Source organism: Pseudophryne corroboree, unplaced genomic scaffold, assembly GCF_028390025.1.
Source record: "Pseudophryne corroboree isolate aPseCor3 unplaced genomic scaffold, aPseCor3.hap2 scaffold_923, whole genome shotgun sequence".
Lineage (NCBI taxonomy): Eukaryota > Metazoa > Chordata > Amphibia > Anura > Myobatrachidae > Pseudophryne > Pseudophryne corroboree.
The window spans coordinates 142,130-212,829 of record NW_026970503.1 but is presented as its reverse complement, the minus strand read 5'-3'; the positions used below and the strand labels follow the sequence as shown (position 1 = coordinate 212,829).

Here is a 70,700-nt window from a genome sequence, read left to right as displayed (position 1 = left end):
AAATATGTGTTCTCCCTGCAGTTGTTGTCCCCAGATGAGAGTTCCCTTGTGCTGCCTCAGTTGAATCTCCTTTACTTGACAGAGATGTGCCTGAGCAGCGGCCCTCCCCAGCCCTATCCCAAATCATACTTATTTTGCATAGGAGATACCATGGTCATGAAGACTGTTCTCCCAGGGTGCGGTTCATTCATTGCATTCTGGGTATGCTGACCCCTGTGATTTCCCCAAATGTGGGAAACTCGACTGCATTATTTAATGCGAACTAGGGGTCATCCAAGCACCGCAAAAGGCCGCCATGCCCTGCATACCCCTTTTCTCTTTTCATAAGCAGACGAGGTTTGAAGCCAACTTTGACCCACTGCTTGGATGACATCACTTGCTGCCTTTCCAATGAAGCAAGTTTAATTTAATAATAGGTGAAAAACCATCCCTACAAAGGTGTTAATCAGATACTTGGCTTTGTGGACACTTTTCAGAGCACAAATTTGTTAGCATAAAAATAAAGCCAGAAAATGAAGAGCTGTTTAATCACTCAATTGGATTTTTCTGCCAGCATATTTCTTTTTCTCTGCAACCCACTGCTAAATTGTGCTTCGTGGCTGTTTTTTTTATAAAATCACTTAATCAAATCTAACTCTGATTACATCAGAGAAGGCCAGGTACCCTACACCATAAGAGGTGGTTTGAAATTTTTACTTGTCTACTTAAAGATCACCAAAATCTGATAACGAGGTCAATTACGTCCCTAGGTGGGATTGAACCACCAACCTTTTGGTTAACAACTGAACACGCTAACTGTTTGCGCCTCAGAGACACTTTGCAAAAGTACATACTGACAAAGGTTAATAAGCATTCATCTAGAACGTTTCCTAGAAAAACTTTAAAAAGTCAATAATCTGGAGAGTTTTTGTAAGATGTTCCTTCCATCAACCAATGAAGAAACACATTGGTACTTTCCCATGATGAGTGAGTGCTTCAGGATCTCTTGCACTTACATGTGCAGCAAAGGACTACAATGGAAGCATGCTGGGCCTATAACCCAGAGGTAGGCAGATTGCAACTGTCCTCTGCTATATGCATTTTTTTTGTTAATTAAAGTAATCCAAAACTGGGATTGATATTTTGGCTCTTTTATTTTTACTTAAAGTACAATAACTTTTACTGTTTTAATTTGTTTTAATAGTATATTGACAGTATTGTTTTCTTTCAAAAATCCACTTAATTTTCTTTACCCTATTATTAAAATGGTAATTGACAAAAACAAACTACATTGTCACCAGAAGAGCAATACAAAATGTACAAGTGATATATTAAAATCATCTTTTCAGCTTGAATTTCAATGATGCATTGTGGTAACGATTTTGTGAGAAACATCTTCACCCTTAAATAAAGATTTTCTTAATTCCCTACCTGTGTGCTAATTAGATATCACCTTGTTTTCACATTAAACAGACTTTCACATGAGAAAGCAGCAAGGATGCAGTGGCGTTAATGTTTCCTGGTGTCAACCTGTATTATTTCAGTAGACATTGAAATGAGGATGCATCTTGCTGCCTTTCCAATGAAGCAAGTTTAATTTAGTAATAGGTTAAAAACCATCCCTACAAAGGTGTTAATCAGAGACTTGGCTTTGTGGACACTTTTCAGAGAACAAATTTGTTAGCATAAAAATAAAGCCAGAAAATGAAGAGCTGTTTAATCACTCAATTGGATTTTTCTGCCAGCATTTTTCTTTTTCTCTGCAACCCACTGCTAAATTGTGCTTCCTAGCTGTTTTTTTTATAAAATCACTTAATCAAATCTAACTCTGATTACATCAGAGAAGGCCAGGTACCCTACACCATAAGAGGGGGTTTGAAATTTTGACTTGTCTACTTAAAGATCACCGAAATCTGATAACAAGGTCAATTACGTCCCTGGGTGGGATTGAACCACCAACCTTTTGGTTAATAGCCTTATACACTAACTGATTGCGCCACAGCGACACTTTTCAAAAGTACATACTGACAAAGGCTAATAAGCATTCATCTAGAACGTTTCCTAGAAACATTTTAAAAAGTCAATAATGTGGAGAGTTTTTGTAAGATGTTTCTTCCATCAACCAATGAAGAAACACATTGGTACTTTCCTATGATGAGTGAGTGCTTCAGGATCTCTTGCACTTACATGTGCAGCAGAGTACTGTAATGGAAGCATGCTGGGTCCATAACCCAGAGGTAGGCAGATTGAAACTATCCTCTGCTATATGCATTGTTTTTATTAATTAAAGTAATCCAAAACTGGGATTGATATTTTTGCTCTTTTATTTTTACTTAAAGTACAATAACTTTTACCATTTTAATTTGTTTTAATAGTATATTGACAGTATTGTTTTCTTTCAAAAATCCAATTAATTTTCTTTACCCGATTATTAAAATGGTAATTGACAAAAACAATCTACATTGTCACCAGAAGAGCAGTACAAAATGTACAAGTGATATATTAAAATCATCTTTCCAGCTTGAATTTCAATGATGCCTTGGTGCAACAATTTTGTGAGAAACATCTTCACCCATAAAGAAAGATTTTCTTAATTCCTTACCTGTGTGCTGATTAGATATCACCTTGTTTTCACATTAAACAGACTTCCCCATGAGGAAGCAGCAAGGATGCAGTGACGTTTATGTTTCCTGGTGTCAACCTGTATTATTTCAGTAGACATTGAAATGAGGATGCATCTTGCTGCCTTTCCAATGAAGCAAGTTTAATTCAGTAATAGGTGAAAAACCATTCCTACAAAGGTGTTAATCAGAGACTTGGCTTTGTGGACACTTTTCAGAGAGCAAATTTGTTAGCATAAACATAAAATCAGAAAATGAAGAGCTGTTTAATCACTCAATTGGACTTTTCTGCCAGCATAATTTTTTTTCTCTGCAACCCACTGCTAAATTGTGCTTCCTAGCTGTTTTTTATAAAATCACTTAATCAAATCTAATTCTGATTACATCAGAGAAGGCCGGGTACCCTACACCATAAGAGGGGGTTTGAAATTTTGACTTGTCTACTTAAAGATCACCAAAATCTGATAACAAGGTCTATTACGTCCCTGGGTGGGATTGAATCACCAACCTTTAGGTTAATAGCCATACACACTAACTGATTGCGCCACAGCGACACTTTGCAAAAGTACATACTGACAAAGGCTAATAAGCATTCATCTAGAACGTTTCCTAGAAAAACTTTAAAAAGTCAATAATCTGGAGAATTTTTGTAAGAAACACATTGGTACATTCCCATGATGAGTGAGTGCTTCAGGATCTCTTGCACTTACATGGGCTATTAACCAAAAGGTTCCCACCCAGTGATGTAATTGACCTTGTGATCAGATTTTGGTGATCTTTAAGTAGACAAGTCAAAATTTCAAACCCCCTCTTATGGTGTAGGGTACCTGGCCTTCTCTGACGTAATCAGAGTTAGATTTAATTAAGGTGCACAAGGGAATAGAAGGGAGCGGTTTAAGAAAAGAGAAGTGGAAACAGACAGCAAACTAGGCTGGAGAGAGACCTGAGACAAAGAGATCTGATATACGAGAGCCGACCAGGGGAAACACAAATTATGCAGTCAAGTTTCCCACATTTGGGGAAATCGCAGGAGCAGCACACCCAGAGTGCAATGGGTGAGCCTTTCCCTGGGAGAAGCACCTTCCTGATCATAGTATCTCACCTGGCAGGTAAGTAGGAGTTGGGCTAGTGCTGGGGAGGGTCGCTGCTCGGGTACCCCCCTGTCAAGTGAAGGAGATCCAACTGAGGCAGCACAAGGGAACTCTCGAAAGAAGAACAAGGCTAGAGGAAGATCTGAGACAAAGAAATCTGACTTTTACCAGAGCTGACCAGAGGAAAGCACAAACACAGTACCCCACTACCACCAGGAAACATTAACGCCACTGCATCCTTGCTGCTTTCTCATGTGGAAGTCTATTTAATGTGAAAACAAGGTGATATCTAATTAGCACACAGAAAATAAAATTAAGTGAATTTTTGAAAGAAAACAATACTGTCAATATACTATTAAAACAAATTAAAATGGTAAAAGTTATTGTACTTTAAGTAAAAATAAAAGAGCAAAAATATCAATCCCAGTTTTGGATTACTTTAATTAACAAAAAAAATGCATATAGCAGAGGATAGTTTCAATCTTTCTACCTCTGGGTTATGGGCCCAGCATGCTTCCATTGCAGTACTCTGCTGCACATGTAAGTGCAAGAGATCCTGAAGCACTCACTCATCATGGGAAAGTACCAATGTGTTTCTTCATTGGTTGATGGCAGAAACATCTTACAAAAACACTCCAGATTATTGACTTTTTAAAGTTTTTCTAGGAAACGTTCTAGATGATTGTTTATTAGCCTTTGTCAGTATGTAATTTTGCAAAGTGTCGCTGTGGCGCAATCAGTTAGTGTGTATGGCTATTAACCAAAAGGTTGGTGGTTCAATCCCACCCAGGGATGTAATTGACTTTGTTATCAGATTTTGGTGATCTTTAAGTAGACAAGTCAAAATTTCAAACCCCCTGTTATGGTGTTAGGTATTTAGACTTCTCTGATGTAATCAGAGTTAGATTTGATTCAGTGATTTTATAAAAACAGCTAGGAAGCACAATTTAGCAGTGGGTTGCAGAGAAAAAGAAATATGCTGGCAAAAAAATCCAATTGAGTGATTAAACAGCTCTTGGATGGTTTTTCACCTATTACTAAATTAAACTTGCTTCATTGGAAAGGCAGCAAGATGCATCCTCATTTCAATATCTACTGAAATAATACAGGTTGACACCAGGAAACATTAACGCCACTGCATCCTTGCTGCTTTCTCATGTGGAAGTCTGTTTAATGTGAAAACAAGGTGATATCTAATTAGCACACAGGTAAGGAATTAAGAAAATCTTTATTAAAGGGTGAAGATGTTTCTCACAAAATCGTTGCCCCAATGCATCATTGAAATTCAAGCTGGAAAGATGATTTTAATATATCACTTGTACATTTTGTATTGCTCTTCTGGTGACAATGTAGTTTGTTTTTGTCAATTACCATTTTAATAATCGGGTAAAGAAAATTAATTGGATTTTTGAAAGAAAACAATACTGTCAATATACTATTAAAACAAATTAAAATGGTAAAAGTTATTGTACTTTAAGTAAAAATAAAAGAGCAAAAATATCAATCCCAGTTTTGGATTACTTTAATTAACAAAAAAAAATGCATATAGCAGAGGATAGTTTCAATCTGCCTACCTCTGGGTTATGGACCCAGCATGCTTCCATTACAGTACTCTGCTGCACATGTAAGTGCAAGAGGTCCTGAAGCACTCACTTATCATGGGAAAGTTCCAATGTGTTTCTTCATTGGTTGATGGAAGAAACATCTTACAAAAACTCTCCACTTTATTGACTTTTTAAAATGTTTCTAGGAAACGTTCTAGATGAATGCTTATTAGCATTTGTCAGTATGTACTTTTGCAAAGTGTCGCTGTGGCGCAATCAGTCTGTGTGTATGGTTATTAACCAAAAGGTTGGTGGTTCAATCCCACCCAGGGACGTAATTGACCTTGTTATCAGATTTTGGTGATCTTTAAGTAGACAAGTCAAAATTTCAAACCCCCTGTTATGGTGTAGGGTACCTGGCCTTCTCTGATGTAATCAGAGTTAGATTTGATTCAGTGATTTTATAAAAACAGCTAGGAAGCACAATTTAGCAGTGAGTTGCAGAGAAAAAGAAATATGCTGGCAAAAAAATCCAATTGAGTGATTAAACAGCTCTTCATTTTCTGGCTTTATTTTTATGCTAACAAATTTGTTCTCTGAAAAGTGTCCACAAAGCCAAGTCTCTGATTAACACCTTTGTAGGGATGGTTTTTCACCTATTACTAAATTAAACTTGCTTCATTGGAAAGGCAGCAAGATGCATCCTCATTTCAATGTCTACTGAAATAATACAGGTTGACACCAGGAAACATTAACGCCACTGCATCCTTGCTGCTTTCGCATGTGGAAGTCTGTTTAATGTGAAAACAAGGTGATATCTAATTAGCACACAGGTAAGGAATTAAGAAAATCTTTATTTAAGGGTGAAGATGTTTCTCACAAAATCGTTGCCCCAATGCATCATTGAAATTCAAGCTGGAAAGATGATTTTAATATATCACTTGTACATTTTGTATTGCTCTTCTGGTGACAATGTAGTTTGTTTTTGTCAATTACCATTATAAAAATAGGGTAAAGAAAATTAAGTGGATTTTTGAAAGAAAACAATACTGTCAATATACTATTAAAACAAATTAAAATGGTAAAAGTTATTGTACTTTAAAGTAAAAATAAAAGAGCAAAAATATCAATCCCAGTTTTGGATTACTTTAATTAACAATAAAAAATGCATATAGCAGAGGATAGTTTCAATCTGCCTACCTCTGGGTTATGGGCCCAGCATGTTTCCAATGCAGTACTCTGCTGCACATGTAAGTGCAAGAGATCCTGAAGCACTCACTCATCATGGGAAAGTACCAATGTGTTTCTTCGTTGGTTGATGGAAGAAACATCTTACAAAAACTCTCCAGATTATTGACTTTTTAAAGTTTTTCTAGGAAACGTTCTAGATGAATGCTTATTAGCCTTTGTCAGTATGTAAGTTTGCAAAGTGTCTCTGTGGCGCAATCGGTTAGTGTGTTTGGTTATTAATCAAAGGGTTGGTGGTTCAATCCCACCCAGGGATGTAATTGACCTTGTTATCAGATTTTGGTGATCTTTAAGTAGACTAGTCAAAATTTCAAACCCCCTCTTATGGTGTAGGGTACCTGGCCTTCTCTGATGTAATCAGAGTTAGATTTGATTAAGTGATTTTATAAAAAAACAGCTAGGAAGCACAATTTAGCAGTGGGTTGCAGAGAAAAAGAAATATGCTGGCAGAAAAATCCAATTGAGTGATTAAACTGCTCTTCATTTTCTGGCTTTATTTTTATGCTAACTAATTTGTTCTCTGAAAAGTGTCCACAAAGCCAAGTGTCTGATTAACATCTTTGTAGGGATGGTTTTTCACCTATTACTAAATTAAACTTGCTTCATTGGAAAGGCAGCAAGATGCATCCTCATTTCAATATCTACGGAAATAATACAGGTTGACACCAGGAAACATTAACGCCACTGCATCTTTGCTGTTTTCTCATGTGGAAGTCTGTTTAATGTGAAAACAAGGTGATATCTAATTAGCACACAGGTAAGGAATTAAGAAAATCTTTATTTAAGGGTGAAGATGTTTCTCACAAAATCGTTGCCCCAATGCATCATTGAAATTCAAGCTGGAAAGATGATTTTAATATATCACTTGTACATTTTGTATTGCTCTTCTGGTGACAATGTAGTTTGTTTTTGTCAATTACCATTTTAATAATCGGGTAAAGAAAATTAATTGGATTTTTGAAAGAAAACAATACTGTCAATATACTATTAAAACAAATTAAAATGGTAAAAGTTATTGTACTTTAAGTAAAAATAAAAGAGCACAAATATCAATCCCAGTTTTGGATTACTTTAATTAACAAAAAAAATGCATATAGCAGAGGATAGTTTCAATCTGCCTACCTCTGGGTTATGGACCCAGCATGCTTCCATTACAGTACTCTGCTGCACATGTAAGTGCAAGAGATCCTGAAGCACTCACTCATCATGGGAAAGTACCAATGTGTTTCTTCATTGGTTGATGGAAGAAACATCTTACAAAAACTCTCCAGATTATTGACTATTTAAAGTTTTTATAGGAAACGTTCTAGATGAATGCTTATTAGCCTTTGTCAGTAAGTACTTTTGCAAAGTGTCGCTGTGGCTCAATCAGTTAGTGTGTATGGCTATTAACCAAAAGGTTGGTGGTTCAACCCCACCCAGGGACATAATTGACCTTGTTATCAGATTTTGTTGATCTTTAAGTAGACAAGTCAAAATTTCGAAAACCCCTGTTATGGTGTAGGGTACCTGGCCTTCTCTGATGTAATCAGAGTTAGATTTGATTCAGTGATTTTATAAAAACAGCTAGGAAGCACAATTTAGCAGTGGGTTGCAGAGAAAAAGAAATATGCTGGCAAAAAAATCCAATTGAGTGATTAAACAGCTCTTCATTTTCTGGCTTTATTTTTATGCTAACAAATTTGTTCTCTGAAAAGTGTCCACAAAGCCAAGTATCTGATTAACATCTTTGTAGGGATGGTTTTTCACCTATTACTAAATTAAACTTGCTTCATTGGAAAGGCAGCAAGATGCATCCTCATTTCAATATCTACTGAAATAATACAGGTTGACACCAGGAAACATTAACGCCACTGCATCCTTGCTGCTTTCTCATGTGGAAGTCTGTTTAATGTGAAAACAAGGTGATATCTAATTAGCACACAGGTAAGGAATTAAGAAAATCTTTATTTAAGGGTGAAGATTTTTCTCACAAAATCGTTGCCCCAATGCATCATTGAAATTCAAGCTGGAAAGATGATTTTAATATATCACTTGTACATTTTGTATTGCTCTTCTGGTGACAATGTAGTTTGCTTTTGTCAATTACCATTTTAATAATCGGGTAAAGAAAATTAATTGGATTTTTGAAAGAAAACAATACTGTCAATATACTATTAAAACAAATTAAAATGGTAAAAGTTATTGTACTTTAAGTAAAAATAAAAGAGCAAAAATATCAATCCCAGTTTTGGATTACTTTAATTAACAAAAAAAATGCATATAGCAGAGGATAGTTTCAATCTGCCTACCTCTGGGTTATGGACCCAGCATGCTTCCATTACAGTACTCTGCTGCACATGTAAGTGCAAGAGATCCTGAAGCACTCACTCATCATGGGAAAGTACCAATGTGTTTCTTCATTGGTTGATGGAAGAAACATCTTACAAAAACTCTCCACATTATTGACTTTTTAAAATGTTTCTAGAAATCGTTCTAGATGAATGCGTATTAGTCTTTGTCAGTAAGTACTTTTGCAAAGTGTCGCTGTGGCGCAATCAGTTAGTGTGTGAGGCTATTAACCAAAAGGTTGGTGGTTCAATCCCACCCAGGGACTTAATTGACCTTGTTATCAGATTTTGGTGATCTTTAAGTAGACAAGTCAAAATTTCAAACCCCCTGTTATGGTGTAGGGTACCTGGCCTTCTCTGATGTAATCAGAGTTAGATTTGATTTAGTGATTTTATAAAAACAGCTAGGAAGCACAATTTAGCAGTGAGTTGCAGAGAAAAAGAAATATGCTGGCAAAAAAATCCAATTGAGTGATTAAACAGCTCTTCATTTTCTGGCTTTATTTTTATGCTAACAAATTTGTTCTCTGAAAAGTGTCCACAAAGCCAAGTCTCTGATTAACATCTTTGTAGGGATGGTTTTTCACCTATTACTAAATTAAACTTGCTTCATTGGAAAGGCAGCAAGATGCATCCTCATTTCAATGTCTACTGAAATAATACAGGTTGACACCAGGAAACATTAACGCCACTGCATCCTTGCTGCTTTCGCATGTGGAAGTCTGTTTAATGTGAAAACAAGGTGATATCTAATTAGCACACAGGTAAGGAATTAAGAAAATCTTTATTTAAGGGTGAAGGTGTTTCTCACAAAATCGTTGCCCCAATGCATCATTGAAATTCAAGCTGGAAAGATGATTTTAATATATCACTTGTACATTTTGTATTGCTCTTCTGGTGACAATGTAGTTTGTTTTTGTCAATTACCATTATAATAATAGGGTAAAGAAAATTAAGTGGATTTTTGAAAGAAAACAATACTGTCAATATACTATTAAAACAAATTAAAATGGTAAAAGTTATTGTACTTTAAGTAAAAATAAAAGAGCAAAAATATCAATCCCAGTTTTGGATTACTTTAATTAACAATAAAAAATGCATATAGCAGAGGATAGTTTCAATCTGCCTACCTCTGGGTTATGGGCCCAGCATGTTTCCAACGCAGTACTCTGCTGAACATGTAAGTGCAAGAGATCCTGAAGCACTCACTCATCATGGGAAAGTACCAATGTGTTTCTTCGTTGGTTGATGGAAGAAACATCTTACAAAAACTCTCCAGATTATTGACTTTTTAAAGTTTTTCTAGGAAACGTTCTAGATGAATGCTTATTAGCCTTTGTCAGTATGTAAGTTTGCAAAGTGTCTCTGTGGCGCAATCGGTTAGTGTGTTTGGTTATTAATCAAAGGGTTGGTGGTTCAATACCACCCAGGGATGTAATTGACCTTGTTATCAGATTTTGGTGATCTTTAAGTAGACAAGTCAAAATTTCAAACCCCCTCTTATGGTGTAGGGTACCTGGCCTTCTCTGATGTAATCAGAGTTAGATTTGATTAAGTGATTTTATAAAAAAACAGCTAGGAAGCACAATTTAGCAGTGGGTTGCAGAGAAAAAGAAATATGCTGGCAGAAAAATCCAATTGAGTGATTAAACAGCTCTTCATTTTCTGGCTTTATTTTTATGCTAACTAATTTGTTCTCTGAAAAGTGTCCACAAAGCCAAGTGTCTGATTAACATCTTTGTAGGGATGGTTTTTAACCTATTACTAAATTAAACTTGCTTCATTGGAAAGGCAGCAAGATGCATCCTCATTTCAATATCTACGGAAATAATACAGGTTGACACCAGGAAACATTAACGCCACTGCATCTTTGCTGTTTTCTCATGTGGAAGTCTGTTTAATGTGAAAACAAGGTGATATCTAATTAGCACACAGGTAAGGAATTAAGAAAATCTTTATTTAAGGGTGAAGATGTTTCTCACAAAATCGTTGCCCCAATGCATAATTGAAATTCAAGCTGGAAAGATGATTTTAATATATCACTTGTACATTTTGTATTGCTCTTCTGGTGACAATGTAGTTTGTTTTTGTCAATTACCATTATAATAATAGGGTAAAGAAAATTAAGTGGATTTTTGAAAGAAAACAATACTGTCAATATACTATTAAAACAAATTAAAATGGTAAAAGTTATTGTACTTTAAGTAAAAATAAAAGAGCAAAAATATCAATCCCAGTTTTGGATTACTTTAATTAACAATAAAAAATGCATATAGCAGAGGATAGTTTCATTCTGCCTACCTCTGGGTTATGGGCCCAGCATGTTTCCAATGCAGTACTCTGCTGCACATGTAAGTGCAAGAGATCCTGAAGCACTCACTCATCATGGGAAAGTACCAATGTGTTTCTTCGTTGGTTGATGGAAGAAACATCTTACAAAAACTCTCCAGATTATTGACTTTTTAAAGTTTTTCTAGGAAACATTCTAGATGAATGCTTATTAGCCTTTGTCAGTAAGTACTTTTGCAAAGTGTCGCTGTGGCGCAATCAGTTAGTGTGTACGGCTATTAACCAAAAGGTTGGTGGTTCAATCCCACCCAGGGACGTAATTGACCTTGTTATCAGATTTTGTTGATCTTTAAGTAGACAAGTCAAAATTTCGAAAACCCCTGTTATGGTGTAGGGTACCTGGCCTTCTCTGATGTAATCAGAGTTAGATTTGATTCAGTGATTTTATAAAAACAGCTAGGAAGCACAATTTAGCAGTGGGTTGCAGAGAAAAAGAAATATGCTGGCAAAAAAATCCAATTGAGTGATTAAACAGCTCTTCATTTTCTGGCTTTATTTTTATGCTAACAAATTTGTTCTCTGAAAAGTGTCCACAAAGCCAAGTATCTAATTAACATCTTTGTAGGGATGGTTTTTCACCTATTACTAAATTAAACTTGCTTCATTGGAAAGGCAGCAAGATGCATCCTCATTTCAATATCTACTGAAATAATACAGGTTGACACCAGGAAACATTAACGCCACTGCATCCTTGCTGCTTTCTCATGTGGAAGTCTGTTTAATGTGAAAACAAGGTGATATCTAATTAGCACACAGGTAAGGAATTAAGAAAATCTTTATTTAAGGGTGAAGATGTTTCTCACAAAATCGTTGCCCCAATGCATCATTGAAATTCAAGCTGGAAAGATGATTTTAATATATCACTTGTACATTTTGTATTGCTCTTCTGGTGACAATGTAGTTTGCTTTTGTCAATTACCATTTTAATAATCGGGTAAAGAAAATTAATTGGATTTTTGAAAGAAAACAATACTGTCAATATACTATTAAAACAAATTAAAATGGTAAAAGTTAATGTACTTTAAGTAAAAATAAAAGAGCAAAAATATCAATCCCAGTTTTGGATTACTTTAATTAACAAAAAAAAATGCATATAGCAGAGGATAGTTTCAATCTGCCTACCTCTGGGTTATGGACCCAGCATGCTTCCATTACAGTACTCTGCTGCACATGTAAGTGCAAGAGATCCTGAAGCACTCACTCATCATAGGAAAGTACCAATGTGTTTCTTCATTGGTTGATGGAAGAAACATCTTACAAAAACTCTCCACATTATTGACTTTTTAAAATGTTTCTAGGAATCGTTCTAGATGAATGCTTATTAGCCTTTGTCAGTAAGTACTTTTGCAAAGTGTCACTGTGGCGCAATCAGTTAGTGTGTAAGGCTATTAACCAAAAGGTTGGTGGTTCAATCCCACCCAGGGACTTAATTGACCTTGTTATCAGATTTTGGTGATCTTTAAGTAGACAAGTCAAAATTTCAAACCCCCTGTTATGGTGTAGGGTACCTGGCCTTCTCTGATGTAGTTAGATTTGATTCAGTGATTTTATAAAAACAGCTAGGAAGCACAATTTAGCAGTGGGTTGCAGAGAAAAAGAAATATGCTGGCAGAAAAATCCAATTGAGTGATTAAACAGCTCTTCATTTTCTGGCTTTATTTTTATGCTAACTAATTTGTTCTCTGAAAAGTGTCCACAAAGCCAAGTATCTGATTAACATATTTGTAGGGATGGTTTTTCATCTATTACTAAATTAAACTTGCTTCATTGGAAAGGCAGCAAGATGCATCCTCATTTCAATATCTACTGAAATAGTACAGGTTGACACCAGGAAACATTAACGCCACTGCATCCTTGCTGCTTTCTCATGTGGAAGTCTGTTTAATGTGAAAACAAGGTGATATCTAATTAGCACACAGGTAAGGAATTAAGAAAATCTTTATTTAAGGGTGAAGATGTTTCTCACATAATCGTTGCCCCAATGCATCATTGAAATTCAAGCTGGAAAGATGATTTTAATGTATCACTTGTACATTTTGTATTGCTCTTCTGGTGACAATGTAGTTTGTTTTTGTCAATTACCATTTTAATAATCGGGTAAAGAAAATTAATTGGATTTTTTAAAGAAAACAATACTGTCAATATACTATTAAAACAAATTAAAATGGTAAAAGTTATTGTACTTTAAGTAAAAATAAAAGCTAAAATATCAATCCCAGTTTTGGATTACTTTTATGAACAAAAAAAATGCATATAGCAAAGGATAGTTTCAATCTGCCTACCTCTGGGTTATGGGCCCAGCATGCTTCCATTGCAGTACTCTGCTGCACATGTAAGTGCAAGAGATCCTGAAGCACTCACTCATCATGCGAAAGTACCAATGTGTTTCTTCGTTGGTTGCTGGAAGAAACATCTTACAAAAACTCTCCAGATTATTGACTTTTTAAAGTTTTTTTAGGAAACGTTCTAGATGAATGCTTATTAGTCTTTGTCAGTATGTACTTTTTGCAAAGTGTCTCTGTGGTGCAATTGGTTAGTGTGTTCAGCTATTAATCAAAAAGTTGGTGGTTCAATCCCACCCAGGGACATAATTGACCTTGTGATCAGATTTTGGTGATATTTAAGTAGACAAGTCAAAATTGCAAACCCCCTCTTATGGTGTAGGGTACCTGGCCTTCTCTGATGTAATCAGAGTTAGATTTGATTAAGTGATTTTATAAAAAAAACAGCTAGGAAGCACAATTTAGCAGTGGGTTGCAGAGAAAAAGAAAAATGCTGGCAGAAAAATCCAATTGAGTGATTAAACAGCTCTTCATTTTCTGGCTTTATTTTTATGATAACAAATTTGTTCTCTGAAAAGTGTCCACAAAGCCAAGTATCTGATTAACATTTTTGTAGGGATGGTTTTTCACCTATTACTAAATTAAACTTGCTTCATTGGAAAGGCAGCAAGATGCATCCTCATTTCAATATCTACGGAAATAATACAGGTTGACACCAGGAAACATTAACGCCACTGCATCTTTGCTGTTTTCTCATGTGGAAGTCTGTTTAATGTGAAAACAAGGTGATATCTAATTAGCACACAGGTAAGGAATTAAGAAAATCTTTATTTAAGGGTGAAGATGTTTCTCACAAAATCGTTGCCCCAATGCATCATTGAAATTCAAGCTGGAAAGATGATTTTAATATATCACTTGTACATTTTGTATTGCTCTTCTGGTGACAATGTAGTTTGTTTTTGTCAATTACCATTTTAAAAATCGGGTAAAGAAAATTAATTGGATTTTTGAAAGAAAACAATACTGTCAATATACTATTAAAACAAATTAAAATGGTAAAAGTTATTGTACTTTAAGTAAAAATAAAAGCTAAAATATCAATCCCAGTTTTGGATTACTTTAATGAACAAAAAAAAAATGCATATAGCAAAGGATAGTTTCAATCTGCCTACCTCTGGGTTATGGGCCCAGCATGCTTCCAGTGCAGTACTCTGCTGCACATGTAAGTGCAAGAGATCCTGAAGCACTCACTCATCATGCGAAAGTACCAATGTGTTTCTTCATTGGTTGCTGGAAGAAACATCTTACAAAAACTCTCCAGATTATTGACTTTTTAAAGTTTTTCTAGGAAACGTTCTAGATGAATGCTTATTAGTCTTTGTCAGTATGTACTTTTTGCAAAGTGTCTCTGTGGCGCAATCGGTTAGTGTGTTCAGCTATTAATCAGAAGGTTGGTGGTTCAATCCCACCCAGGGACGTAATTGACCTTGTGATCAGATTTTGGTAATATTTAAGTAGACAAGTCAAAATTGCAAAACCCCTCTTATGGTGTAGGGTACCTGGCCTTCTCTGATGTAATCAGAGTTAGATTTGATTAAGTGATTTTATAAAAAAAACAGCTAGGAAGCACAATTTAGCAGTGGGTTGCAGAGAAAAAGAAAAATGCTGGCAGAAAAATCCAATTGAGTGATTAAACAGCTCTTCATTTTCTGGCTTTATTTTTATGATAACAAATTTGTTCTCTGAAAAGTGTCCACAAAGCCAAGTATCTGATTAACATCTTTGTAGGGATGGTTTTTCACCTATTACTAAATTAAACTTGCTTCATTGGAAAGGCAGCAAGATGCATCCTCATTTCAATATCTACGGAAATAATACAGGTTGACACCAGGAAACATTAACGCCACTGCATCTTTGCTGTTTTCTCATGTGGAAGTCTGTTTAATGTGAAAACAAAGTGATATCTAATTAGCACACAGGTAAGGAATTAAGAAAATCTTTATTTAAGGGTGAAGATGTTTCTCACAAAATCGTTGCCCCAATGCATCATTGAAATTCAAGCTGGAAAGATGATTTTAATATATCACTTGTACATTTTGTATTGCTCTTCTGGTGACAATGTAGTTTGTTTTTGTCAATTACCATTTTAATAATCGGGTAAAGAAAAGTAATTGGATTTTTGAAAGAAAACAATACTGTCAATATACTATTAAAACAAATTAAAATGGTAAAAGTTATTGTACTTTAAGTAAAAATAAAAGAGCAAAAATATCAATCCCAGTTTTGGATTACTTTAATTAACAAAAAAAAATGCATATAGCAGAGGATAGTTTCAATCTGCCTACCTCTGGGTTATGGACCCAGCATGCTTTCATAACAGTACTCTGCTGCACATGTAAGTGCAAGAGATCCTGAAGCACTCACTCATCATGGGAAAGTACCAATGTGTTTCTTCATTGGTTGATGGAAGAAACATCTTACAAAAACTCTCCAGATTATTGACTATTTAAAGTTTTTATAGGAAACGTTCTAGATGAATGCTTATTAGCCTTTGTCAGTATGCACTTTTGCAAAGTGTCGCTGTGGCGCAATCAGTTAGTGTGTACAGCTATTAACCAAAAGGTTGGTGGTTCAATCCCACCCAGGGACATAATTGACCTTGTTATCAGATTTTGTTGATCTTTAAGTAGACAAGTCAAAATTTCGAAAACCCCTGTTATGGTGTAGGGTACCTGGCCTTCTCTGATGTAATCAGAGTTAGATTTGATTCAGTGATTTTATAAAAACAGCTAGGAAGCACAATTTAGCAGTGGGTTGCAGAGAAAAAGAAATATGCTATCAAAAAAATCCAATTGAGTGATTAAACAGCTCTTCATTTTCTGGCTTTATTTTTATGCTAACAAATTTGTTCTCTGAAAAGTGTCCACAAAGCCAAGTCTCTGATTAACACCTTTGTAGGGATGGTTTTTCACCTATTACTAAATTAAACTTGCTTCATTGGAAAGGCAGCAAGATGCATCCTCATTTCAATATCTACTGAAATAATAAAGGTTGACACCAGGAAACATTAACGCCACTGCATCCTTGCTGCTTTCTCATGTGGAAGTCTGTTTAATGTGAAAACAAGGTGATATCTAATTAGCACACAGGTAAGGAATTAAGAAAATATTTATTTAAGGGTGAAGATGTTTCTCACAAAATCGTTGCCCCAATGCATCATTGAAATTCAAGCTGGAAAGATGATTTTAATATATCACTTGTACATTTTGTATTGCTCTTCTGGTGACAATGTAGTTTGTTTTTGTCAGTTACCATTTTAATAATCGGGTAAAGAAAATTAATTGGATTTTTGAAAGAAAACAATACTGTCAATATACTATTAAAACAAATTAAAATGGTAAAAGTTATTGTACTTTAAGTAAAAATAAAAGCTAAAATATCAATCCCAGTTTTGGATTACTTTAATGAACAAAAAAAAATGCATATAGCAGAGGATAGTTTCAATCTGCCTACCTCTGGGTTATGGACCCAGCATGCTTCCATTACAGTACTCTGCTGCACATGTAAGTGCAAGAGATCCTGAAGCACTCACTCATCATGGGAAAGTACCAATGTGTTTCTTCATTGGTTGATGGAAGAAACATCTTACAAAAACTCTCCACATTATTGACTTTTTAAAATGTTTCTAGGAATCGTTCTAGATGAATGCTTATTAGCCTTTGTCAGTAAGTACTTTTGCAAAGTGTCGCTGTGGCGCAATCAGTTAGTGTGTAAGGCTATTAACCAAAAGGTTGGTGGTTCAATCCCACCCAGGGACTTAATTGACCTTGTTATCAGATTTTGGTGATCTTTAAGCAGACAAGTCAAAATTTCAAACCCCCTGTTATGGTGTAGGGTACCTGGCCTTCTCTGATGTAATCAGAGTTAGATTTGATTCAGTGATTTTATAAAAACAGCTAGGAAGCACAATTTAGCAGTGGGTTGCAGAGAAAAAGAAATATGCTGGCAGAAAAATCCAATTGAGTGATTAAACAGCTCTTCATTTTCTGGCTTTATTTTTATGCTAACTAATTTGTTCTCTGAAAAGTGTCCACAAAGCCAAGTATCTGATTAACATATTTGTAGGGATGGTTTTTCACCTATTACTAAATTAAACTTGCTTCATTGGAAAGGCAGCAAGATGCATCCTCATTTCAATATCTACTGAAATAATACAGGTTGACACCAGGAAACATTAACGCCACTGCATCCTTGCTGCTTTCTCATGTGGAAGTCTGTTTAATGTGAAAACAAGGTGATATCTAATTAGCACACAGGTAAGGAATTAAGAAAATCTTTATTTAAGGGTGAAGATGTTTCTCACAAAATCATTGCCCCAATGCATCATTGAAATTCAAGCTGGAAAGATGATTTTAATATATCACTTGTACATTTTGTATTGCTCTTCTGGTGACAATGTAGTTTGTTTTTGTCAATTACCATTTTAATAATAGGGTAAAGAAAATTAAGTGGATTTTTGAAAGAAAACAATACTGTCAATATACTATTAAAACAAATTAAAATGGTAAAAGTTATTGTACTTTAAGTAAAAATAAAAGCTAAAATATCAATCCCAGTTTTGGATTACTTTAATGAACAAAAAAAAAATGCATATAGCAAAGGATAGTTTCAATCTGCCTACCTCTGGGTTATGGGCCCAGCATGCTTCCATTGCAGTACTCTGCTGCACATGTAAGTGCAAGAGATCCTGAAGCCCTCACTCATCATGCGAAAGTACCAATGTGTTTCTTCATTGGTTGCTAGAAAAAACATCTTACAAAAACTCTCCAGATTATTGACTTTTTAAAGTTTTTCTAGGAAACGTTCTAGATGAATGCTTATTAGTCTTTGTCAGTATATTCTTTTTGCAAAGTGTCTCTGTGGCGCAATCGGTTAGTGTGTTCAGCTATTAATCAAAAGGTTGGTGGTTCAATCCCACCCAGGGACGTAATTGACCTTGTGATCAGATTTTGGTGATATTTAAGTAGACAAGTCAAAATTGCAAACCCCCTCTTATGGTGTAGGGTACCTGGCCTTCTCTGATGTAATCAGAGTTAGATTTGATTAAGTGATTTTATAAAAAAACAGCTAGGAAGCACAATTTAGCAGTGGGTTGCAGAGAAAAAGAAAAATGCTGGCAGAAAAATACAATTGAGTGATTAAACAGCTCTTCATTTTCTGGCTTTATTTTTATGATAACAAATTTGTTCTCTGAAAAGTGTCCACAAAGCCAAGTCTCTGATTAACACCTTTGTAGGGATGGTTTTTCACCTATTACTAAATTAAACTTGCTTCATTGGAAAGGCAGCAAGATGCATCCTCATTTCAATATCTACTGAAATAATACAGGTTGACACCAGGAAACATTAACGCCACTGCATCCTTGCTGCTTTCTCATGTGGAAGTCTGTTTAATGTGAAAACAAGGTGATATCTAATTAGCACACAGGTAAGGAATTAAGAAAATCTTTATTTAAGGGTAAAGATGTTTCTCACAAAATCATTGCCCCAATGCATCATTGAAATTCAAGCTGGAAAGATGATTTTAATATATCACTTGTACATTTTGTATTGCTCTTCTGGTGACAATGTAGTTTGTTTTTGTCAATTACCATTTTAATAATAGGGTAAAGAAAATTAAGTGGATTTTTGAAAGAAAACAATACTGTCAATATACTATTAAAACAAATTAAAATGGTAAAAGTTATTGTACTTTAAGTAAAAATAAAAGCTAAAATATCAATCCCAGTTTTGGATTACTTTAATGAACAAAAAAAAATGCATATAGCAAAGGATAGTTTCAATCTGCCTACCTCTGGGTTATGGGCCCAGCATGCTTCCATTGCAGTACTCTGCTGCACATGTAAGTGCAAGAGATCCTGAAGCACTCACTCATCATGCGAAAGTACCAATGTGTTTCTTCATTGGTTGCTGGAAGAAACATCTTACAAAAACTCTCCAGATTATTGACTTTTTAAAGTTTTTCTAGGAAACGTTCTAGATGAATGCTTATTAGTCTTTGTCAGTATATTCTTTTTGCAAAGTGTCTCTGTGGCGCAATCGGTTAGTGTGTTCAGCTATTAATCAAAAGGTTGGTGGTTCAATCCCACCCAGGGACGTAATTGACCTTGTGATCAGATTTTGGTGATATTTAAGTAGACAAGTCAAAATTTCAAAAACCCCTGTTATGGTGTAGGGTACCTGGCCTTCTCTGATGTAATCAGAGTTAGATTTGATTCAGTGATTTTATAAAAACAGCTAGGAAGCACAATTTAGCAGTGGTTTGCAAAGAAAAAGAAATATGCTGGCAAAAAAATCCAATTGAGTGATTAAACAGCTCTTCATTTTCTGGCTTTATTTTTATGCTAACAAATTTGTTCTCTGAAAAGTGTCCACAAAGCCAAGTATCTGATTAACATCTTTGTAGGGATGGTTTTTCACCTATTACTAAATTAAACTTGCTTCATTGGAAAGGCAGCAAGATGCATCCTCATTTCAATATCTACTGAAATAATACAGGTTGACACCAGGAAACATTAACGCCACTGCATCCTTGCTGCTTTCTCATGTGGAAGTCTGTTTAATGTGAAAACAAGGTGATATCTAATTAGCACACAGGTAAGGAATTAAGAAAATCTTTATTTAAGGGTGAAGATGTTTCTCACAAAATCGTTGCCCCAATGCATCATTGAAATTCAAGCTGGAAAGATGATTTTAATATATCACTTGTACATTTTGTATTGCTCTTCTGGTGACAATGTAGTTTGTTTTTGTCAATTACCATTTTAATAATAGGGTAAAGAAAATTAAGTGGATTTTTGAAAGAAAACAATACTGTCAATATACTATTAAAACAAATTAAAATGGTAAAAGTTATTGTACTTTAAGTAAAAATAAAAGAGCAAAAATATCAATCCCAGTTTTGGATTACTTTAATTAACAAAAAAAAATGCATATAGCAGAGGATAGTTTCAATCTGCCTACCTCTGGGTTATGGGCCCAGCATGCTTCCATTGCAGTACTCTGCTGCACATGTAAGTGCAAGAGATCCTGAAGCACTCACTCATCATGGGAAAGTACCAATGCGTTTCTTCATTGGTTGATGGAAGAAACATCTTACAAAATCTCTCCAGATTATTGACTTTTTAAAGTTTTCTAGGAATTGTTCTAGATGAATGCTTATTAGCCTTTGTCAGTATGTACGTTTGCAAAGTGTCTCTGTGGTGCAATCGGTTAGTGTGTTTGGTTATTAACCAAAGGGTTGGTGGTTCAATCCCACCCAGGGATGTTATTGACCTTGTCATCAGATTTTGGTGATCTTTAAGTAGACAAGTCAAAATTTCAAACCCCGTCTTATGGTGTAGGGTACCTGGCCTACTCTGATGTAATCAGAGTTAGATTTGATTAAGTGATTTTATCAAAAAAACAGCTAGGAAGCACAATTTAGCAGTGGGTTGCAGAGAAAATGAAATATGCTGGCAGAAAAATCCAATTGAGTGATTAAACAGCTCTTCATTTTCTGGCTTTATTTTTATGCTAACAAATTTGTTCTCTGAAAAGTGTCCACAAAGCCAAGTATCGGATTAACATCTTTGTAGGGATGGTTTTTCACCTATTACTAAATTAAACTTGCTTCATTGGAAAGGCAGCAAGATGCATCCTCATTTCAATATCTACTGAAATAATACAGGTTGACACCAGGAAACATTAACGCCACTGCATCCTTGCTGCTTTCTCATGTGGAAGTCTGTTTAATGTGAAAACAAGGTGATATCTAATTAGCACACAGGTAAGGAATTAAGAAAATCTTTATTTAAGGGTGAAGATGTTTCTCACAAAATCGTTGCCCCAATGCATCATTGAAATTCAAGCTGGAAAGATGATTTTAATATATCACTTGTACATTTTGTATTGCTCTTCTGGTGACAATGTAGTTTGTTTTTGTCAATTACCATTTTAATAATCGGGTAAAGAAAATTAAGTGGATTTTTGAAAGAAAACAATACTGTCAATATACTATTAAAACATATTAAAATGGTAAAAGTTATTGTACTTTAAGTAAAAATAAAAGAGAAAAAATATCAATCCCAGTTTTGGATTACTTTAATTAACAAAAAAAAATGCATATAGCAGAGGATAGTTTCAATCTGCCTACCTCTGGGTTATGAACCCAGCATGCTTTCATTACAGTACTCTGCTGCACATGTAAGTGCAAGAGATCTTGAAGCACTCACTCATCATGGGAAAGTAACAATGTGTTTCTTCGTTGGTTGATGGAAGAAACATCTTACAAAAACTCTCCAGATTATTGACTTTTAAAAGTTTTTCTAGGAAACGTTCTAGATGAATGCTTATTAGCCTTTGTCAGTATGGACTTTTGCAAAGTGTCTCTGTGGCGCAATTGGTTAGTGTGATTGGTTATTAACCAAAGGGTTGGTGGTTCAATCCCACCCAGGGATGTAATTGACCTTGTTATCAGATTTTGGTGATCTTTAAGTAGACAAGTCAAAATTTCAAAAACCCCTGTTATGGTGTAGGGTACCTGGCCTTCTCTGATGTAATCAGAGTTAGATTTGATTCAGTGATTTTATAAAAACAGCTAGGAAGCACAATTTAGCAGTGGTTTGCAGAGAAAAAGAAATATGCTGGCAAAAAAATCCAATTGAGTGATTAAACAGCTCTTCATTTTCTGGCTTTATTTTTATGCTAACAAATTTGTTCTCTGAAAAGTGTCCACAAAGCCAAGTATCTGATTAACATCTTTGTAGGGATGGTTTTTCACCTATTACTAAATTAAACTTGCTTCATTGGAAAGGCAGCAAGATGCATCCTCATTTCAATATCTACTGAAATAATACAGGTTGACACCAGGAAACATTAACGCCACTGCATCCTTGCCGATGATAACCTCAAGTTGGGTCATTCGGTGCTGCAGAGTCGTACGCACTCTTCCACCCGTTCAAGAGCTTTGGTATAACCCCATGGTTCTTAATGTGACCCCAGCATCCTCTAGGTCGTATGAGAAAATAGGATTTTAATACCTACCGGTAAATCCTTTTCTCTTAGTCTGTAGAGGATGCTGGGCACCCGTCCCAGTCCATACTGTGTCTGCAGTTATTACTTGTGGTTATACACATGTTGTGTTATGGTTCTGGTCAGCTTTTTGCTGCAATTGTTCATGCCGTTGGCTTGTGTTCTGTTGAATGCCACGTTCTGCGGCATGCTTAAGGTGTGAGCTGGTAAGATGCTCACCTTAGTTTAACAATAAATCCTTTCCTCGAAATGTCCGTCTCCCTGGGCACAGTTCCTATAACTGGAGTCTGGAGGAGGGGCATAGAGGGAGGAGCCAGTTCACACCCTTTGATAGTCTTAAAGTGCCCATGTCTCTTGCGGATCCCGTCTATACCCCATGGTTCTTAATGTGACCCCAGCATCCTCTACGGACTAAGAGAAAAGGATGCCCTTGCGCACTATCCTGACTTCTCCTCCCGTCTGCTTACTTTGTGCCTTCCAACGCACAATGCGAACTACAGGTGGTGCTGCAGGGCCCACACCCTTTTACTTGCCTTACAGAACAGCTCTGGAGCTGTTACAGTGCCCAGCTGCTGCAAGAAATCAGCTTGAATGCTTCAGGGGATGGGGCATGGCCAACATGAGCCCCACACCAAAGGAGGGTGTGGGTGTTTAATGAGAACTAGGGGTCATCCAAGCACTGCAAAAGGCCGCCATGCCCTGCACGCCCCTTTTCTCTTTTCATATGCAGATGAGGGTTCCAGCCAACTTTGGCCCACTGCTTGGATAACATCACTGTATGCAAATCCGTCTGCTGCAGACCTTCCCCCAGGAATGCTTGTACTTGATGTTGCATATGGTTTGATATTTGATGGTGCTTCAGTATTAGGCAGCCTTCCGCCCTCCCATGTTCATCTGAAAAGATGTGGTCTCCCTGCAGTTGTTGTCCCCAGACGAGAGTTCCCTTGTGCTTCCTCAGTTGAATCTCCTTAACTTGACGGGGGAGGGGCTGCCCGAGCAGCCACCCTCCCCAGCCCTATCCCAACTCATACTTATTTTGCATATGAGATCTCTTGATCATGAAGATTGTTCTCACAGGGTGAGGTTCATCCATTATATTTTAAAATAGGAAGGTACAAATTACATATTTGAATTGCATTTATGTGCTTGATTCAAATGTCCCCCCCCCCCTTCCATTCTCAATTGTGCCCGTCAGCAGCTATTCTAAGGTTGCTGCCAATGGGTGTGACACATTAATTTCTTCTGTGGGGTACACTGGACTCCACAAGGATTCACATTGGGGTGTAGAGTAGGATCTTGATCTGAGGCACCAACCGGCTCAAAGCTTTTGACTGTTCCCAAGATGCTCAGTGCATTCTCCTCTATAACCCCGCTTCCATGAACAGGGAGCTCAGTTTGTAGTTGGTGCCTTCAGTAGCAGGCCACTTAACAGGGGCCTGCCTCAGGCAGCCTATTCTTAGCTATAAATTTTGACAAGAAAAGAAGAACTTGTTTTATGAGAATCTACAAGGGCTGCAGCAGGCTAGGTCTAATAGACATCTTTACTGCAGCTTCATCACTCCCAGCGGCGCTGTATACTCCCATGCCCTGGTTGCTGGGTCACTGCAGCGGAGGCTCCGGTTTCATCCTAAGGTCAGTCACACACACACCACCCTTCCGGATCACGAGGCCGCTGATGAAGGGGAGCGTGGCCGTAGGGGGTGGACCGTGTGCGCACTGGCGTGGACACTGATTACTGGGCAGCCGCTCCACTAGCCACCAGGTACAGTTAAGGAGCACAGGTCTGGGGGTTTTTCTCCTATATTAACCCAATTTTGTACTGCCCGCAGCGCATTGTGATAGGTAATAGGGCCTGATTCAGGTTGGATTGCAATCACAATAAGCGATCCAACTGCAAAAATTGCTAAGAGCATACGCATGTGCCTGCATTTTCTGTGGCACCCCGCAGAGAATGCGATCGCCTCTGCCTGTCAATCGGGGCGGGGGGGGGGATAGGTGGGTCAGCAACACTCCATTTCCAAGTCAGGGATGGAGCGGTGCGGGGGCAAGGCTTCAAAATGGGGTCTGCAACGGAGGAGACACAGGGGGCGTGGTCACAGCGGCTGTATGACATCACATTCAGCCGCTGTGATCACAAAAATGGTGGCGGCTTCCTGCGCGCACATACAGTCTGCACCAGCAGGAGGCTACATCATTTTTTATGATCACGCTGAACTGCAGTGCGACTGCAATTACAGCATGGACAAGAAGGGAGGCGTCATGCTGGGTGGCCATGCCCTTTCACTGTGCAGGAGCCAGCACCGCTCACACACTAGTCCCCGGGTGCAGCCCCCAACCCCCGGGACACCCGGAGCAACAAAATGTAGATTCAGGCCACCAGGCCACGCCCCTACCTATGAAACCATGCCTCCTTTTTACCATTGCGCTGCTTATCTGCGCGCACTGCATTACAATCTCCCTCGCCACCTCTCTGGGTGTCACCAGTGATAGTGACACCTCTGCCATGCTTGTAGCAGCTGGTCCTAAGATCTACGCCTCAAGCCCTGAGTGTTTGCCCTTGTGACTTGTTGATCATCATAGCGAAGCAGATGCTTACAGAAAACTGCAGGGGCTTAGATTGAAAATAAAAAAATTGATAGGTATAAGGTAGAGAGGAGCGGGTTCGGTTCTCCGAGAACCGAATTCCCCACGAACTCCACGTTGTTTACACTGGTCCGAGGCAGGCTCGGTTGTTCCCGCCTGACTCGGAAAACCTGAAAAAGGGAAAATGTCATCATCCCGCTGTCGGATTCTCGCGAGATTCGGATTCCATATAAAGAGCTGCGCGTTGCCGCCATTTTTACTCGTGCATTGAAGATAGAGCGGAATGGACGTGGCTATGTTCTCTCAGTGGAAATCTCAATATCAGTGCTCAGTATCAGTGGTTACTTATTGCTGCTCAGTAATACTAGTAGTGTGTCTCTCCTGCTCAGTGTCAGTTCTCAGTAGTATCCTCATCAGTGCTCAGTATCACTGCTCATTGTCTTGTGCTGCATTGTGGTGCTCAGCATACTACAGTACATTACTAATAGTCCAGTGCTGCATCTTGCTGCTCAGTGTCAGTTCTAGTATCCTCATCAGTGCTCACTATCACTGTTCATTGCATTTTGGTTTTCTGTATACTACAGTAACATAGTAATATAGTAACATATAGTAACATAGTTTTTGAGGTTGAATAGAGGCAAATTGCCCATCGTGTTCAACCTGTTTTAAGTTGTGATGATTCTACATACTTGCTGAATAATGTTTTATGACTAGTTAGCTACTATAACTCATGTTACCCCCGGATTAACCATGTTGATATTTTAAGTATTATAACCTTGGATAGCTTTTTCATTCAGAAATGTATCCATTCCTTTTTTAAATCCAATTACAGAGTCCACCATTACCACCTTCCCTGGCAGGGAATTCCACATCCTGATTGCCCTAACAGTGAAGATCATAGTATCTCACCTGGCAGGTAAGTAGGAGTTGGGCTAGAGCTGTGGAGGATTGCTGCTCGGGCACCCCCTGTCAAGTGAAGGAGATCCAACTGAGGCAGCACAAGGGAACTCTCGAAAGAAGAACAAAGCTAGAGGAAGATCTGAGACAAAGAAATCTGACTTTTACCAGAGCTGACCAGAGGAAAGCACAAACACAGTCCCCCACTACCACAAATAATGCAGTCGAGTTTCCCACATTTGGGGAAATCACAGGGGTCAGCATACCCAGAATGCAATGAATGAACCTCACCCTGGGAGAACAATCTTCATGACCATGGTATCTCCTATGCAAAATAAGTATGATTTGGGATAGGGCTGGGGAGGGCCGCTGCTCAGGCACATCTCTGTCAAGTAAAGGAGATTCAACTGAGGCAGCACAAGGGAACTCTCATCTGGGGACAACAACTGCAGGGAGAACACATATTTTCAGATGAAAATCTTGGTCATGCTCTGGTTTCTCTTCAGAACGAACAAATCTTTCGCCTTTTACTAAAGATTTCCGTGGAGAGGAGCAAAACTGAGTTTTACCTCAATTTTTGCATGCCCCATCTTTTTGGGGTTTCTTTTATCGGTTTAAAGATAGAATGAGTGTGCTTTAATGAAAGCTCATTTGCATAGAAATGACAGTAAATGTTTGTTTCTTTTCAAACAGAACTTTCTTGACCATGCTACTTGCTTGAAAGATCTGGGAGCACATGGAATACAGTACAAACCATGCTTATAGCAAGGAGAAGCCAGGTGAGAAATCTGCTTTCTTTCAAATTGGGCGCTCACTTTGATCTGAATGAGGACTGCTGGCATGGCACTCAGGCGACAGGTGGAATCTTGGTCATGCTCTGGTTTCTCTTCAGAACTAACAAATATTTCGCCTTTTATTAAAGATTTCCGTGGAGAGGAGCAAAACTGAGTTTTATCTCAATTTTTGCATGCCCCATATTATCGGGGTTTCTTTTATCAGTTTAAAGACAGAACGAGTGTGCTTTCTTGTTAGCTTTAATGTAAGTTTATTTGTATAACAATGACAGTAAATGTCTGTTTCTTTTCAAGCAGAACTTTCTTGACCATACTAATTGCTTGAAAGATCTGGGAGCACATGGAAAAGAGTACAAACCATGCTTATAGCAAGGGGAAGCCTGGTGAGAAATCTGCTTTCTTTCTTTCAAATTGGGTGCTCACTTTGAGCTGAATGAGGACTGCTGGCATCAGGGCCGGCTCTAGGCATGTTCGAATAGAGCGGCCGCGCAGGGCGCCACCCTTAATGGGCGCCACGCGCTGGCGCCGCCATATTCGATGCTGGAGCCGGCCCTGTGTGTGTGCTGCTGCAGCATTTGGCGGTCGCGCTGTGTATGCGCGCTGCGCGGCGCCGGTATCTAACGTCAGACGCCGGCGCCGCGCATAGCCCGCCTGCACAAGTGGCCGCCCACCCGCCCGCCAGCCCGGACCCAGGCTCAGGCTCACTCGCCCGGCCTCCCGCCCGCCCGCCAGCGCTCCCACACAGGCGGACAGCAGTACTCCTCCCCAGCGCCGCAGGTATTTTTTTTTTTTTGGGGGGGGGAGATCCGCACTGTGGGGGCATTTCTGGCACACAGGGGGCATTTTTGGTTATGTGGGGGCATTTCTGGCACTGTGGGGGCATTTCTGGCTCTGTGGGGGGCATTTCTGGCACTGTGGGGGCATTTCTGGCACTGTGGGGGCATTGCATATCTGGCTCTGTGGGGGCATATTTGGCACTGTGGGGACATATCAGGCACTGTGGGGACATTTCTGGCACTGTGGGGGCATTTCTGGCACTGTGTGGGCATTTCTGGCACTGTGGGGGCATTTCTGGCACTGTGGGGGCATTTATCTGGCTCTGTGGGGGCATTTATCTGGCTCTGTGGGGGCATTTATCTGGCTCTGTGGGGGCATTTATCTGGCACTGTGGGGGAATTTCTGGCACTGTGGGGGCATTTCTGGCACTGTGGGGACATATCAGGCACTGTGGGGGCATATCTGGCACTGTGGGGGCATATCTGGCACTGTGGGGGCATATCTGGCACTGTGGGGGCATTTCTGGCACTGTGGGGGCATTTCTGGCACTGTGGGGGCATTTATCTGGCTCTGTGGGGGCATTTATCTGGCACTGTGGGGGCATTTATCTGGCACTGGGGGCATTTATCTGGCACTGTGGGGGCATTTCTGGCACCGTGGGGGCATATCTGGCACTGTGGGGGCATATCTGGCACTGTGGGGGCATATCTGGCACTGTGGGGACATATCTGGCACTGTGGGGGCATTTATCTGGCTCTGTGGGGGCATTTATGTATCAGGCACCGTGGGGGCATTTATGTATCAGGCACCGTGGGGGCATTTATGTATCATGCACCGTGGGGGCATTTATGTATCATGCACCGTGGGGGCATTTATGTATCAGGCACCGTGGGGACATTTATGTATCTGGCACCGTGGGGGCATTTATGTATCTGGCACCGTGGGGGCATTTATGTATCTGGCACCGTGGGGGCATTTATGTATCAGGCACCGTGGGGGCATTTATGTATCTGGCACCGTGGGGGCATTTATGTATCTGGCACCGTGGGGGCATTTATGTATCTGGCACCGTGGGGGCATTTCTTGCACTGTGGGGGCATTTCTTGCACTGTGGGGACATTTCTTGCACTGTGGGGGCATATCTTGCACTGTGAGGGCATTAATGTATGTGGCACTGTGGGGGCATATCTGCGCTGTGGGGGCATTTATCCATCTGGAACTGTGTGGCCATTTATGTAGCTGGCACTGCTGGGGGGCATGTCACGTGTAGCTGGCACTGCTGGGGGGCATGTCATGTGTAGCTGGCACTGCTGGGGGGCATATCATGTAGTGTTCCCGCTAGGCGTCTGTGGCTGGGCAGTGTGTCTCAGTGCTCTACCTGGCGCAATGTGTCTAACGTGCTCTTATAGGAGGTTCTACCTGGTGCAATGTGTATTAGCTGCACTACTGTGTGGTGTAATGTGAATTGCCACTATAATGTGGCTACGCACCTTCCCCACGAAGTAACTCCCCTAAATTTTTGCTGCGCGCCTTCGGCGCGCACTGTCCATGCTTTAGCGTGTGGAAATGGGAACAACAAGCATTACAGTATGTACATCATTTTGCCCACCTAACTTAAAAATGTGCCCTCCCTGTGATCAGCAACCTGCCCTAAAAAGTGAACACTAGCACGTGTAGCTGGCACTGCTGGAGGGCATGTCATGTGTAGCTGGCACTGCTGGGGGACGAGACCACGCCCACTTTTTCAAGAGGCCACACCCACTTTTCCAAGGGCGCGCGCGCCTTCGGCGCGCGCATGGGGGGGGGGCACTTTTACATTTTCTCGCTCAGGGTGCTAGTAGGCCTGGAGCCGGCCCTGGCTGGCATGGCACTCAGGCGACAGGTGGAATCTTGGTCATGCTCTGGTTTCTCTTCAGAACGAACAAATCTTTCGCCTTTTACTAAAGATTTCCATGGAGAGGAGCAAAACTGAGTTTTATCTCAAATTTTGCATGCCCCATCTTATTGGGGTTTTATTTTATCGGTTTAAAGATAGAACGAGTGTGCTTTAATGTAAGCTCATTTGCATAGAAATGACAGTAAATGTTTGTTTCTTTTCAAACAGAACTTTCTTGACTATACTAATTGCTTGAAAGATCTGGGAACACATGGAAAAAAATACAAACCATGTTTATAGCTAGGGGAAGCCTGGTGAGAAATCTGCTTTCTTTCTTTCAAATTGGGTGCTCACTTTGAGCTGAATAAGAACTGCTGGCATGGCACTCAGGCGACAGGTGGAATCTTGGTCATGCTCTGGTTTCTCTTCAGAACGAACAAATCTTTCGCCTTTTACTAAAGATTTCCGTGGAGAGGAGCAAAACTGAGTTTTATCTCATTTTTTCCTTGCCCCATCTTATTGGGGTTTTATTTTATCTGTTTAAAGATAGAACGAGTGTGCTTTAATGTAAGCTCATTTGCATAGAAATTACAGTAAATGTTTGTTTCTTTTCAAACAGAACTTTCTTGACCACACTAATTGCTTGAAAGATCTGGGAGCACATGGAAAAGAGTACAAACCATGTTTATAGCAAGGGTAAGCCTGGTGAGAAATCTGCTTTCTTTCATTCAAATTGGGTGCTCACTTTCAGCTGAATGAGAACTGCTGGCATGGCACTCAGGCGACAGGTGGAATCTTGGTCATGCTCTGGATTCTCTTCAGAACTAACAAATATTTCGCCTTTTATTAAAGATTTCCGTGGAGAGGAGCAAAACTGAGTTTTATCTCAATTTTTGCATGCCCCATATCATACCTCCCAACTGTCCCGATTTTCGCGGGACAGTCCCGTTTTTTGGGGACTGTCCCGCTGTCCCACCTGCGGGCCGCAGTGTCCCGCGGTGGGGAGGACAGTTGGGAGGCTCTGTCTGTCGCTGCCCTGCTTAGCAGAGCAGCGGTGAATAGACGCTGTGCGCATGCGCACAGCGTCTATTCACTGAAGTCAGAGGGAGAGGTGGCATGCCAGCGGCTCACAGAGCGCTGGGCATGCCCCCTCAGTGCCGAAAACGGGGGCGTGACTCGCGATCGCGGGTCCTCCCGCGAAGTCACACCCCCTTTTACTTAGGCCACGCTGCAATTGTTCATGCCGTTGGCTTGTGTTCTGTTGAATGCCACGTTCTGCGGCATGCTTAAGGTGTGAGCTGGTAAGATGCTCACCTTAGTTTAACAATAAATCCTTTCCTCGAAATGTCCGTCTCCCTGGGCACAGTTCCTATAACTGGAGTCTGGAGGAGGGGCATAGAGGGAGGAGCCAGTTCACACCCTTTGATAGTCTTAAAGTGCCCATGTCTCTTGCGGATCCCGTCTATACCCCATGGTTCTTAATGTGACCCCAGCATCCTCTACGGACTAAGAGAAAAGGATGCCCTTGCGCACTATCCTGACTTCTCCTCCCGTCTGCTTACTTTGTGCCTTCCAACGCACAATGCGAACTACAAGTGGTGCTGCAGGGCCCACACCCTTTTACTTGCCTTACAGAACAGCTCTGGAGCTGTTACAGTGCCCAGCTGCTGCAAGAAATCAGCTTGAATGCTTCAGGGGATGGGGCATGGCCAACATGAGCCCCACACCAAAGGAGGGTGGGGGTGTTTAATGAGAACTAGGGGTCATCCAAGCACTGCAAAAGGCCGCCATGCCCTGCACGCCCCTTTTCTCTTTTCATATGCAGATGAGGGTTCCAGCCAACTTTGGCCCACTGCTTGGATAACATCACTGTATGCAAATCCGTCTGCTGCAGACCTTCCCCCAGGAATGCTTGTACTAGATGTTGCATATGGTTTGATATTTGATGGTGCTTCAGTATTAGGCAGCCTTCCGCCCTCCCATGTTCATCTGAAAAGATGTGGTCTCCCTGCAGTTGTTGTCCCCAGACGAGAGTTCCCTTGTGCTTCCTCAGTTGAATCTCCTTAACTTGACGGGGGAGGGGCTGCCAGAGCAGACACCCTCCCCAGCCCTATCCCAACTCATACTTATTTTGCATATGAGATTTCTTGATCATGAAGATTGTTCTCACAGGGTGAGGTTCATCCATTATATTTTAAAATAGGAAGGTACAAATTACATATTTGAATTGCATTTATGTGCTGGATTCAAATGTCCCCCCCCCCCCCTTCCATTCTCAATTGTGCCCGTCAGCAGCTATTCTAAGGTTGCTGCCAATGGGTGTGACACATTAATTTCTTCTGTGGGGTACACTGGACTCCACAAGGATTCACATTGGGGTGTAGAGTAGGATCTTGATCTGAGGCACCAACCGGCTCAAAGCTTTTGACTGTTCCCAAGATGCTCAGTGCATTCTCCTCTATAACCCCGCTTCCATGAACAGGGAGCTCAGTTTGTAGTTGGTGCCTTCAGTAGCAGGCCACTTAACAGGGGCCTGCCTCAGGCAGCCTATTCTTAGCTATAAATTTTGACAAGAAAAGAAGAACTTGTTTTATGAGAATCTACAAGGGCTGCAGCAGGCTAGGTCTAATAGACATCTTTACTGCAGCTTCATCACTCCCAGCGACGCTGTATACTCCCGTGCCCTGGTTGCTGGGTCACTGCAGCGGAGGCTCCGGTTTCATCCTAAGGTCAGTCACACACACACCACCCTTCCGGATCACGAGGCCGCTGTTGAAGGGGAGCGTGGCCGTAGGGGGTGGACCGTGTGCGCACTGGCGTGGACACTGATTACTGGGCAGCCGCTCCACTAGCCACCAGGTACAGTTAAGGAGCACAGGTCTGGGGGTTTTTCTCCTATATTAACCCAATTTTGTACTGCCCGCAGCGCATTGTGATAGGTAATAGGGCCTGATTCAGGTTGGATTGCAATCACAATAAGCGATCCAACTGCAAAAATTGCTAAGAGCATACGCATGTGCCTGCATTTTCTGCGGCACCCCGCAGAGAATGCGATCGCCTCTGCCTGTCAATCGGGGCGGGGGGGGGGGGATAGGTGGGTCAGCAACACTCCATTTCCAAGTGAGGGATGGAGCGGTGCGGGTGCAAGGCTTCAAAATGGGGTCTGCAATGGAGGAGACACAGGGGGCGTGGTCACAGCGGCTGTATGACATCACATTCAGCCGCTGTGATCACAAAAATGGTGGCGGCTTCCTGCGCGCACATACAGTCTGCACCAGCAGGAGGCTACACCATTTTTTATGATCACGCTGAACTGCAGTGCGACTGCAATTACAGCATGGTCAAGAAGGGAGGCGTCATGCTGGGTGGCCATGCCTTTTCACTGTGCAGGAGCCAGCACCGCTCACACACTAGTCCCCGGGTGCAGTCCCCAACCCCCGGGACACCCGGAGCAACAAAATGTAGATTCAGGCCACCAGGCCACGTCCCTACCTATGAAACCATGCCTCCTTTTTACCATTGCGCTGCTTATCTGCGCGCACTGCATTACAATCTCCCTCGCCACCTCTCTGGGTGTCACCAGTAATAGTGACACCTCTGCCATGCTTGTAGCAGCTGGTCCTAAGATCTACGCCTCAAGCCCTGAGTGTTTGCCCTTGTGACTTGTTGATCATCATAGCGAAGCAGATGCTTACAGAAAACTGCAGGGGCTTAGATTGAAAATAAAAAAATTGATGGGTATAAGGTAGAGAGGAGCGGGTTCGGTTCTCCGAGAACCGAATTCCCCACGAACTCCACGTGGTTTACACTGGTCCGAGGCAGGCTCGGTTGTTCCCGCCTGACTCGGAAAACCTGAACAAGGGAAAATGTCATCATCCCGCTGTCGGATTCTCGCGAGATTCGGATTCCATATAAAGAGCTGCGCGTTGCCGCCATTTTTACTCGTGCATTGAAGAGAGAGCGGAATGGACGTGGCTATGTTCTCTCAGTGGAAATCTCAATAGCAGTGCTCAGTATCAGTGGTTACTTATTGCTGCTCAGTAATACTAGTAGTGTGTCTCTCCTGCTCAGTGTCAGTTCTCAGTAGTATCCTCATCAGTGCTCAGATCACTGCTCATTGTCTTGTGCTGCATTGTGGTGCTCAGCATACTACAGTACATTACTAATAGTCCAGTGCTGCATCTTGCTGCTCAGTGTCAGTTCTAGTATCCTCATCAGTGCTCACTATCACTGTTCATTGCATTTTGGTTTTCTGTATACTACAGTAACATAGTAATATAGTAACATATAGTAACATAGTTTTTGAGGTTGAATAGAGGCAAATTGCCCATCGTGTTCAACCTGTTTTAAGTTGTGATGATTCTACATACTTGCTGAATAATGTTTTATGACTAGTTAGCTACTATAACTCATGTTACCCCCGGATTAACCATGTTGATATTTTAAGTATTATAACCTTGGATAGCTTTTTCATTCAGAAATGTATCCATTCCTTTTTTAAATCCAATTACAGAGTCCGCCATTACCACCTTCCCTGGCAGGGAATTCCACATCCTGATTGCCCTAACAGTGAAGATCATAGTATCTCACCTGGCAGGTAAGTAGGAGTTGGGCTAGAGCTGTGGAGGATTGCTGCTCGGGCACCCCCTGTCAAGTGAAGGAGATCCAACTGAGGCAGCACAAGGGAACTCTCGAAAGAAGAACAAGGCTAGAGGAAGATCTGAGACAAAGAAATCTGACTTTTACCAGAGCTGACCAGAGGAAAGCACAAACACAGTCCCCCACTACCACAAATAATGCAGTCGAGTTTCCCACATTTGGGGAAATCACAGGGGTCAGCATACCCAGAATGCAATGAATGAACCTCACCCTGGGAGAACAATCTTCATGACCATGGTATCTCCTATGCAAAATAAGTATGATTTGGGATAGGGCTGGGGAGGGCCGCTGCTCAGGCACATCTCTGTCAAGTAAAGGAGATTCAACTGAGGCAGCACAAGGGAACTCTCATCTGGGGACAACAACTGCAGGGAGAACACATATTTTCAGATGAAAATCTTGGTCATGCTCTGGTTTCTCTTCAGAACGAACAAATCTTTCGCCTTTTACTAAAGATTTCCGTGGAGAGGAGCAAAACTGAGTTTTACCTCAATTTTTGCATGCCCCATCTTTTTGGGGTTTCTTTTATCGGTTTAAAGATAGAATGAGTGTGCTTTAATGAAAGCTCATTTGCATAGAAATTACAGTAAATGTTTGTTTCTTTTCAAACAGAACTTTCTTGACCATGCTACTTACTTGAAAGATCTGGGAGCACATGGAATACAGTACAAACCATGCTTATAGCAAGGAGAAGCCAGGTGAGAAATCTGCTTTCTTTCAAATTGGGCGCTCACTTTGATCTGAATGAGGACTGCTGGCATGGCACTCAGGCGACAGGTGGAATCTTGGTCATGCTCTGGTTTCTCTTCAGAATGAACAAATCTTTCGCCTTTTATTAAAGATTATCCGTGGAGAGGAGCAAAACTGAGTTTTATCTCAATTTTTGCATGCCCCATATTATTGGGGTTTCTTTTATCAGTTTAAAGACAGAACGAGTGAGCTTTCTTGTTGGCTTTAATGTAAGTTTATTTGTATAACAATGACAGTAAATGTCTGTTTCTTTTCAAGCAGAACTTTCTTGACCATACTAATTGCTTGAAAGATCTGGGAGCACATGGAAAAGAGTACAAACCATGCTTATAGCAAGGGGAAGCCTGGTGAGAAATCTGCTTTCTTTCTTTCATATTGGGTGCTCACTTTGAGCTGAATGAGGACTGCTGGCATGGCACTCAGGCGACAGGTGGAATCTTGGTCATGCTCTGGTTTCTCTTCAGAACGAACAAATCTTTCGCCTTTTACTAAAGATTTCCGTGGAGAGGAGCAAAACTGAGTTTTATCTAAATTTTTGCATGCCCCATATTATTGGGGTTTCTTTTATCTGTTTAAAGACAGAACGAGTGTGCTTTCTTGTTAGCTTTAATGTAAGTTGCCATAGATGCAGTGAAACACGCGTGTAGGGCACGGCGTGTCCTCGTGTATTTGACTCATGTGAAATGTTATAAAACAAAAATATATGATTATGATGTTAGCTGTTAGTCTCCACTAATAGGGAATAGAAGCTGAGCTATAAGAAAGGAATACACTAGATATGATGTCACTTAGCAATTACAATGTCTAAAGTGCATACAGATAGCTACTAATAACTCTTGATAAGAAAGTATATCAGTGTGGGTATATTTATATGATGGGATATTGGGACTAGTGAATATATATCACTCCTGCTGTCCAGATTGGCAATAACCAGACAATTATGATAAGAGTAGAGATGTCACATGGGCTGCTATAGATATTAATTTAATGCTGTATGTGTCATTTGTTACAAATGGATACATTTTCTATGAGTCAGCCTAGCAGCTGCATGTTCTAACAGAACACTATCCTCACACAGAATCTGCTAACCTTGAGATAACTAAATGACAGTGTGTAACAGTCTCTTTACTATAAGACTGTTACAAAGTAATATATATATTTGAAGTCAGTCTAGCAGCTGTGTGTTCCAGCAGTTTATAAGACAAAGAAAATCTCCTATTGTGGAATCTAGACACATGGGACTGCTGGCCTGTGTCATACTATTTCTATGTAATACCAGTAACATGTATATAACTGTTACATAATTGTTACAAATGGATAAATCTTTGAGTCAGCCTAGCAGCTGCATGTCCTAACAGGACACCATAAATCCTTTACAGTGTAACAAATTGATTGGTAACACTTAAAGGCTGGAGAGCAGTTATATGCCTTACTAGCATACTCAATATACCACATTATTACACCAGTTACCACGATTATTGACAGCGCATTTGATATATTATATTACCCTCACACTGAGTCTGTTTACCTTTAGATAACTAAGTGACCGAATATGTAACAGTTTCTCTATCATAAGACTGTTACAAAGTGAGATAGATATATTTGGAAGTCAGTCAAACAGCTGTGTGTTTCAGCGGTTTATAAGAAAATTCCTCATTGTGGAATCTGGACCACTAAGGGTTATTATATATATAGCACATGGAATTGCCACATCTCCCTATATGATAATTTCATTACACTGTAACATAATAAGAATTAACTCTTTAACAGTGTAAATAGAGAGTAATGAATCTCTGACACATGGAATATATTATTTCTTAGATGAATTGGATAAACCATTATGACAGACACTTTGCTTCCTAATAAGAATTGAGGTGGCTATACCTCTAAGGAAAGCATTATTGCCTACGCCTAGATCAGATTAAATAAGATCTGGCTGAATATATGAAGGAAGGTTGCTATTTATATGAGAATTGGAATTGCTATATTCCTTAAGGCAACCCCACCGATTGATATATGTTGTCAATTAAGTATATCTGAACGGCTATATCTGGACCAGATTTAATAAGATCTGGCTGATTATATGAAGGAGGGCTGCTATTTATATTGGAATTGCCATATTCCTTAAGGCAACCGCACCTGTTGGTATATCTCGCCAATTAACTATATCTAAACAGCTAAATTAAAGCTATTCATCATTTTTTTAGTTTGGATATTAATAAATATGATCTTTCCATGATGCATAGAGATTTCCCTATCAAGTGATTCCTTATCCGATATAGAAAGCTATCCCCCTATGGTATTGAATTTAGGAATATAGTCTTAGGGGACACAGAGAAATAAGTGATCCCCATCTACCTAAGCACCCCACAAATTGGAGGTTAGCTTACCGGTTATACTCAATCACCCCCACAAATTCGCCAATGGGGATGGCTTCCCGGGAGGTAACCCCTATTGAGTGAAGGGAGTATATAGGATACGACCCAGTGGTACCTGACGACATAGATACTAACAGCTATTTAATAACATTACGCTAGAAAGTGATTATTAGCAACATATATATCTATATAAACAACCCCGCCAGGGTTGTGCCTTCAAAAATAATCACACACGGACACGCTTTTTAAACCTTTTTTTCACATCTCTTTATTCTTCTTATGCACATGTATGTTAGTTCTGTGATTTTAACCTTTATGTTTCACTGCAGTTTGGGATAATAATATTAATATTTATCCAATTTTAATACATACTTAATAAAGGTTATATTTTATGATTCATTCATTCTGTCCAGTGCGTCAACAGTGCAGATTTCTTCTTGTTTTTTCTCCCAAATTCTATAACAATGACAGTAAATGTTGTTACTTTTCAAACAGAACTTTCTTGACCATGCTACTTGCTTGAAAGATCTGGGAGCACATGGAAAACAGTACAAACCATGCAGTATCACAAGATCCTTTATTTGATCTTTCATGAAGATAGAGCAGAATTGAGGACACGTCAACAATTTCTGCCGAAGGTGGTTCATCTTTCCACATGGTGCCTTTGGCCACTGACACCTTCGTTGAGTCAAAGTCTCTGGCTGTGGTCAGAACTTTGAAAATTTATGTCACCAGAACGGTTCAGATTAGGAAAACAGAGGCTCTGTTTGTCCTGTATGCTCCCAACAGGATTGGGTGTCCTGCTTCCATGTAGACCATTATGCGCTGGATCTGTGGTAAGATTCAGCATGCTCATTCCACGGCAGGATTGCCGTTACTGAAATAGGTGAAGACCCATTCTACTAGAAAGGTGGGTTCATCCTGGGCAGCTGGTCGGGGAGTCTCGGCATTGCAATTTTGCCGAGCAGCTATTTAGTAAACACTTTTGCTAAGTTTTACAAGTTTGATACCTTGGCTGATGATAACCTCAAGTTGGGTCATTCGGTGCTGCAGAGTCGTACGCACTCTCCCACCCGTTCAAGAGCTTTGGTATAACCCCATGGTTCTTAATGTGACCCCAGCATCCTCTAGGTCGTATGAGAAAATAGGATTTTAATACCTACCGGTAAATCCTTTTCTCTTAGTCCGTAGAGGATGCTGGGCACCCGTCCCAGTCCATACTGTGTCTGCAGTTATTACTTGTGGTTATACACATGTTGTGTTATGGTTCTGGTCAGCTTTTTGCTGCAATTGTTCATGCCGTTGGCTTGTGTTCTGTTGAATGCCACATTCTGCGGCATGCTTAAGGTGTGAGCTGGTAAGATGCTCACCTTAGTTTAACAATAAATCCTTTCCTCGAAATGTCCGTCTCCCTGGGCTCAGTTCCTATAACTGGAGTCTGAAGGAGGGGCATAGAGGGAGGAGCCAGTTCACACCCTTTGAAAGTCTTAAAGTGCCCATGTCTCTTGCGGATCCCGTCTATACCCCATGGTTCTTAATGTGACCCCAGCATCCTCTACGGACTAAGAGAAAAGGATGCCCTTGCGCACTATCCTGACTTCTCCTCCCGTCTGCTTACTTTGTGCCTTCCAACGCACAATGCGAACTACAGGTGGTGCTGCAGGGCCCACACCCTTTTACTTGCCTTACAGAACAGCTCTGGAGCTGTTACAGTGCCCAGCTGCTGCAAGAAATCAGCTTGAATGCTTCAGGGGATGGGGCATGGCCAACATGAGCCCCACACCAAAGGAGGGTGGGGGTGTTTAATGCGAACTAGGGGTCATCCAAGCACCGCAAAAGGCCGCCATGCCCTGCATGCCCCTTTTCTCTTTTCATATGCAGATGAGGGTTCCAGCCAACTTTGGTCCACTGCTTGGATGACATCACCGTATGCAAATCCGTCTTCTGCAGACCTTCCCCCTGGAATGCTTGTACTAGTTGTTGCATATGGTTTGATATTTGATGGTGCTTCAATATTAGGCAGCCTTCCACCCTCCCATGTTCATCTGAACAGATGTGGTCTCCCTGCAGTTGTTGTCCCCAGACGAGAGTTCCCTTGTGCGTCCTCAGTTGAATCTCCTTAACTTGACGGGGGAGGGGCTGCCCGAGCAGCCACCCTCCCCAGCCCTATCCCAACTCATACTTATTTTGCATATGAGATCTCTTGATCATGAAGATTGTTCTCACAGGGTGAGGTTCATCCATTATATTTTAAAATAGGAAGGTACAAATTACATATTTGAATTGCATCTATGTGCTGGATTCAAATGTCCCCCCCCCCCCCTTCCTTTCTCAATTGTGCCCGTCAGCAGCTATTCTAAGGTTGCTGCCAATGGGTGTGACACATTAATTTCTTCTGTGGGGTACACTGGACTCCACAAGGATTCACATTGGGGTGTAGAGTAGGATCTTGATCTGAGGCACCAACCGGCTCAAAGCTTTTGACTGTTCCCAAGATGCTCAGTGCATTCTCCTCTATAACCCCGCTTCCATGAACAGGGAGCTCAGTTTGTAGTTGGTGCCTTCAGTAGCAGGCCTCTTAACAGGGGCCTGCCTCAAGCAGCCTATTCTTAGCTATTAATTTTGACAAGAAAAGAAGAACTTGTTTTATGAGAATCTACAAGGGCTGCAGCAGGCTAGGTCTAATAGACATCTTTACTGCAGCTTCATCACTCCCAGCGGCGCTGTATACTCCCGTGCCCTGGTTGCTGGGTCACTGCAGCGGAGGCTCCAGTTTCTTCCTAAGGTCAGTCACACACACACCGCCCTTCCGGATCACGAGGCCGCTGATGAAGGGGAGCGTGGCCGTAGGGGGTGGACCGTGTGCGCACTGGCGTGGACACTGATTACTGGGCAGCCGCTCCACTAGCCACCAGGTACAGTTAAGGAGCACAGGTCTGGGAGTTTTACTCCTATATTAACCCAATTTTGTACTGCCCGCAGCGCATTGTGATAGGTAATAGGGCCTGATTCAGGTTGGATTGCAATCACAATAAGCGATCCAACTGCAAAAATTGCTAAGAGCATACGCATGTGCCTACATTTTCTGCGGCACCCCGCAGAGAATGCGATCGCCTCTGCCTGTCAATCGGGGCGGGGGGGGGGGGGAGAGGGGGGTCAGCAACACTCCATTTCCAAGTCAGGGATGGAGCGGTGCGGGGGCAAGGCTTCAAAATGGGGTCTGCAACGGAGGAGACACAGGGGGCGTGGTCACAGCGGCTGTATGACATCACATTCAGCCGCTGTGATCACAAAAATGGTGGCGGCTTCCTGCGCGCACATACAGTCTGCACCAGCAGGAGGCTACACCATTTTATATGATCACGCTGAACTGCAGTGCGACTGCAATTACAGCATGGTCAAGAATGGAGGCGTCATGCTCGGTGGCCATGCACTGTCACTGTGCAGGAGCCAGCACCGCACACACACTAGTCCCCGGGTGCAGCCCCAACCCCCGGGACACCCGGAGCAACAAAATGTAGATTCAGGCCACCAGGCCACGTCCCTACCTATGAAACCATGCCTCCTTTTTACCATTGCACTGCTTATCTGCGCGCACTGCATTACAATCTCCCTCGCCACCTCTCTGGGTGTCACCAGTGATAGTGACACCTCTGCCATGCTTGTAGCAGCTGGTCCTAAGATCTACGCCTCAAGCCCTGAGTGTTTGCCCTTGTGACTTGTTGATCATCATAGCGAAGCAGATGCTTACAGAAAACTGCAGGGGCTTAGATTGAAAATAAAAAAATTGATGGGTATAAGGTAGAGAGGAGCGGGTTCGGTTCTCCGAGAACCGAATTCCCGACGAACTCCACGTGGTTTACACTGGTCCGAGGCAGGCTCGGTTGTTCCCGCCTGACTCGGAAAACCTGAACAAGGGAAAATGTCATCATCCCGCTGTCGGATTCTCGCGAGATTCGGATTCCATATAAAGAGCTGCGCGTTGCCGCCATTTTTACTCGTGCATTGAAGAGAGAGCGGAGAGGACGTGGCTATGTTCTCTCAGTGGAAATCTCAATATCAGTGCTCAGTATCAGTGGTTACTTATTGCTGCTCAGTAATACTAGTAGTGTGTCTCTCCTGCTCAGTGTCAGTTCTCAGTAGTATCCTCATCAGTGCTCAGTATCACTGCTCATTGTCTTGTGCTGCATTGTGGTGCTCAGCATACTACAGTACATTACTAATAGTCCAGTGCTGCATCTTGCTGCTCAGTGTCAGTTCTAGTATCCTCATCAGTGCTCACTATCACTGCTCATTACATTGTGGTGTTCTGTATACTACAGTAACATAGTAATATAGTAACATATAGTAACATAGTTTTTGAGGTTGAATAGAGGCAAATTGCCCATCGTGTTCAACCTGTTTTAAGTTGTGATGATTGTACATACTTGCTGAATAATGTTTTATGACTAGTTAACTACTATAACTCATGTTACCCCCGGAATAACCATGTTGATATTTTAAGTATTATAACCTTGGATAGCTTTTTCATTCAGAAATGTATCCATTCCTTTTTTAAATCCAATTACAGAGTCCGCCATTACCACCTTCCCTGGCAGGGAATTCCACATCCTGATTGCCCTAACAGTGAAGATCATAGTATCTCACCTGGCAAGTAAGTAGGAGTTGGGCTAGAGCTGTGGAGGATTGCTGCTCGGGCACCCCCTGTCAAGTGAAGGAGATCCAACTGAGGCAGCACAAGGGAACTCTCGAAAGAAGAACAAGGCTAGAGGAAGATCTGAGACAAAGAAATCTGACTTTTACCAGAGCTGACCAGAGGAAAGCACAAACACAGTCCCCCACTACCACAAATAATGCAGTCGAGTTTCCCACATTTGGGGAAATCACAGGGGTCAGCATACCCAGAGTGCAATGAATGAACCTCACCCTGGGAGAACAATCTTCATGACCATGGTATCTCCTATGCAAAATAAGTATGATTTGGGATAGGGCTGGGGAGGGCCGCTGCTCAGGCACATCTCTGTCAAGTAAAGGAGATTCAACTGAGGCAACACAAGGGAACTCTCATCTGGGGACAACAACTGCAGGGAGAACACATATTTTCAGATGAACATGGGAGGGCAGAAGGCTGCCTAATACTGAAGCACCCCCAAACAACAAACCAAATGCAACTACTAGTGCAAGCATTCCTGGGGGAAGGCCTGCAGCAGATGGATTTGCATATGGTGATGTCATCCAAGCAGTGGGTCAAAGTTGGCTTCAACCCTCGTCTGCATATGAAAATAAAAATGGGGTGTGCAGGGCATGGCGGCCTTTTGCGGCGCTTGGATGACCCCTAGTTCGCATTAAACACCTCCACCTTCCTTCGGTGTGGGGCTCATGTTGGCTATGCCCCAGCCCCTGAAGCATTCAAGCTGATTTCTTGCAGCAGCTGGGCACTGTAACAGCTCCAGAGCTGCTCTGTAAAGCAAGTAAAAGGGTGTGGGCCCTGCAGCACTACCTGTAGTTTGCATTGTGCTTTGGAAGGCACAAAGTAAGCAGACGGGAGAAGTCAGGATAGTGCACAAGGGCATAGAAGGGAGCGGCTCAAGAAAAGAGAAGTGGAAACAGACAGCAAACTAGGCTGGAGAGAGACCTGAGACAAAGAGATCTGAATTATACGAGAGCCGACCAGAGGAAACACAAATTATGTAATCAAGTGTCCCACATTTGGGGAAATCGTAGGAGCAGCACACCCAGAGTGCATTGGGTGAGCCTTGCCCTGGGAGAAGCACCTTCCTGATCATAGTATCTCACCTGGCAGGTAAGTAGGAGTTGGGCTAGAGCTGGGGAGGGTCGCTGTTCGGGCACCCCCCTGTCAAGTGAAGGAGCTCCAACTGAGGCAGCACAAGGAAACTCTCGAAAAAAGAACAAGGCTAGAGGAAGATCTGAGACAAAGAAATCTGACTTTTACCAGAGCTGACCAGAGGAAAGCACAAACACAGTCCCCCACTACCACAAATAATGCAGTCGAGTTTCCCACATTTGGGGAAATCACAGGGGTCAGCATACCCAGAATGCAATGAATGAACCTCACCCTGGGAGAACAATCTTCATGACAATGGTATCTCCTATGCAAAATAAGTATGATTTGGGATAGGGCTGGGGAGGGCCGCTGCTCAGGCACATCTCTGTCAAGTAAAGGAGATTCAACTGAGGCAGCACAAGGGAACTCTCATCTGGGGACAACAACTGCAGGGAGAACACATATTTTCAGATGAACATGGGAGAGCAGAAGGCTGCCTAATACTGAAGCACCCCCAAACAACAAACCAAATGCAACAACTAGTACAAGCATTCCTGGGAAAAGGTCTGCAGAAGACGGATTTGCATACGGTGATGTCATCCAAGCAGTGGGCCAAAGTTGGCTGGAACCCTCATCTGCATATGAAAAGAGAAAAGGGGTATGCAGGGCATGGCGGCCTTTTGCGGCGCTTGGATGACCCTTAGTTCGCATTAAACACCTCCACCCTCCGTCGGTGTGGGGCTCATGTTGGCTATGCCCCAGCCCCTGAAGCATTCAAGCTGATTTCTTGCAGCAGCTGGGCACTGTAACAGCTCCAGAGCTGCTCTGAAAGGCAAGTAAAAGGGTGTGGGCCCTGCAGCACTACCTGTAGTATGCATTGTGCGTTGGAAGGCACAAAGTAAGCAGACAGGAGAAGTCAGGAGAGTGCACAAGGGCATAGAAGGCAGCGGCTCAAGAAAAGAGAAGTGGAAACAGACAGCAAACTAGGCTGGAGAGAGACCTGAGACAAAGAGATCTGAATTATACGAGAGCCGACCAGGGGAAACACAAATTATGCAGTCAAGTTTCCCACATTTGGGGAAATCGCAGGAGCAGCACACCCAGAGTGCAATGGGTGAGCCTTGCCCTGGGAGAAGCACCTTCATGATCATAGTATCTCACCTGGCAGGTATGTAGGAGTTGGGCTAGAGCTGGGGAGGGTCGCTGCTTGGGTACCCCCCTGTCAAGTGAAGGAGATCAAACTGAGGCAGCACAATGGAACTCTCGAAAGAAGAACAAGGCTAGAGGAAGATCTGAGACAAAGAAATCTGACTTTTACCAGAGCTGACCAGAGGAAAACACAAACACAGTCCCCCACTACCACAAATAATGCAGTTGAGTTTCCCACATTTGGGGAAATCACAGGGGTCAGCATACCCAGAATGCAATGAATGAACCTCACCCTGGGAGAACAATCTTTATGACCATGGTATCTCCTATGCAAAATAAGTATGATTTGGGAAAGGGCTGGGGAGGGCCGCTGCTCAGGCACATCTCTGTCAAGTAAAGGAGATTCAACTGAGGCAGCACAAAGGAACTCTCATCTGGGGACAACAACTGCCGGGAGAACACATATTTTCAGATGAACATGGGAGGGCAGAAGGCTGCCTAATACTGAAGCACCCCCAAACAACAAACCAAATGCAACAACTAGTTCAAGCATTCCTGGGGGAAGGTCTGCAGAAGACGGATTTGCATACAGTGATGTCATCCAAGCAGTGGGCCAAAGTTGGCTGGAACCCTCATCTGCATATGAAAAGAGAAAAGGGGTATGCAGGGCAGGGCGGCCTTTTGCGGCGCTTGGATGACCCTTAGTTCGCATTAAACACCCCCACCCTCCTTCGGTGTGGGGCTCATGTTGGCCATGCCCCAGCCCCTGAAGCATTCAAGCTGATTTCTTTCAGCAGCTTGGCACTGTAACAGCTCCAGAGCTGCTCTGTAAGGCAAGTAAAAGGGTGTGGGCCCTGCAGCACTACCTGTAGTTTGCATTGTGCATCGGAAGGCACAAAGTAAGCAGACAGGAGGAGAAGTCAGGATAGTGCACAAGGGTGTAGAAGGGAGGGGCTCAAGAAAAAAGAAGTGGAAACAGACAGCAAACTAGGCTGGAGAGAGACCTGAGACAAAGAGATCTGAATTATATGAGAGCCGACTAGGGGAAACACAAATTATGCAGTCAAGTTTCCCACATTTGGGGAAATCGCAGGGGCAGCACACCCAGAGTGCAATGGGTGAGCCTTGCCCTGGGAGAAGCAACTTCATGATCATAGTATCTAACCTGGCAGGTAAGTAGGAGTTGGGCTAGAGCTGGGGAGGGTCGCTGCTCGGGCACCCCCCTGTCAAGTGAAGGAGATCCAACTGAGGCAGCACAAGGGAACTCTTGAAAGAAGAACAAGGCTAGAGGAAGATCTGAGACAAAGAAATCTGACTTTTACCAGAGCTGACCAGAGGAAAGCACAAACACAGTCCCCCACTACCACAAATAATGCAGTTGAGTTTCCCACATTTGGGGAAATCACAGAGGTCAACATACCCAGAATGCAATGAATGAACCTAACCCTGGGAGAACAATCTTCATGACCATGTTATCTCCTATGCAAAATAAGTATGATTTGGGATAGGGCTGGGGAGGGCCGCTGCTCAGGCACATCTCTGTCAAGTAAAGGAGATTCAACTGAGGCAGCACAAGGGAACTCTCATCTGGGGACAACAACTGCAGGGAGAACACATATTTTCAGATGAACATGGGAGGGCAGAAGGCTGCCTAATACTGAAGCACCCCCAAACAACAAACCAAATGCAACAACTAGTGCAAGCATTCCTGGGGGAAGGCCTGCCGCAGATGGATTTGCATATGGTGATGTCATCCAAGCAGTGGGTCAAAGTTGGCTTCAACCCTCGTCTGCATATGAAAAGAGAAAAGGGGCATGCAGGGCATGGCGGCCTTTTGCGGCGCTTGGCTGACCCCTAGTTTGCATTAAACACCTCCACCCTCCGTCGGTGTGGGGCTCTTGTTGGCTATGCCCCAGCACCTGAAGCATTCAAGCTGATTTCTTGCTGCAGCTGGGCACTGTAACAGCTCCAGAGCTGCTCTGTAAGGCAAGGTAAAAGGGTGTGGGCCCTGCAGCACTACCTGTAGTTTGCATTGTGCGTTGGAAGGCACAAAGTAAGCAGACAGGAGAAGTCAGGAGAGTGCACAAGGGCATAGAAGGCAGCGGCTCAAGAAAAGAGAAGTGGAAACAGACAGCAAACTAGGCTGGAGAGAGACCTGAGACAAAGAGATCTGAATTACACCAGGTCCGTCATTATATTATATATACCAACAGTAGTTATATATATTTTTTTTTATATCATTAATTATCATCTCTATACTAGCAGACGCAGTACGGTAGTCCACGGCTGTGGCTATCTCTGTGTCGTCAGTGCTCGTCCATAATTGTATACCTACCTACCTGTGGTGGAAGTTTTTTTCTATCTTCTTCATACTAGTAGTTTAGCAGTCTGCTGACAGTGTCCACCAGGTCCGTCATTATATTATATATACCTACAGTAGTTATATATATTTTTTTTTTATATCATTAATTATCATCTCTATACTAGCAGACGCAGTACGGTAGTCCACGGCTGTAGCTACCTCTGTGTCGTCAGTCACTCGTCATCCATAAGTATACTAGTATCCATCCATCTCCATTGTTTACCTGAGGTGCCTTTTAGTTGTGCCTATTAAAATATGGAGAACAAAAATGTTGAGGTTCCAAAAATAGGGAAAGATCAAGATCCACTTCCACCTCGTGCTGAAGCTGCTGCCACTAGTCATGGCCGAGACGATGAAATTCCATCAACGTCGTCTGCCAAGGCCGATGCCCAATGTCATAGTACAGAGCATGTAAAATCCAAAACACAAAAGATCAGTAAAAAAAGGACTCAAAAATCTAAATAAAAATCGTCAGAGGAGAAGCGTAAACTTGCCAATATGCCATTTACCACACGGAGTGGCAAGGAACGGCTGAGGCCCTGGCCTATGTTCATGGCTAGTGGTTCAGCTTCACATGAGGATGGAAGCACTCAGCCTCTCGCTAGAAAAATGAAAAGACTTAAGCTGGCAAAAGCACAGCAAAGAACTGTACGTTCTTCAAAATCACAAATCCACAAGGAGAGTCCAATTGTGTCGGTTGCGATGCCTGACCTTCCCAACACTGGACGTGAAGAGCATGCACCTTCCACCATTTGCACGCCCCCTGCAAGTGCTGGAAGGAGCACCCGCAGTCCAGTTCCTGATAGTCAGATTGAAGATGTCAGTGTTGAAGTACACCAGGATGAGGAGGATATGGGTGTTGCTGGCGCTGGGGAGGAAATTGACAAGGAGGATTCTGATGGTGAGGTGGTTTGTTTAAGTCAGGCACCCGGCGAGACACCTGTTGTCCGTGGGAGGAATATGGCCATTGACATGCCTGGTGAAAATACCAAAAAAATCAGCTCTTCGGTGTGGAAGTATTTCAACAGAAATGCGGACAACATGTGTCAAGCCGTGTGTTGCCTTTGTCAAGCTGTAATAAGTAGGGGTAAGGACGTTAACCACCTCGGAACATCCTCCCTTATACGTCACCTGCAGCGCATTCATCATAAGTCAGTGACAAGTTCAAAAACTTTGGGCGACAGCGGAAGCAGTCCACTGACCAGTAAATCCCTTCCTCTTGTAACCAAGCTCACGCAAACCACCCCACCAACTCCCTCAGTGTCAATTTCCTCCTTCCCCAGGAATGCCAATAGTCCTGCAGGCCATGTCACTGACAATTCTGACGAGTTCTCTCCTGCCTGGGATTCCTCCGATGCATCCTTGAGTGTAACGCCTACTGCTGCTGGCGCTGCTGTTGTTGCTGCTGGGAGTCGATGGTCATCCCAGAGGGGAAGTCGTAAGACCACTTTTACTACTTCCACCAAGCAATTGACTGTCCAACAGTCTTTTGCAAGGAAGATGAAATATCACAGCAGTCATCCTGCTGCAAAGCGGATAACTGAGGCCTTGGCATCCTGGGCAGTGAGAAACGTGGTTCCGGTATCCATCATTACTTCAGAGCCAACTATAGACTTGATTGAGGTACTGTGTCCCCGGTACCAAATACCATCTAGGTTCCATTTCTCTAGGCAGGCGATACCGAAAATGTACACAGACCTCAGAAAAAGACTCACCAGTGTCCTAAAAAATGCAGTTGTACCCAATGTCCACTTAACCACGGACATGTGGACAAGTGGAGCAGGGCAGACTCAGGACTATATGACTGTGACAGCCCACTGGGTAGATGTATTGACTCCCGCCGCAAGAACAGCAGCGGCGGCACCAGTAGCAGCATCTCGCAAACGCCAACTCTTTCCTAGGCAGGCTACGCTTTGTATCACCGCTTTCCAGAATACGCACACAGCTGAAAACCTCTTACGGCAACTAAGGAAGATCATCACAGAATGGCTTACCCCAATTGGACTCTCCTGTGGATTTGTGGCATCGGACAACGCCAGCAATATTGTGCGTGCATTATATCTGGGCAAATTCCAGCACGTCCCATGTTTTGCACATACCTTGAATTTGGTGGTGCAGAATTATTTAAAAAACGACAGGGGCGTGCAAGAGATGCTGTCGGTGGCCACAAGAATTGCGGGACACTTTCGGCGTACAGGCACCACGTACAGAAGACTGGAGCAACACCAAAAACGCCTGAACCTGCCCTGCCATCATCTGAAGCAAGAAGTGGTAACGAGGTGGAATTCAACCCTCTATATGCTTCAGAGGATGGAGGAGCAGCAAAAGGCCATTCAAGCCTATACATCTGACCACGATATAGGAGGTGGAATGCACCTGTCTCAAGCGCAGTGGAGAATGATTTCAACGTTGTGCAAGGTTCTGCAACCTTTTGAACTTGCCACACGTGAAGTCAGTTCAGACACTGCCAGCCTGAGTCAGGTCATTCCCGTCATCAGGCTTTTGCAGAAGAAGCTGGAGACATTGAAGGAGGAGCTAAGACAGAGCGATTCCGCTAGGCATGTGGGACTTGTGGATGGAGCCCTTCATTCGCTTAACCAGGATTCACGGGTGGTCAATCTGTTGAAATCAGAGCACTACATTTTGGCCACCGTGCTCGATCCTAGATTTAAAACCTACGTTGTATCTCTCTTTCCGGCAGACACAAGTCTGCAGGGGTTCAAAGACCTGCTGGTGAGAAAATTATCAAGTCAAGCGGAACTTGATCGGTCAACAGCTCCTCCTTCACATTCTCCCGCAATTGGGGGTGCGAGGAAAAGGCTCAGAATTCCGAGCCCACCCGCTGGCGGTGATGCAGGGCAGTCTGGAGCGACTGCTGATGCTGACATCTGGTCCGGACTGAAGGACCTGCCAACGATTACGGACATGTCGTCTACTGTCACTGCATATGATTCTCTCACCATTGAAAGAATGGTGGAGGATTATATGAGTGACCGCATCCAAGTAGGCACGTCAGACAGTCCGTACGTATACTGGCAGGAAAAAGAGGCAATTTGGAGGCCCTTGCACAAACTGGCTTTATTCTACCTAAGTTGCCCTCCCACAAGTGTGTACTCCGAAAGAGTGTTTAGTGCCGCCGCTCACCTTGTCAGCAATCGGCGTACGAGGTTACTTCCAGAAAATGTGGAGAAGATGATGTTCATTAAAATGAATTATAATCAATTTCTCCGTGGAGACATTGACCAGCAGCAATTGCCTCCACAAAGTATACAGGGAGCTGAGATGGTGGATTCCAGTGGGGACGAATTGATAATCTGTAAGGAGGGGGATGTACACGGTGATGAATCGGAGGATGATGAGGTGGACATCTTGCCTCTATAGAGCCAGTTTGTGCAAGGAGAGATTAATTGCTTCTTTTTTGGTGGGGGTCCAAACCAACCCGTCATTTCAGTCACAGTCGTGTGGCAGACCCTGTCACTGAAATGATGGGTTGGTTAAAGTGTGCATGTCCTGTTTATACAACATAAGGGTGGGTGGGAGGGCCCAAGGCAATTCCACCTTGCACCTCTTTTTTCTTTTATTTTTCTTTGCGTCATGTGCTGTTTGGGGAGTGTTTTTTGGAAGGGCCATCCTGCGTGACACTGCAGTGCCACTCCTAGATGGGCCAGGTGTTTGTGTCGGCCACTTGGGTCGCTGAGCTTAGTCACACAGCTACCTCATTGCGCCTCTTTTTTTCTTTGCGTCATGTGCTGTTTGGGGAGTGTTTTTTGGAAGGGCCATCCTGCGTGACACTGCAGTGACACTCCTAGATGGGCCAGGTGTTTGTGTCGTCCACTTGGGTCGCTGAGCTTAGTCACACAGCTACCTCATTGCGCCTCTTTTTTTCTTTGCGTCATGTGCTGTTTGGGGAGTGTTTTTTGGAAGGGCCATCCTGCGTGACACTGCAGTGCCACTCCTAGATGGGCCAGGTGTTTGTGTCGGCCACTTGGGTCGCTGAGCTTAGTCACACAGCTACCTCATTGCGCCTCTTTTTTTCTTTGCGTCATGTGCTGTTTGGGGAGTGTTTTTTGGAAGGGCCATCATGCGTGACACTGCAGTGCCACTCCTAGATGGGCCAGGTGTTTGTGTCGGCCACTTGGGTCACTGAGCTTAGTCATCCAGCGACCTCGGTGCAAATTTTAGGACTAAAAATAATATTGTGAGGTGTGAGGTGTTAAGAATAGACTGAAAATGAGTGGAAATTATGGTTATTGAGGTTAATAATACTTTGGGATCAAAATGACTCCCAAATTCTATGATTTAAGCTGTTTTTTAGGGTTTTTTGAAAAAAACACCCGAATCCAAAACACACCCGAATCCGACAAAAAAAATTCGGTGAGGTTTAGCCAAAACGCGTTCGAACCCAAAACACGGCCGCGGAACCGAACCCAAAACCAAAACACAAAACCCGAAAAATTTCCGGTGCACATCTCTAGTGGCCATGCCATGTCACTGTGCAGGAGCCAGCACCGCTCACACACTAGTCCCCGGTGCAGCCCCCAACCCCCGGGACACCCGGAGCAACAAAATGTAGATTCAGGCCACCAGGCCACGCCCCTACCTATGAAACCATGCCTCCTTTTTACCATTGCGCTGCTTATCTGCGCGCACTGCATTACAATCTCCCTCGCCACCTCTCTGGGTGTCACCAGTGATAGTGACACCTCTGCCATGCTTGTAGCAGCTGGTCCTAAGATCTACGCCTCAAGCCCTGAGTGTTTGCCCTTGTGACTTGTTGATCATCATAGCAAAGCAGATGCTTACAGAAAACTGCAGGGGCTTAGATTGAAAATAAAAAAAATTGATGTGTATAAGGTAGAGAGGAGCGGGTTCGGTTCTCCGAGAACCGAATTCCCCACGAACTCCACGTGGTTTACACTGGTACGAGGCAGGCTCGGTTGTTCCCGCCTGACTCGGAAAACCTGAACAAGGGAAAATGTCATCATCCCGCTGTCGGATTCTCGCGAGATTCGGATTCCATATAAAGAGCTGCGCGTTGCCGCCATTTTTACTCGTGCATTGAAGAGAGAGCGGAGAGGACGTGGCTATGTTCTCTCAGAGGAAATCTCAATATCAGTGCTCAGTATCAGTGGATACTTATTGCTGCTCAGTAATACTAGTAGTGTGTCTCTCCTGCTCAGTGTCAGTTCTCAGTAGTATCCTCATCAGTGCTCAGTATCACTGCTCATTGTCTTGTGCTGCATTGTTGTGCTCAGCATACTACAGTACATTACTAATAGTCCAGTGCTGCATCTTGCTGCTCAGTGTCAGTTCTAGTATCCTCATCAGTGCTCACTATCACTGCTCATTGCATTGTGGTGTTCTGTATACTACAGTAACATAGTAATATAGTAACATATAGTAACATAGTTTTTGAGGTTGAATAGAGGCAAATTGCCCATCGTGTTCAACCTGTTTTAAGTTGTGATGATTCTACATACTTGCTGAATAATGTTTTATGACTAGTTAGCTACTACAACTCATGTTACCCCCGGATTAACCATGTTGATATTTTAAGTATTATAACCTTGGATAGCTTTTTCATTCAGAAATGTATCCATTCCTTTTTTAAATCCAATTACAGAGTCCGCCATTACCACCTTCCCTGGCAGGGAATTCCACATCCTGATTGCCCTAACAGTGAAGATCATAGTATCTCTCCTGGCAGGTAAGTAGGAGTTGGGCCAGAGCTGTGGAGGATTGCTGCTCGGGCACCCCCTGTCAAGTGAAGGAGATCCAACTGAGGCAGCACAAGGGAACTCTCGAAAGAAGAACAAGGCTAGAGGAAGATCTGAGACAAAGAAATCTGACTTTTACCAGAGCTGACCAGAGGAAAGCACAAACACAGTCCCCCACTACCACAAATAATGCAGTCGAGTTTCCCACATTTGGGGAAATCACAGGGGTCAGCATACCCAGAATGCAATGAATGAACCTCACCCTGGGAGAACAATCTTCATGACCATGGTATCGCCTATGCAAAATAAGTATGATTTGGGATAGGGCTGGGGAGGGCCGCTGCTCAGGCACATCTCTGTCAAGTAAAGGAGATTCAACTGAGGCAGCACAAGGGAACTCTCATCTGGAGACAACAACTGCAGGGAGAACACATATTTTCAGATGAACATGGGAGGGCAGAAGGCTGCCTAATACTGAAGCACCCCCAAACAACAAACCAAATGCAACAACTAGTACAAGCATTCCTGGGGGAAGTTCTGCAGAAGATGGATTTGCATACGGTGATGTCATCCAAGCAGTGGGCCAAAGTTGGCTGGAACCCTCATCTGCATATGAAAAGAGAAAAGGGGTATGCAGGGCATGGCGGCCTTTTGCGGCGCTTGGATGACCCTTAGTTCGCATTAAACACCCCCACCCTCCTTCGGTGTGGGGCTCATGTTGACAATGCCCCAGCCCCTGAAGCATTCAAGCTGATTTCTTACAGCAGCTTGGCACTGTAACAGCTCCAGAGCTGCTCTGTAAGGCAAGTAAAAGGGTGTGTAGTTTGCATTGTGCATTGGAAGGCACAAAGTAAGCAGACAGGAGGAGAAGTCAGGATAGTGCACAAGGGTATAAAAGGGAGGGGCTCAAGAAAAAAGAAGTGGAAACAGACAGCAAACTAGGCTGGAGAGAGACCTGAGACAAAGAGATCTGAATTATACGAGAGCCGACCAGGGGAAACACAAATTATGCAGTCAAGTTTCCCACATTTGGGGAAATCGCAGGGGCAGCACACCCAGAGTGCAATGGGTGAGCCTTGCCCTGGGAGAAGCACCTTCATGATCATAGTATCTCACCTGGCAGGTAAGTAGGAGTTGGGCTTGAGCTGGGGAGGGTCGCTGCTCGGGCACCCCCCTGTCAAGTGAAGGAGATCCAACTGAGGCAGCACAAGGGAACTCTCGAAAGAAGAACAAGGCTAGAGGAAGATCTGAAACAAAGAAATCTGACTTTTACCAGAGCTGACCAGAGGAAAACACAAACACAGTCCCCCACTACCACAAATAATGCAGTCGAGTTACCCACATTTGGGGAAATCACAGGGGTCAGCATACCCAGAATGCAATGAATGAACCTCACCCTGGGAGAATAATCTTCATGACCATGGTATCTCCTATGCAAAATAAGTATGATTTGGGATAGGGCTGGGGAGGGCCGCTGCTCAGGCACATCTCTGTCAAGTAAAGGAGATTCAACTGAGGCAGCACAAGGGAACTCCAGCATCCTCTACAGACTAAGAGAAAAGGATTTACCGGTAGGTATTAAAATCCTATTTTCTCATACGACCTAGAGGATGCTGGGGTCACATTAAGAACCATGGGGTTATACCAAAGCTCTTGAACGGGTGGAAGAGTGCGTACGACTCTGCAGCACCGAATGACCCAACTTGAGGTTATCATCGGCAAGGATGCAGTGGCGTTAATGTTTCCTGGTGTCAACCTGTATTATTTCAGTAGATATTGAAATGAGGATGCATCTTGCTGCCTTTCCAATGAAGCAAGTTTAATTTAGTAATAGGTGAAAAACCATCCCTACAAAGATGTTAATCAGATACTTGGCTTTGTGGACACTTTTCAGAGAACAAATTTGTTAGCATAAAAATAAAGCCAGAAAATGAAGAGCTGTTTAATCACTCAATTGGATTTTTTTGCCAGCATATTTCTTTTTCTCTGCAAACCACTGCTAAATTGTGCTTCCTAGCTGTTTTTATAAAATCACTGAATCAAATCTAACTCTGATTACATCAGAGAAGGCCAGGTACCCTACACCATAACAGGGGTTTTTGAAATTTTGACTTGTCTACTTAAAGATCATCAAAATCTGATAACAAGGTCAATTACATCCCTGGGTGGGATTAAACCACCAACCCTTTGGTTAATAACCAATCACACTAACCAATTGCGCCACAGAGACACTTTGCAAAAGTCCATACTGACAAAGGCTAATAAGCATTCATCTAGAACGTTTCCTAGAAAAACTTTAAAAAGTCAATAATCTGGAGAGTTTTTGTAAGATGTTTCTTCCATCAACCAACGAAGAAACACATTGTTACTTTCCCATGATGAGTGAGTGCTTCAAGATCTCTTGCACTTACATGTGCAGCAGAGTACTGTAATGAAAGCATGCTGGGTTCATAACCCAGAGGTAGGCAGATTGAAACTATCCTCTGCTATATGCATTTTTTTTTTGTTAATTAAAGTAATCCAAAACTGGGATTGATATTTTTTCTCTTTTATTTTTACTTAAAGTACAATAACTTTTACCATTTTAATATGTTTTAATAGTATATTGACAGTATTGTTTTCTTTCAAAAATCCACTTAATTTTCTTTACCCGATTATTAAAATGGTAATTGACAAAAACAAACTACATTGTCACCAGAAGAGCAATACAAAATGTACAAGTGATATATTAAAATCATCTTTCCAGCTTGAATTTCAATGATGCATTGGGGCAACGATTTTGTGAGAAACATCTTCACCCTTAAATAAAGATTTTCTTAATTCCTTACCTGTGTGCTAATTAGATATCACCTTGTTTTCACATTAAACAGACTTCCACATGAGAAAGCAGCAAGGATGCAGTGGCGTTAATGTTTCCTGGTGTCAACCTGTATTATTTCAGTAGATATTGAAATGAGGATGCATCTTGCTGCCTTTCCAATGAAGCAAGTTTAATTTAGTAATAGGTGAAAAACCATCCCTACAAAGATGTTAATCCGATACTTGGCTTTGTGGACACTTCAGAGAACAAATTTGTTAGCATAAAAATAAAGCCAGAAAATGAAGAGCTGTTTAATCACTCAATTGGATTTTTCTGCCAGCATATTTCATTTTCTCTGCAACCCACTGCTAAATTGTGCTTCCTAGCTGTTTTTTGATAAAATCACTTAATCAAATCTAACTCTGATTACATCAGAGTAGGCCAGGTACCCTACACCATAAGAGGGGGTTTGAAATTTTGACTTGTCTACTTAAAGATCACCAAAATCTGATGACAAGGTCAATAACATCCCTGGGTGGGATTGAACCACCAACCCTTTGGTTAATAACCAAACACACTAACCGATTGCACCACAGAGACACTTTGCAAAAGTACATACTGACAAAGGCTAATAAGCATTCATCTAGAACGTTTCCTAGAAAACTTTAAAAAGTCAATAATCTGGAGAGATTTTGTAAGATGTTTCTTCCATCAACCAATGAAGAAACGCATTGGTACTTTCCCATGATGAGTGAGTGCTTCAGGATCTCTTGCACTTACATGTGCAGCAGAGTACTGCAATGGAAGCATGCTGGGCCCATAACCCAGAGGTAGGCAGATTGAAACTATCCTCTGCTATATGCATTTTTTTTTGTTAATTAAAGTAATCCAAAACTGGGATTGATATTTTTGCTCTTTTATTTTTACTTAAAGTACAATAACTTTTACCATTTTAATTTGTTTTAATAGTATATTGACAGTATTGTTTTCTTTCAAAAATCCACTTAATTTTCTTTACCCTATTATTAAAATGGTAATTGACAAAAACAAACTACATTGTCACCAGAAGAGCAATACAAAATGTACAAGTGATATATTAAAATCATCTTTCCAGCTTGAATTTCAATGATGCATTGGGGCAACGATTTTGTGAGAAACATCTTCACCCTTAAATAAAGATTTTCTTAATTCCTTACCTGTGTGCTAATTAGATATCACCTTGTTTTCACATTAAACAGACTTCCACATGAGAAAGCAGCAAGGATGCAGTGGCGTTAATGTTTCCTGGTGTCAACCTGTATTATTTCAGTAGATATTGAAATGAGGATGCATCTTGCTGCCTTTCCAATGAAGCAAGTTTAATTTAGTAATAGGTGAAAAACCATCCCTACAAAGATGTTAATCAGATACTTGGCTTTGTGGACACTTTTCAGAGAACAAATTTGTTAGCATAAAAATAAAGCCAGAAAATGAAGAGCTGTTTAATCACTCAATTGGATTTTTTTGCCAGCATATTTCTTTTTCTCTGCAAACCACTGCTAAATTGTGCTTCCTAGCTGTTTTTATAAAATCACTGAATCAAATCTAACTCTGATTACATCAGAGAAGGCCAGGTACCCTACACCATAACAGGGGTTTTTGAAATTTTTACTTGTCTACTTAAAGATCACCAAAATCTGATAACAAGGTCAATTACGTCCCTGGGTGGGATTGAACCACCAACCTTTTGGTTAATAGCCGTACACACTAACTGATTGCGCCACAGCGACACTTTGCAAAAGTACATACTGACAAAGGCTAATAAGCATTCATCTAGAACGTTTCCTAGAAAAACTTTAAATAGTCAATAATCTGGAGAGTTTTTGTAAGATGTTTCTTCCATCAACCAATGAAGAAACACATTGGTACTTTCCCATGATGAGTGAGTGCTTCAGGATCTCTTGCAATTACATGTGCAGCAGAGTACTGTAATGGAAGCTCGCTGGGTCCATAACCCAGAGGTAGGCAGATTGAAACTATCCTCTGCTATATGCATTTTTTTTTGTTAATTAAAGTAAACCAAAACTGGGATTGATATTTTTGCTCTTTTATTTTTACTTAAAGTACAATAACTTTTACCATTTTAATTTGTTTTAATAGTATATTGACAGTATTGTTTTCTTTCAAAAATCCACTTAATTTTCTTTACCCGATTATTAAAATGGTAATTGACAAAAACAAACTACATTGTCACCAGAAGAGCAATACAAAATGTACAAGTGATATATTAAAATCATCTTTCCAGCTTGGATTTCAATGATGCATTGGGGCAACGATTTTGTGAGAAACATCTTCACCCTTAAATAAAGATTTTCTTAATTCCTTACATGTGTGCTAATTAGATATCACCTTGTTTTCACATTAAACAGACTTCCACATGAGAAAACAGCAAAGATGCAGTGGCGTTAATGTTTCATGGTGTCAACCTGTATTATTTCCGTAGATATTGAAATGAGGATGCATCTTGCTGCCTTTCCAATGAAGCAAGTTTAATTTAGTAATAGGTGAAAAACCATCCCTACAAAGATGTTAATCAGATACTTGGCTTTGTGGACACTTTTCAGAGAACAAATTTGTTATCATAAAAATAAAGCCAGAAAATGAAGAGCTGTTTAATCACTCAATTGTATTTTTCTGCCAGCATTTTTCTTTTTCTCTGCAACCCACTGCTAAATTGTGCTTCCTAGCTGTTTTTTTATAAAATCACTTAATCAAATCTAACTCTGATTACATCAGAGAAGGCCAGGTACCCTACACCATAAGAGGGGGTTTGCAATTTTGACTTGTCTACTTAAATATCACCAAAATCTGATCACAAGGTCAATTACGTCCCTGGGTGGGATTGAACCACCAACCTTTTGATTAATAGCTGAACACACTAACCGATTGCGCCACAGAGACACTTTGCAAAAAGAATATACTGACAAAGACTAATAAGCATTCATCTAGAACGTTTCCTAGAAAAACTTTAAAAAGTCAATAATCTGGAGAGTTTTTGTAAGATGTTTCTTCCAGCAACCAATGAAGAAACACATTGGTACTTCCGCATGATGAGTGAGTGCTTCAGGATCTCTTGCACTTACATGTGCAGCAGAGTACTGCAATGGAAGCATGCTGGGCCCATAACCCAGAGGTAGGCAGATTGAAACTATCCTTTGCTATATGCATTTTTTTTTTGTTCATTAAAGTAATCCAAAACTGGGATTGATATTTTAGCTTTTATTTTTACTTAAAGTACAATAACTTTTACCATTTTAATTTGTTTTAATAGTATATTGACAGTATTGTTTTCTTTCAAAAATCCACTTAATTTTCTTTACCCTATTATTAAAATGGTAATTGACAAAAATAAACTACATTGTCACCAGAAGAGCAATACAAAATGTACAAGTGATATATTAAAATCATCTTTCCAGCTTGAATTTCAATGATGCATTGGGGCAATGATTTTGTGAGAAACATCTTTACCCTTAAATAAAGATTTTCTTAATTCCTTACCTGTGTGCTAATTAGATATCACCTTGTTTTCACATTAAACAGACTTCCACATGAGAAAGCAGCAAGGATGCAGTGGCGTTAATGTTTCCTGGTGTCAACCTGTATTATTTCAGTAGATATTGAAATGAGGATGCATCTTGCTGCCTTTCCAATGAAGCAAGTTTAATTTAGTAATAGGTGAAAAACCATCCCTACAAATATGTTAATCAGATACTTGGCTTTGTGGACACTTTTCAGAGAACAAATTTGTTATCATAAAAATAAAGCCAGAAAATGAAGAGCTGTTTAATCACTCAATTGTATTTTTCTGCCAGCATTTTTCTTTTTCTCTGCAACCCACTGCTAAATTGTGCTTCCTAGCTGTTTTTTTATAAAATCACTTAATCAAATCTAACTCTGATTACATCAGAGAAGGCCAGGTACCCTACACCATAAGAGGGGGTTTGCAATTTTGACTTGTCTACTTAAATATCACCAAAATCTGATCACAAGGTCAATTACATCCCTGGGTGGGATTGAACCACCAACCTTTTGATTAATAGCTGAACACACTAACCGATTGCGCCACAGAGACACTTTGCAAAAAGAATATACTGACAAAGACTAATAAGCATTCATCTAGAACGTTTCCTAGAAAAACTTTAAAAAGTCAATAATCTGGAGAGTTTTTGTAAGATGTTTCTTCCAGCAACCAATGAAGAAACACATTGGTACTTTCGCATGATGAGTGAGTGCTTCAGGATCTCTTGCACTTACATGTGCAGCAGAGTACTGCAATGGAAGCATGCTGGGCCCATAACCCAGAGGTAGGCAGATTGAAACTATCCTTTGCTATATGCATTTTTTTTTTGTTCATTAAAGTAATCCAAAACTGGGATTGATATTTTAGCTTTTATTTTTACTTAAAGTACAATAACTTTTACCATTTTAATTTGTTTTAATAGTATATTGACAGTATTGTTTTCTTTCAAAAATCCACTTAATTTTCTTTACCCTATTATTAAAATGGTAATTGACAAAAATAAACTACATTGTCACCAGAAGAGCAATACAAAATGTACAAGTGATATATTAAAATCATCTTTCCAGCTTGAATTTCAATGATGCATTGGGGCAATGATTTTGTGAGAAACATCTTTACCCTTAAATAAAGATTTTCTTAATTCCTTACCTGTGTGCTAATTAGATATCACCTTGTTTTCACATTAAACAGACTTCCACATGAGAAAGCAGCAAGGATGCAGTGGCGTTAATGTTTCCTGGTGTCAACCTGTATTATTTCAGTAGATATTGAAATGAGGATGCATCTTGCTGCCTTTCCAATGAAGCAAGTTTAATTTAGTAATAGGTGAAAAACCATCCCTACAAATATGTTAATCAGATACTTGGCTTTGTGGACACTTTTCAGAGAACAAATTTGTTATCATAAAAATAAAGCCAGAAAATGAAGAGCTGTTTAATCACTCAATTGTATTTTTCTGCCAGCATTTTTCTTTTTCTCTGCAACCCACTGCTAAATTGTGCTTCCTAGCTGTTTTTTTATAAAATCACTTAATCAAATCTAACTCTGATTACATCAGAGAAGGCCAGGTACCCTACACCATAAGAGGGGGTTTGCAATTTTGACTTGTCTACTTAAATATCACCAAAATCTGATCACAAGGTCAATTACATCCCTGGGTGGGATTGAACCACCAACCTTTTGATTAATAGCTGAACACACTAACCGATTGCGCCACAGAGACACTTTGCAAAAAGAATATACTGACAAAGACTAATAAGCATTCATCTAGAACGTTTCCTAGAAAAACTTTAAAAAGTCAATAATCTGGAGAGTTTTTGTAAGATGTTTCTTCCAGCAACCAATGAAGAAACACATTGGTACTTTCGCATGATGAGTGAGTGCTTCAGGATCTCTTGCACTTACATGTGCAGCAGAGTACTGCAATGGAAGCATGCTGGGCCCATAACCCAGAGGTAGGCAGATTGAAACTATCCTTTGCTATATGCATTTTTTTTTTGTTCATTAAAGTAATCCAAAACTGGGATTGATATTTTAGCTTTTATTTTTACTTAAAGTACAATAACTTTTACCATTTTAATTTGTTTTAATAGTATATTGACAGTATTGTTTTCTTTCAAAAATCCACTTAATTTTCTTTACCCTATTATTAAAATGGTAATTGACAAAAATAAACTACATTGTCACCAGAAGAGCAATACAAAATGTACAAGTGATATATTAAAATCATCTTTCCAGCTTGAATTTCAATGATGCATTGGGGCAATGATTTTGTGAGAAACATCTTTACCCTTAAATAAAGATTTTCTTAATTCCTTACCTGTGTGCTAATTAGATATCACCTTGTTTTCACATTAAACAGACTTCCACATGAGAAAGCAGCAAGGATGCAGTGGCGTTAATGTTTCCTGGTGTCAACCTGTATTATTTCAGTAGATATTGAAATGAGGATGCATCTTGCTGCCTTTCCAATGAAGCAAGTTTAATTTAGTAATAGGTGAAAAACCATCCCTACAAATATGTTAATCAGATACTTGGCTTTGTGGACACTTTTCAGAGAACAAATTTGTTATCATAAAAATAAAGCCAGAAAATGAAGAGCTGTTTAATCACTCAATTGTATTTTTCTGCCAGCATTTTTCTTTTTCTCTGCAACCCACTGCTAAATTGTGCTTCCTAGCTGTTTTTTTATAAAATCACTTAATCAAATCTAACTCTGATTACATCAGAGAAGGCCAGGTACCCTACACCATAAGAGGGGGTTTGCAATTTTGACTTGTCTACTTAAATATCACCAAAATCTGATCACAAGGTCAATTACATCCCTGGGTGGGATTGAACCACCAACCTTTTGATTAATAGCTGAACACACTAACCGATTGCGCCACAGAGACACTTTGCAAAAAGAATATACTGACAAAGACTAATAAGCATTCATCTAGAACGTTTCCTAGAAAAACTTTAAAAAGTCAATAATCTGGAGAGTTTTTGTAAGATGTTTCTTCCAGCAACCAATGAAGAAACACATTGGTACTTTCGCATGATGAGTGAGTGCTTCAGGATCTCTTGCACTTACATGTGCAGCAGAGTACTGCAATGGAAGCATGCTGGGCCCATAACCCAGAGGTAGGCAGATTGAAACTATCCTTTGCTATATGCATTTTTTTTTTGTTCATTAAAGTAATCCAAAACTGGGATTGATATTTTAGCTTTTATTTTTACTTAAAGTACAATAACTTTTACCATTTTAATTTGTTTTAATAGTATATTGACAGTATTGTTTTCTTTCAAAAATCCACTTAATTTTCTTTACCCTATTATTAAAATGGTAATTGACAAAAACAAACTACATTGTCACCAGAAGAGCAATACAAAATGTACAAGTGATATATTAAAATCATCTTTCCAGCTTGAATTTCAATGATGCATTGGGGCAATGATTTTGTGAGAAACATCTTTACCCTTAAATAAAGATTTTCTTAATTCCTTACCTGTGTGCTAATTAGATATCACCTTGTTTTCACATTAAACAGACTTCCACATGAGAAAGCAGCAAGGATGCAGTGGCGTTAATGTTTCCTGGTGTCAACCTGTATTATTTCAGTAGATATTGAAATGAGGATGCATCTTGCTGCCATTCCAATGAAGCAAGTTTAATTTAGTAATAGGTGAAAAACCATCCCTACAAATATGTTAATCAGATACTTGGCTTTGTGGACACTTTTCAGAGAACAAATTAGTTAGCATAAAAATAAAGCCAGAAAATGAAGAGCTGTTTAATCACTCAATTGGATTTTTCTGCCAGCATATTTCTTTTTCTCTGCAACCCACTGCTAAATTGTGCTTCCTAGCTGTTTTTATAAAATCACTGAATCAAATCTAACTCTGATTACATCAGAGAAGGCCAGGTACCCTACACCATAACAGGGGGTTTGAAATTTTGACTTGTCTACTTAAAGATCACCAAAATCTGATAACAAGGTCAATTAAGTCCCTGGGTGGGATTGAACCACCAACCTTTTGGTTAATAGCCTTACACACTAACTGATTGCGCCACAGCGACACTTTGCAAAAGTACTTACTGACAAAGGCTAATAAGCATTCATCTAGAACGATTCCTAGAAACATTTTAAAAAGTCAATAATGTGGAGAGTTTTTGTAAGATGTTTCTTCCATCAACCAATGAAGAAACACATTGGTACTTTCCCATGATGAGTGAGTGCTTCAGGATCTCTTGCACTTACATGTGCAGCAGAGTACTGTAATGGAAGCATGCTGGGTCCATAACCCAGAGGTAGGCAGATTGAAACTATCCTCTGCTATATGCATTTTTTTTTTTGTTCATTAAAGTAATCCAAAACTGGTATTGATATTTTAGCTTTTATTTTTACTTAAAGTACAATAACTTTTACCATTTTAATTTGTTTTAATAGTATATTGACAGTATTGTTTTCTTTCAAAAATCCAATTAATTTTCTTTACCCGATTATTAAAATGGTAACTGACAAAAACAAACTACATTGTCACCAGAAGAGCAATACAAAATGTACAAGTGATATATTAAAATCATCTTTCCAGCTTGAATTTCAATGATGCATTGGGGCAACGATTTTGTGAGAAACATCTTCACCCTTAAATAAAGATTTTCTTAATTCCTTACCTGTGTGCTAATTAGATATCACCTTGTTTTCACATTAAACAGACTTCCACATGAGAAAGCAGCAAGGATGCAGTGGCGTTAATGTTTCCTGGTGTCAACCTGTATTATTTCAGTAGATATTGAAATGAGGATGCATCTTGCTGCCTTTCCAATGAAGCAAGTTTAATTTAGTAATAGGTGAAAAACCATCCCTACAAAGGTGTTAATCAGAGACTTGGCTTTGTGGACACTTTTCAGAGAACAAATTTGTTATCATAAAAATAAAGCCAGAAAATGAAGAGCTGTTTAATCACTCAATTGTATTTTTCTGCCAGCATTTTTCTTTTTCTCTGCAACCCACTGCTAAATTGTGCTTCCTAGCTGTTTTTTTATAAAATCACTTAATCAAATCTAACTCTGATTACATCAGAGAAGGCCAGGTACCCTACACCATAAGAGGGGGTTTGCAATTTTGACTTGTCTACTTAAATATCACCAAAATCTGATCACAAGGTCAATTACGTCCCTGGGTGGGATTGAACCACCAACCTTTTGATTAATAGCTGAACACACTAACCGATTGCGCCACAGAGACACTTTGCAAAAAGAATATACTGACAAAGACTAATAAGCATTCATCTAGAACGTTTCCTAGAAAAACTTTAAAAAGTCAATAATCTGGAGAGTTTTTGTAAGATGTTTCTTCCAGCAACCAATGAAGAAACACATTGGTACTTTCGCATGATGAGTGAGTGCTTCAGGATCTCTTGCACTTACATGTGCAGCAGAGTACTGCAATGGAAGCATGCTGGGCCCATAACCCAGAGGTAGGCAGATTGAAACTATCCTTTGCTATATGCATTTTTTTTTTGTTCATTAAAGTAATCCAAAACTGGGATTGATATTTTAGCTTTTATTTTTACTTAAAGTACAATAACTTTTACCATTTTAATTTGTTTTAATAGTATATTGACAGTATTGTTTTCTTTCAAAAATCCACTTAATTTTCTTTACCCTATTATTAAAATGGTAATTGACAAAAACAAACTACATTGTCACCAGAAGAGCAATACAAAATGTACAAGTGATATATTAAAATCATCTTTCCAGCTTGAATTTCAATGATGCATTGGGGCAATGATTTTATGAGAAACATCTTTACCCTTAAATAAAGATTTTCTTAATTCCTTACCTGTGTGCTAATTAGATATCACCTTGTTTTCACATTAAACAGACTTCCACATGAGAAAGCAGCAAGGATGCAGTGGCGTTAATGTTTCCTGGTGTCAACCTGTATTATTTCAGTAGATATTGAAATGAGGATGCATCTTGCTGCCTTTCCAATGAAGCAAGTTTAATTTAGTAATAGGTGAAAAACCATCCCTACAAATATGTTAATCAGATACTTGGCTTTGTGGACACTTTTCAGAGAACAAATTAGTTAGCATAAAAATAAAGCCAGAAAATGAAGAGCTGTTTAATCACTCAATTGGATTTTTCTGCCAGCATATTTCTTTTTCTCTGCAACCCACTGCTAAATTGTGCTTCCTAGCTGTTTTTATAAAATCACTGAATCAAATCTAACTCTGATTACATCAGAGAAGGCCAGGTACCCTACACCATAACAGGGGGTTTGAAATTTTGACTTGTCTGCTTAAAGATCACCAAAATCTGATAACAAGGTCAATTAAGTCCCTGGGTGGGATTGAACCACCAACCTTTTGGTTAATAGCCTTACACACTAACTGATTGCGCCACAGCGACACTTTGCAAAAGTACTTACTGACAAAGGCTAATAAGCATTCATCTAGAACGATTCCTAGAAACATTTTAAAAAGTCAATAATGTGGAGAGTTTTTGTAAGATGTTTCTTCCATCAACCAATGAAGAAACACATTGGTACTTTCCCATGATGAGTGAGTGCTTCAGGATCTCTTGCACTTACATGTGCAGCAGAGTACTGTAATGGAAGCATGCTGGGTCCATAACCCAGAGGTAGGCAGATTGAAACTATCCTCTGCTATATGCATTTTTTTTTGTTCATTAAAGTAATCCAAAACTGGGATTGATATTTTAGCTTTTATTTTTACTTAAAGTACAATAACTTTTACCATTTTAATTTGTTTTAATAGTATATTGACAGTATTGTTTTCTTTCAAAAATCCAATTAATTTTCTTTACCCGATTATTAAAATGGTAACTGACAAAAACAAACTACATTGTCACCAGAAGAGCAATACAAAATGTACAAGTGATATATTAAAATCATCTTTCCAGCTTGAATTTCAATGATGCATTGGGGCAACGATTTTGTGAGAAACATCTTCACCCTTAAATAAAGATTTTCTTAATTCCTTACCTGTTTGCTAATTAGATATCACCTTGTTTTCACATTAAACAGACTTCCACATGAGAAAGCAGCAAGGATGCAGTGGCGTTAATGTTTCCTGGTGTCAACCTGTATTATTTCAGTAGATATTGAAATGAGGATGCATCTTGCTGCCTTTCCAATGAAGCAAGTTTAATTTAGTAATAGGTGAAAAACCATCCCTACAAAGGTGTTAATCAGAGACTTGGCTTTGTGGACACTTTTCAGAGAACAAATTTGTTAGCATAAAAATAAAGCCAGAAAATGAAGAGCTGTTTAATCACTCAATTGGATTTTTTTGATAGCATATTTCTTTTTCTCTGCAACCCACTGCTAAATTGTGCTTCCTAGCTGTTTTTATAAAATCACTGAATCAAATCTAACTCTGATTACATCAGAGAAGGCCAGGTACCCTACACCATAACAGGGGTTTTCGAAATTTTGACTTGTCTACTTAAAGATCAACAAAATCTGATAACAAGGTCAATAATGTCCCTGGGTGGGATTGAACCACCAACCTTTTGGTTAATAGCTGTACACACTAACTGATTGCGCCACAGCGACACTTTGCAAAAGTACATACTGACAAAGGCTAATAAGCATTCATCTAGAACGTTTCCTATAAAAACTTTAAATAGTCAATAATCTGGAGAGTTTTTGTAAGATGTTTCTTCCATCAACCAATGAAGAAACACATTGGTACTTTCCCATGATGAGTGAGTGCTTCAGGATCTCTTGCATTTACATGTGCAGCAGAGTACTGTTATGAAAGCATGCTGGGTCCATAACCCAGAGGTAGGCAGATTGAAACTATCCTCTGCTATATGCATTTTTTTTTTGTTAATTAAAGTAATCCAAAACTGGGATTGATATTTTTGCTCTTTTATTTTTACTTAAAGTACAATAACTTTTACCATTTTAATTTGTTTTAATAGTATATTGACAGTATTGTTTTCTTTCAAAAATCCAATTAATTTTCTTTACCCGATTATTAAAATGGTAATTGACAAAAACAAACTACATTGTCACCAGAAGAGCAATACAAAATGTACAAGTGATATATTAAAATCATCTTTCCAGCTTGAATTTCAATGATGCATTGGGGCAACGATTTTGTGAGAAACATCTTCACCCTTAAATAAAGATTTTCTTAATTCCTTACCTGTGTGCTAATTAGATATCACTTTGTTTTCACATTAAACAGACTTCCACATGAGAAAACAGCAAAGATGCAGTGGCGTTAATGTTTCCTGGTGTCAACCTGTATTATTTCCGTAGATATTGAAATGAGGATGCATCTTGCTGCCTTTCCAATGAAGCAAGTTTAATTTAGTAATAGGTGAAAAACCATCCCTACAAAGATGTTAATCAGATACTTGGCTTTGTGGACACTTTTCAGAGAACAAATTTGTTATCATAAAAATAAAGCCAGAAAATGAAGAGCTGTTTAATCACTCAATTGGATTTTTCTGCCAGCATTTTTCTTTTTCTCTGCAACCCACTGCTAAATTGTGCTTCCTAGCTGTTTTTTTTATAAAATCACTTAATCAAATCTAACTCTGATTACATCAGAGAAGGCCAGGTACCCTACACCATAAGAGGGGTTTTGCAATTTTGACTTGTCTACTTAAATATTACCAAAATCTGATCACAATGTCAATTACGTCCCTGGGTGGGATTGAACCACCAACCTTCTGATTAATAGCTGAACACACTAACCGATTGCGCCACAGAGACACTTTGCAAAAAGTACATACTGACAAAGACTAATAAGCATTCATCTAGAACGTTTCCTAGAAAAACTTTAAAAAGTCAATAATCTGGAGAGTTTTTGTAAGATGTTTCTTCCAGCAACCAATGAAGAAACACATTGGTACTTTCGCATGATGAGTGAGTGCTTCAGGATCTCTTGCACTTACATGTGCAGCAGAGTACTGCACTGGAAGCATGCTGGGCCCATAACCCAGAGGTAGGCAGATTGAAACTATCCTTTGCTATATGCATTTTTTTTTTGTTCATTAAAGTAATCCAAAACTGGGATTGATATTTTAGCTTTTATTTTTACTTAAAGTACAATAACTTTTACCATTTTAATTTGTTTTAATAGTATATTGACAGTATTGTTTTCTTTCAAAAATCCAATTAATTTTCTTTACCCGATTTTTAAAATGGTAATTGACAAAAACAAACTACATTGTCACCAGAAGAGCAATACAAAATGTACAAGTGATATATTAAAATCATCTTTCCAGCTTGAATTTCAATGATGCATTGGGGCAACGATTTTGTGAGAAACATCTTCACCCTTAAATAAAGATTTTCTTAATTCCTTACCTGTGTGCTAATTAGATATCACCTTGTTTTCACATTAAACAGACTTCCACATGAGAAAACAGCAAAGATGCAGTGGCGTTAATGTTTCCTGGTGTCAACCTGTATTATTTCCGTAGATATTGAAATGAGGATGCATCTTGCTGCCTTTCCAATGAAGCAAGTTTAATTTAGTAATAGGTGAAAAACCATCCCTACAAAGATGTTAATCAGATACTTGGCTTTGTGGACACTTTTCAGAGAACAAATTTGTTATCATAAAAATAAAGCCAGAAAATGAAGAGCTGTTTAATCACTCAATTGGATTTTTCTGCCAGCATTTTTCTTTTTCTCTGCAACCCACTGCTAAATTGTGCTTCCTAGCTGTTTTTTTTATAAAATCACTTAATCAAATCTAACTCTGATTACATCAGAGAAGGCCAGGTACCCTACACCATAAGAGAGGGTTTGCAATTTTGACTTGTCTACTTAAATATCACCAAAATCTGATCACAAGGTCAATTACGTCCCTGGGTGGGATTGAACCACCAACCTTTTGATTAATAGCTGAACACACTAACAGATTGCGCCACAGAGACACTTTGCAAAAAGTCCATACTGACAAAGACTAATAAGCATTCATCTAGAACGTTTCCTAGAAAAACTTTAAAAAGTCAATAATCTGGAGAGTTTTTGTAAGATGTTTCTTCCAGCAACCAATGAAGAAACACATTGGTACTTTCGCATGATGAGTGAGTGCTTCAGGATCTCTTGCACTTAAATGTGCAGCAGAGTACTGCAATGGAAGCATGCTGGGCCCATAACCCAGAGGTAGGCAGATTGAAACTATCCTTTGCTATATGCATTTTTTTTTGTTCATTAAAGTAATCCAAAACTGGGATTGATATTTTAGCTTTTATTTTTACTTAAAGTACAATAACTTTTACCATTTTAATTTGTTTTAATAGTATATTGACAGTATTGTTTTCTTTCAAAAATCCACTTAATTTTCTTTACCCTATTATTAAAATGGTAATTGACAAAAACAAACTACATTGTCACCAGAAGAGCAATACAAAATGTACAAGTGATACATTAAAATCATCTTTCCAGCTTGAATTTCAATGATGCATTGGGGCAACGATTATGTGAGAAACATCTTCACCCTTAAATAAAGATTTTCTTAATTCCTTACCTGTGTGCTAATTAGATATCACCTTGTTTTCACATTAAACAGACTTCCACATGAGAAAGCAGCAAGGATGCAGTGGCGTTAATGTTTCCTGGTGTCAACCTGTATTATTTCAGTAGATATTGAAATGAGGATGCATCTTGCTGCCTTTCCAATGAAGCAAGTTTAATTTAGTAATAGGTGAAAAACCATCCCTACAAATATGTTAATCAGATACTTGGCTTTGTGGACACTTTTCAGAGAACAAATTAGTTAGCATAAAAATAAAGCCAGAAAATGAAGAGCTGTTTAATCACTCAATTGGATTTTTCTGCCAGCATATTTCTTTTTCTCTGCAACCCACTGCTAAATTGTGCTTCCTAGCTGTTTTTATAAAATCACTGAATCAAATCTAACTCTGATTACATCAGAGAAGGCCAGGTACCCTACACCATAACAGGGGGTTTGAAATTTTGACTTGTCTGCTTAAAGATCACCAAAATCTGATAACAAGGTCAATTAAGTCCCTGGGTGGGATTGAACCACCAACCTTTTGGTTAATAGCCTTACACACTAACTGATTGCGCCACAGCGACACTTTGCAAAAGTACTTACTGACAAAGGCTAATAAGCATTCATCTAGAACGATTCCTAGAAACATTTTAAAAAGTCAATAATGTGGAGAGTTTTTGTAAGATGTTTCTTCCATCAACCAATGAAGAAACACATTGGTACTTTCCCATGATGAGTGAGTGCTTCAGGATCTCTTGCATTTACATGTGCAGCAGAGTACTGTTATGAAAGCATGCTGGGTCCATAACCCAGAGGTAGGCAGATTGAAACTATCCTCTGCTATATGCATTTTTTTTTTGTTAATTAAAGTAATCCAAAACTGGGATTGATATTTTTGCTCTTTTATTTTTACTTAAAGTACAATAACTTTTACCATTTTAATTTGTTTTAATAGTATATTGACAGTATTGTTTTCTTTCAAAAATCCAATTAATTTTCTTTACCCGATTATTAAAATGGTAATTGACAAAAACAAACTACATTGTCACCAGAAGAGCAATACAAAATGTACAAGTGATATATTAAAATCATCTTTCCAGCTTGAATTTCAATGATGCATTGGGGCAACGATTTTGTGAGAAACATCTTCACCCTTAAATAAAGATTTTCTTAATTCCTTACCTGTGTGCTAATTAGATATCACTTTGTTTTCACATTAAACAGACTTCCACATGAGAAAACAGCAAAGATGCAGTGGCGTTAATGTTTCCTGGTGTCAACCTGTATTATTTCCGTAGATATTGAAATGAGGATGCATCTTGCTGCCTTTCCAATGAAGCAAGTTTAATTTAGTAATAGGTGAAAAACCATCCCTACAAAGATGTTAATCAGATACTTGGCTTTGTGGACACTTTTCAGAGAACAAATTTGTTATCATAAAAATAAAGCCAGAAAATGAAGAGCTGTTTAATCACTCAATTGGATTTTTCTGCCAGCATTTTTCTTTTTCTCTGCAACCCACTGCTAAATTGTGCTTCCTAGCTGTTTTTTTTATAAAATCACTTAATCAAATCTAACTCTGATTACATCAGAGAAGGC

At 40.5% G+C, this 70,700-nt stretch overlaps 20 non-coding genes and 2 pseudogenes across 20 annotated transcripts; 9 read left to right on the top strand and 13 right to left on the bottom strand.

The window, feature by feature from the left end:
* Window positions 1-125: 125 nt before the first annotated feature.
* Window positions 126-304, top strand: LOC135046270 (U1 spliceosomal RNA; annotated as a pseudogene).
* Window positions 305-3,556: 3,252 nt separating this feature from the next.
* LOC135046253 (U1 spliceosomal RNA) lies at window positions 3,557-3,717 on the bottom strand. The gene has a single exon (XR_010238580.1). It is a non-coding gene; the product is annotated as a U1 spliceosomal RNA (small nuclear RNA).
* Window positions 3,718-26,173: 22,456 nt separating this feature from the next.
* LOC135046231 (U1 spliceosomal RNA) lies at window positions 26,174-26,337 on the bottom strand. The gene has a single exon (XR_010238558.1). It is a non-coding gene; the product is annotated as a U1 spliceosomal RNA (small nuclear RNA).
* A 144-nt stretch (window positions 26,338-26,481) lies between these two features.
* LOC135046276 (U5 spliceosomal RNA) lies at window positions 26,482-26,597 on the top strand. Its single transcript, XR_010238596.1, has one exon. It is a non-coding gene; the product is annotated as a U5 spliceosomal RNA (small nuclear RNA).
* Window positions 26,598-26,867: 270 nt separating this feature from the next.
* LOC135046230 (U5 spliceosomal RNA) lies at window positions 26,868-26,983 on the top strand. Its single transcript, XR_010238557.1, has one exon. It is a non-coding gene; the product is annotated as a U5 spliceosomal RNA (small nuclear RNA).
* A 2,479-nt stretch (window positions 26,984-29,462) lies between these two features.
* On the top strand, window positions 29,463-29,578 carry LOC135046226 (U5 spliceosomal RNA). The gene has a single exon (XR_010238553.1). It is a non-coding gene; the product is annotated as a U5 spliceosomal RNA (small nuclear RNA).
* A 275-nt stretch (window positions 29,579-29,853) lies between these two features.
* Window positions 29,854-29,969, top strand: LOC135046281 (U5 spliceosomal RNA). Its single transcript, XR_010238601.1, has one exon. It is a non-coding gene; the product is annotated as a U5 spliceosomal RNA (small nuclear RNA).
* A 275-nt stretch (window positions 29,970-30,244) lies between these two features.
* Window positions 30,245-30,357, top strand: LOC135046233 (U5 spliceosomal RNA). Its single transcript, XR_010238560.1, has one exon. It is a non-coding gene; the product is annotated as a U5 spliceosomal RNA (small nuclear RNA).
* Window positions 30,358-34,198: 3,841 nt separating this feature from the next.
* Window positions 34,199-34,362, bottom strand: LOC135046277 (U1 spliceosomal RNA). The gene has a single exon (XR_010238597.1). It is a non-coding gene; the product is annotated as a U1 spliceosomal RNA (small nuclear RNA).
* Window positions 34,363-34,506: 144 nt separating this feature from the next.
* Window positions 34,507-34,622, top strand: LOC135046275 (U5 spliceosomal RNA). Its single transcript, XR_010238595.1, has one exon. It is a non-coding gene; the product is annotated as a U5 spliceosomal RNA (small nuclear RNA).
* Window positions 34,623-34,892: 270 nt separating this feature from the next.
* Window positions 34,893-35,009, top strand: LOC135046229 (U5 spliceosomal RNA). The gene has a single exon (XR_010238556.1). It is a non-coding gene; the product is annotated as a U5 spliceosomal RNA (small nuclear RNA).
* A 286-nt stretch (window positions 35,010-35,295) lies between these two features.
* Window positions 35,296-35,411, top strand: LOC135046279 (U5 spliceosomal RNA). The gene has a single exon (XR_010238599.1). It is a non-coding gene; the product is annotated as a U5 spliceosomal RNA (small nuclear RNA).
* Window positions 35,412-42,042: 6,631 nt separating this feature from the next.
* Window positions 42,043-42,206, bottom strand: LOC135046243 (U1 spliceosomal RNA). Its single transcript, XR_010238570.1, has one exon. It is a non-coding gene; the product is annotated as a U1 spliceosomal RNA (small nuclear RNA).
* Window positions 42,207-42,877: 671 nt separating this feature from the next.
* Window positions 42,878-43,040, bottom strand: LOC135046269 (U1 spliceosomal RNA). Its single transcript, XR_010238592.1, has one exon. It is a non-coding gene; the product is annotated as a U1 spliceosomal RNA (small nuclear RNA).
* Window positions 43,041-43,192: 152 nt separating this feature from the next.
* On the bottom strand, window positions 43,193-43,356 carry LOC135046239 (U1 spliceosomal RNA). The gene has a single exon (XR_010238566.1). It is a non-coding gene; the product is annotated as a U1 spliceosomal RNA (small nuclear RNA).
* Window positions 43,357-44,027: 671 nt separating this feature from the next.
* Window positions 44,028-44,190, bottom strand: LOC135046256 (U1 spliceosomal RNA). The gene has a single exon (XR_010238583.1). It is a non-coding gene; the product is annotated as a U1 spliceosomal RNA (small nuclear RNA).
* Window positions 44,191-44,342: 152 nt separating this feature from the next.
* LOC135046236 (U1 spliceosomal RNA) lies at window positions 44,343-44,506 on the bottom strand. Its single transcript, XR_010238563.1, has one exon. It is a non-coding gene; the product is annotated as a U1 spliceosomal RNA (small nuclear RNA).
* A 702-nt stretch (window positions 44,507-45,208) lies between these two features.
* LOC135046267 (U1 spliceosomal RNA) lies at window positions 45,209-45,343 on the bottom strand (annotated as a pseudogene).
* A 152-nt stretch (window positions 45,344-45,495) lies between these two features.
* LOC135046246 (U1 spliceosomal RNA) lies at window positions 45,496-45,659 on the bottom strand. Its single transcript, XR_010238573.1, has one exon. It is a non-coding gene; the product is annotated as a U1 spliceosomal RNA (small nuclear RNA).
* Window positions 45,660-52,391: 6,732 nt separating this feature from the next.
* Window positions 52,392-52,555, bottom strand: LOC135046241 (U1 spliceosomal RNA). Its single transcript, XR_010238568.1, has one exon. It is a non-coding gene; the product is annotated as a U1 spliceosomal RNA (small nuclear RNA).
* A 655-nt stretch (window positions 52,556-53,210) lies between these two features.
* LOC135046252 (U1 spliceosomal RNA) lies at window positions 53,211-53,373 on the bottom strand. Its single transcript, XR_010238579.1, has one exon. It is a non-coding gene; the product is annotated as a U1 spliceosomal RNA (small nuclear RNA).
* A 152-nt stretch (window positions 53,374-53,525) lies between these two features.
* Window positions 53,526-53,689, bottom strand: LOC135046248 (U1 spliceosomal RNA). The gene has a single exon (XR_010238575.1). It is a non-coding gene; the product is annotated as a U1 spliceosomal RNA (small nuclear RNA).
* Between the last annotated feature and the right edge of the window lie 17,011 nt (window positions 53,690-70,700).